This window comes from Styela clava, chromosome 15 (genome assembly GCF_964204865.1).
Source record: "Styela clava chromosome 15, kaStyClav1.hap1.2, whole genome shotgun sequence".
NCBI lineage: Eukaryota > Metazoa > Chordata > Ascidiacea > Stolidobranchia > Styelidae > Styela > Styela clava.
The window spans coordinates 12,702,058-12,773,944 of record NC_135264.1 but is presented as its reverse complement, the minus strand read 5'-3'; the positions used below and the strand labels follow the sequence as shown (position 1 = coordinate 12,773,944).

At 33.5% G+C, this 71,887-nt stretch overlaps 2 protein-coding genes and 2 long non-coding RNA genes across 8 annotated transcripts; 2 read left to right on the top strand and 2 right to left on the bottom strand.

Annotated features, from left to right (window-relative positions):
* Nucleotides 1–40,349: 40,349 nt before the first annotated feature.
* On the top strand, nucleotides 40,350–47,192 carry LOC120334126 (uncharacterized). 2 transcript variants are annotated; one of them, XR_013468974.1, is made up of 9 exons: nucleotides 40,350–41,892; nucleotides 42,142–42,221; nucleotides 42,298–42,703; nucleotides 42,953–43,032; nucleotides 43,109–43,199; nucleotides 43,559–43,622; nucleotides 43,918–44,051; nucleotides 44,372–44,458; nucleotides 46,619–47,192. It is a non-coding gene; the product is annotated as an uncharacterized LOC120334126 (long non-coding RNA). The 2 variants fall into 2 exon arrangements; XR_013468975.1 differs by having other exon boundaries at nucleotides 40,352–41,892; nucleotides 42,298–42,458.
* A 1,168-nt stretch (nucleotides 47,193–48,360) lies between these two features.
* LOC120334131 (uncharacterized) lies at nucleotides 48,361–55,055 on the bottom strand. Of its 4 annotated transcripts, XR_013480642.1 has the most exons (11): nucleotides 54,231–55,055; nucleotides 53,908–54,110; nucleotides 53,656–53,834; nucleotides 53,420–53,570; nucleotides 52,306–52,508; nucleotides 52,053–52,232; nucleotides 51,817–51,967; nucleotides 51,024–51,141; nucleotides 50,701–50,903; nucleotides 50,448–50,627; nucleotides 50,214–50,362 (listed from the first exon to the last, which is right to left on the bottom strand). It is a non-coding gene; the product is annotated as an uncharacterized LOC120334131 (long non-coding RNA). The 4 variants fall into 4 exon arrangements; XR_013480639.1 differs by lacking the exons at nucleotides 50,214–50,362; nucleotides 50,448–50,627; nucleotides 50,701–50,903; nucleotides 51,024–51,141 and adding exons at nucleotides 48,361–48,671; nucleotides 49,143–49,228; nucleotides 49,755–50,101; XR_013480641.1 differs by lacking the exon at nucleotides 51,024–51,141.
* Nucleotides 55,056–57,880: 2,825 nt separating this feature from the next.
* LOC120334609 (sodium- and chloride-dependent transporter XTRP3A-like) lies at nucleotides 57,881–67,389 on the top strand. Its single transcript, XM_078109525.1, has 12 exons — nucleotides 57,881–58,040; nucleotides 60,708–60,842; nucleotides 61,347–61,444; nucleotides 61,740–61,967; nucleotides 62,304–62,414; nucleotides 63,029–63,270; nucleotides 63,970–64,108; nucleotides 64,318–64,519; nucleotides 65,301–65,460; nucleotides 66,158–66,341; nucleotides 66,509–66,721; nucleotides 67,134–67,389. The coding sequence occupies exons 1-12, from the start codon at nucleotides 57,899–57,901 to the stop codon at nucleotides 67,161–67,163; spliced, it is 1,884 nt and encodes a 627-aa protein (XP_077965651.1). The 5' UTR covers nucleotides 57,881–57,898; the 3' UTR covers nucleotides 67,164–67,389.
* Nucleotides 67,390–67,531: 142 nt separating this feature from the next.
* On the bottom strand, nucleotides 67,532–70,703 carry LOC120334610 (uncharacterized). The gene is made up of 5 exons (XM_039402115.2): nucleotides 70,422–70,703; nucleotides 70,015–70,196; nucleotides 69,573–69,722; nucleotides 69,028–69,178; nucleotides 67,532–67,673 (listed from the first exon to the last, which is right to left on the bottom strand). The coding sequence occupies exons 1-5, from the start codon at nucleotides 70,440–70,442 to the stop codon at nucleotides 67,617–67,619; spliced, it is 561 nt and encodes a 186-aa protein (XP_039258049.2). The 5' UTR covers nucleotides 70,443–70,703; the 3' UTR covers nucleotides 67,532–67,616.
* Nucleotides 70,704–71,887: the final 1,184 nt, after the last annotated feature.

Below are 71,887 nucleotides of genomic sequence, written 5' to 3'. Positions count from 1 at the left end.
TTCAAAAATAATCTCTCCTAAACACGATTGGTCGTCCCTCTTCTGCCACTTGCTGAGGTCAGCTATGTCCTTAACATTGTCGGACATCCATGTTCTGGGTCTTCCACGTTTTCGTGTGCCAGACGTGTCGTTTATTGCTTCCTGAACCCTCTGTAGAGGTTAAATTTCCTCTGAACCTGAACCTGGGTAAGACGTCAAACTGCATCCATCTCCGGTAACAGCAGGACAGAGGCAGATGCGGACGGCAAACAACATCATCGTGATTTTACTTAGCGACTTGTTTCACGTGTGTAGGCAGATGACTGTTAAACGGCTGATCAAAACCGTCTTTGTTAGCGAGGCACTGCCACGATGGAAAGATATTAGGGAGACCTATCATCGTTTATTTTATACTCATTACAACACCCTAAATTAATCGACATATATCATAGAATCAATAAACATCTCGATATTGAAATAGTTTAATCTGGTCAAATTCTTTCAAAATTATCTCTATACAAATATTTGCTGTTTTTTAAGCTTGTGAAAGCTTCTGAAGGTACGAAATCAATTATAAATATTTGTCACGCATATATCAATGGGAGATACACGAAAATCAAAAGAAATACATATATTGATCAATATAACGATTCTTGTAAAAATCAAAATCTTGTCCAAAAAATGGCAACAACTGCAGGGTTTTTATTCATGTGGTATAAGACTCTGTTCCTATTGCAATACTAATGCTGTGGTATTAACTTTGAAAAAATAAAATTATGATAGAAATATTGTCTAATTTGAATCTCAGACTAATAATGTCATACCACTTTGAGTTATAGGTATAAATTGTGTATCCTGCAATTCGTTTACTCATTTCACCAATCTTTATGTAATGTATTAATATATAATAGAAAATAATGTTTGGAAAAATTGTTCATCCGATTTTGATGCATTTGTTGAGTTCAATAGCTCCCAGTATCAGGATATGCATTGGTTTTTCTTTCTTCGTGACAGGAAGCTTAAAATATAGTACATTATTAGTAAGAGCGAATAAGTCACATTATTTTTGTCATGTCGCCCTAAACGTTTTTTCAATTCTTTAGTTTCTTTCTAATTAATAATTTTTCTATTTTTAGGGATAAAAAGTTTAAAACCTACAAATAAAAATTACACTGTTCACTCTCTTACACATATAACTTTTTTTTTAAATTTGGTTCCGATAAAAACACAAACAAGAAAACGTGATTGTAATGCTGATAGCATATTTGATCATTGATGCGTTTTTGATATTCAATGCTGCTAAATTTTTTGACATAGAAAAATATAAATCTGCATTTCCTCTTTCCAATAATTAAATTTCTGTTTTATTATTTTTGTATTGAACTCTTTACAAACTTCTCAGCTACTTTTTTTTTGTCACCTAATGATGAATTTGATACCGTTTATATCAATATCTACCGGAGATTATGACAAAATTCAGGTATGATGAATTATATTTGTCTAAATGACAGAAATTATTTCATTGAATATACATGTAAAAATTTACATTTAAATTTTGGATAATCCTCATGCAAGGGCGTAGTTTCGTTCCGCATTTGTCGATAAAAAGTTAAACTATTTCCCACAGAACTTCCTGTTAGATCCATGAATATTTAACTGACTCACATATTTGGCATTTTTCCATAGTCCATAAATTTCGAAAATTCAGGTCAAATTTCAAAATAACTAAGCCAGTTATTTTGACCGTTTATTCAACCGTATCGTATCCACTAGCGCTCGAAGTCGAGTAAAGTACTTTTTTAAACCAGTAAAAAATAATATCACAACTACAAACTACCAGAAAATGATAATTTTACTGGGGAAGGGAAGTCGCGGGGAACCGAAGCTGGTAATCAAGCAGCGACATTCGAATGCATATATCTGGGTATTGGGGCAGCTGTGGTGCATTGGACAGCTCAAATAATTTCTCAGGATGAAAACGTCGTTCAATACCTCAATCTTATACAGGTATAAACTGAGTCTGTGAAAACAGAGAGGCCGAGGTAAACACTTCGCGCTGGCGCCAGATGATATAAAAGGCTAAAAATAGTTTTTTTTTTTTCTGTTTTAATTAAGACATCAATTGTTTTATATGGTTCTAGGAAATCTCGCGCAGGAAATTTCGTGTTTTAACTTAAAAAAGATTCGATATTTAAGAGCATGCCCTTGTCATATTAACCTAACTGTTTTTATTACAAATACTTGTTTTAGAGAAAAAATGTTTTTGCTGCAATTTTTCATGCTTTCATAAATACTTGTTTTACAGCTAAATATTTTCGGCGAAATTACCTACGGCGAAATTTCATGCGGCAAATTTTCCGGACACGGTATACAATATTCCAAATTATATTAAATTATTCAAACAAAAACTACTTTTGTTATAGAATATATATATATATTTTTTATAGAATAGCGTATTTGTATATAGTATATTGAAAAAATTGCACTTTGCCATACAAATATATGAATAAAAATTTATAAAATTTCAAGGTATAAAATTATTAAAATAATATAAATAGAACTATGAATTTTGCATTACATGAGAAGAAGAAAAAATACGAATAGTATCTAAGTATAAAGTATATTTAGATTTGCTGCTTTTTCAATAAATGAGTAAATTTAGGTAATAGGTACTTCCAGTTTGCTACAAAACATTGCAATTTGGACTAGTTGTACAAATATAAACTATCGCCGCGTTATTCGAATTTTGAAGTTGTAAATAAGTTCCCAAGTCATCACGTGTTGCTGTACTAACTCTTCTGTTAGCTTCATCAAATAATTTTAATACGTTTCCACCTCGCATTGTATCCCTTTGATAAATAAATACCATTTTATCCAATGGAGTGTTATTTATGTCAGAATTTGCTATAGATTCGCTGAGAATAAGATTTCCGTTATCTTCCGTTAAAACTTTATAGTTTGTGCCGTCATATTTTGCAAAAACGTAATGAAAACTAGCATCTTCTGTTTGTACATATTCAAAGCACTTCCATTCGAAGCCAACCGGCTCATTCAGAGATAAAATTGGCAAAGAAGAATAAATGTCATGAACACTAAGAAACATGTCGTCGTTGAATCTCACATTGCAATTCCGTATGTTGTATTCTGATAAAGAAATAGAAGCCACCGATCGTTTTTTTCGATGAATTACTGCTGAATTACCTATTCCGAATAATGGATGTGTTTTCGTCTTTTGGTGGGGAAAACTGGATACAAGTAGAAAACTGCATAGTAACAGTCCAACAATTTGCATAACGTTCTTCATTGTATGATATTTGAATTTTCAGATGTGCGTTGCAAGTTCTTGTAATGTTTTTCATGGTGTTCATCGGCTTTTTGTATGTTTTGGAAGCAACAGGTAATTTTTGAATCGCTAAATTTAATGCAAGTATTAGGCTACTTTCTGCCAGTATCTAGATATACATTGGTTTCCCTCATGACAGGAAGCTCAAAATATAGTTCCTGACTACCAGCTGATTGTTAGTCATATTCATTTTTAGCTAGCATTTAAAATTTTTGCCAATTTCCGTGTTTTCTAGCTATTTATTGCTTTGCTAATTTTAGGCAATAAAAAGTGAACGATCTAATAAAAAAACACATTTAACTTTTTTCTAAAAATTATGTTTTGGTAGAAAGAGAAACAAGAAACGTAATTATAATACTAATAGCATTTTTGATTGATGCGTGCTCCAAAGTTGGATATTCAATCCTGTTAGCTTGTGTCGCATAAAAAAGCAACCTCGAATATTTTTAATAAAGTATCAAGTATATATGTGATGAAGGAGATATTAGGCGCAAAATATATAGAATTTATTTACACAATTGGATTTTTATAAAACGGATATAATTTTTATTATATCCGTGAAGAATTCAACATATCGATATTATTGTAAGGGCGATTAAAATAATCACTAGCAATATTTTTCGAAATACGATAAACAGTGATTTGTAAGATAATTGTTGATATAAAAAGCACCTTAATAACACATTCATAAAGTCACCTAACATATCGACTTGTAATGCAGTCACAAAATCTGCAGTGTCTAATTGCTGATTTCGTGCTGTTCAAAAATAATCTCTCTTAAACACGATTGGTCCCTCTTCTGCCACTTGCTGAGGTCCGCTATGTCCTTAACATTGTCGGACATCCATGTTCTGGGTCTTCCACGTTTTCGTGTGCCAGACGTGTCGTTTATTGCTTCCTGAACCCTCTGTAGAGGTTAAATTTCCTCTGAACCTGAACCTGGGTAAGACGTCAAACTGCATCCTTCTCCGGTAACAGCAGGACAGAGGCAGATGCGGACGGCAAACAACATCATCGTGATTGTACTTAGCGACTTGTTTCACGTGTGTAGGCAGATGACCGTAAACGGCTGATCACAACCGTCTTTGTTAGCGAAGCACTGCTACGATGGAAAGTTATTAGGGAGACCTATCATCGTTCATTTTATACTCATTACAACACCCTAAATTAATCGACATATATCATAAAATTAAAAGCAATAAACATCTCGAGATTGAAATAGTTTAATCTGGTCAAATTCTTTCAAAATTATTTCTATACAAATAATTGCTGTTTTTCAAGCTCGTGAAATCTTCTGAAGGTTCGAAATTAATTATACATTTTTGTCACGCATATTTCAATGGGAGATACACAAAAATAAAAGAAACACATATAATGAACAATATAACGATTCTTGTAAAAATCAAAATCTGGTTCAAAAAATGGAACAACTGCAGGGTTTATATTCATGCATTATAAGACTCTGTTCTTATTGCAATACCAATGCATTGTCTTTAACCTGGGGGAATAATTTTTTCATAGAAATATAGTCTAATTTGAATCTCAGACGAATAATGTCATACCACTTTGAGTTATAGGTAGAAATTGTGTATCCTGCGTTTATTTTACACATTTCACCAATCTTTATGTTCTCTATTAATATATAATAGAAAATAATGTTAAACAAATTGTTCATTCAATTTTGATGAATTTGTTGAGTTCAATAGCTCCCAATATCAGGACATGCATTGGTTTTTCTTTCTTTGTGACAGGAAGCTTAAAATGTAGTTCATTATTAGTAAGTGCGAATAAAACATATTATTTGTGTCATGTCGTCCTAAACGTTTTTTCAATTCTTTAGTTTCTTTTCCAATTAATAATTTGCTTATTTTTAGGGATAAAAAATTTAAAATCTACAAATAAAAATCACACTGTCTCACACATATAACATTTTTTAGGAATTTGGTTCCGATAGAAACAGAAACAGGAAAACGTAATTGTAATGCTGATAGCATATTTGATCATTGATGCGTTTTTGATATTCAATGCTGCTCAATTTTGTGACATAGAAAAATAGAGAAATCCACATTTCCTCTTTCCAATAATTAAATTTCAGTTTTAATAGAAATCTACAATTTTCGTGAGCCTTTGCATCGTAGAAAGATTATACCTAATTATATACACTTGTAAAATTATAGTTTTGTATTGAACTCTTTACAAACCTCTCAGCTACTTTTTTGTTTTTTTGTCACCTTTTGTCTAATCGATCACTTGGGGTTTTAATGTACAAGTCTTAACAAAACTGATTCTAATGATGAATTAGGTACCGTTTATATCAATGTCTACCAGAAAATATGAATACATCCAGAGATAATGAAATATATTTGTCTAAATGACAGAAACTATTTCCTTAATTATACATGTAAGGATCTCCTTATAATTTCTGCATAATCCTCATGTAAGTGCATTGTTTCGTTCCACATTTGTCGATGAAAAGTTAAACAATTTCTTACAAAACTTCCTGTTAAATCCATCAATATGTAACTGACTCACATATTTGGCAACGTAATGAATCATTTGATATTTGATTGAAGTCGAATAGTATATAAAAGCGACAAATTAATTTGAAAATGTACTTTGGTCCAATTTGAAATATAGAAACACATTTTGCGTCATATACTGTCCGAATCATGTTGCCAGAAAACATGAACAATAGTTTTCCAAGAATGTTATCTGAGTCACTGGGTCACAACCTGAAGGCAAACGTTTATAAACGTCATATTATTCATCTACGACTCTATTTTGAAATCATGTTTTTTATTGCAAATTCGTGATAGATTCTGGATTGTTGTTATTCATTCGAAATTTATCTGAACCTATTTGTAAAATGTAGTCACAAAAGGCTTAGAATAATATTGTTAATGATCTGTCAATGCTTTACCTTCCGAAATTGACACAAATTATTATGTATTTTCTCAAAAATGCAATTTTTAACTCATATTCTTCTTCAAATTTATCCTGCTGACTCTTTGAATCACTTTATAAAACTAATTAGACTAAAATTTCGATAATTTAGTATATAGAGTCATTGTAGAACAAAACGGATTATATTTTTTAGTATTCTAGAAATTTCGAAAATTCAAGTCAAATTTCAAAATCTCAAAGCCTGGTATCTTAACCGTTAATTCAACCGTTTTGTTAATTTCTCAGGAGGAAACTGCGTTCAATACCTCAACCTTATTTAGGTATTAAGTGAGACTATGAAAACAGAGAAGCCGTGGTAACATTTCGCGCTGGAGCCCGATGATATTGAAAGCTGAAAATTGTTTAGCAAAATACTTTTGTGGCAATTTTTCATGCTGCGAGTTTTTCTATGCGGAGAACTTTCTTGCGGTGAAATTTTCTGCAGCTACTTTTCCGGACACGGTATACAATATTCCAAATTATAAAATTAGTCAAACAAAAATTATTTTTGTTATAGAATATATATCTTTTTTTTTCATAAAATAGCGTATTCATAGATATTAAATTGAAAAAATTGCATTTCGCTATACAAAAATATGAAAAAAAATTATAAACTTTCAAGGTATAAAATTATGGAAATAATATAATCAAAACTACGAATTTTGCATTACATGAAAAGGAGAAATATACAAATAGTATCCAAGTATAATAAATATATAAATTTGCTACTTTTTTAATTAATAGGTAAATTTATATAATATGTTCTTCCAGTTTGCTACAAAACATTGCAATTTGGACTAGTTGTACAAATATAAACTAACGCCGCGTTATTTGAATTTTTAAGTTGTAAATAAGTTCCTAAGTCATCACGTGTTGCTGTACTAACTCTTCTGTTAGCTCCATCAAATAGTTTTAATACGTTTCCACCTCGCATTGTATCACTTTGATAAACAAATAACATTTCTTCTAATGGAGTGTTATTTATGTCAGAATTAGCTATAGATTGGCTGAGAATAAGATTTCCGTTATCTTCCGTTAAGAATTTATAGTTTGTGCCGTCATATTTTGCAAAAACGTAATGAAAACTAGCATCTTCTGTTTGTACATATTCAAAGCACTTCCATTCAAAGCCAACCGGCTCCTTTTGAGATAAAATTGGCAAAGAAGAATAAATGTCATGAACACCAAGAAACATGTCATCGTTAAATCTCACATTGCAATTCCGTATGTTGTATTCTGAAAAAGAATTGGGAGCCATCGATCGTTTTTTTCGATGAATTACTGCTGAATTATCTATTCCGAATAATGAATGTGTTTTCATCTTTTTGTGGGGAAAACTGGATACAAGTAGAAAACCGCATAGTAACAGTCCAACAAGTTGCATAAAGTTCTTCATTGTATGATATTTGAATTTTCAGGTTTCTCTCGTTGGTATGTGCGTCGCAAGTTCTTGTAATGATTTTCATAGTGTCCATCGGCTTTTTGTATGTTTTGGAAGCAACAGGTAATTTTTGAATTGCTAAATTTAATGCAAGTATTGGGCTACTTTCTGTCAATATCTAGATATACATTGGTTTCCCTCATGACAGGAAGCTCAAAATATAGTTCCTGACTATCAGCTAAGTGTGAGTCATATTCATTTTTTAGTTTAATTTTTGCCAACTTTCGTGTTTTCTATCTATTTATCACTTTGCTAATTTTAAGCGGTAAAAAGTAAAAAATCTAATAAGAAAATATTTCACACATATAACTTTTTTCTGATAATTATGTTTTGGTAGAAAGGGAAAAAAGAAAACGTATTTAAAATACTAATAGCATTTTTGATTGATGCGTGTTCCAAAGTGAAAAGTAACCTCGAATATTTTTAATAAAGTATTGAGTATTATATGTGATAAAGAATATATTAAGCCCAAAATATATAGAATTTATGGTACTCCTGAGGTATGCGCACCAAGGTGTCGCACAACCTGAACCCTAACCTGGTACACAACCTGAGTTCAAGTTGTGCAGCATCTTGGTGCCCATACTTCAGGAAGTCCGAATTTATTTACATAATTTGGTTTTTATAAAACGGATGTAATTTTTAGTATATCAGTGAAGAAATTAACATATCGATCTTAGTATAAGGGCGATTAAAATAATCTCCAACTGTATTTTTCAAAATACGATAAACGATGATTTGTAAGATGATTATTAATAAAAAAGCACTTTATCAATACATTCATAAGATCACTTTAAATATCGACTTGTAATGCAGTCACACAATCTGCAATATTTAATTACTGATTTCGTGCTGTTCAAAAATAATCTCTCCTAAACGGGATGGTCTTTGCTGACCAGGCGTAGCAGTTCTCACAAATCAACGCGATTGGTCCCTCTTCTGCCACTTGCTGAGGTCCGCTATCTTGTCAAAAGTGGAGCATTGTCATTAACTTGGAATAAGAACAATTCCTGAGCAATATAGTCTAGTTTGAATATCGAACTAGTAATACCATACCACTTTGAGTTATAGGTAGAAATTGTGTATCGTGCATTTGTTTACCCATTTCACCTATCTTTATGTACTGTATTAATATACAATAGAAAATAATGTTTGGACAAATTGTTCATTCAATTTTGATGCATTTGTTGAGTTCAATAGCTCCCAATATCAGGATATGCATTGGTTTTTCTTTCTTCGTGACAGGAAGCTTAAAATGTAGTTCATTATTAGTAAGTGCGAATAAAACACATTATTTGTGTCATGTCGTCCTAAACGTTTTTTCAATTCTTTAGTTTATTTTCCAATTAATAATTTGCTTATTTTTAGGGATAAAAAGTTTAAAATCTACAAATAAAAATCACACTGTCTCACACATATAACATTTTTTAACAATTTATTCCGATAGAAACAGAAACAGGAAAACGTAATTGTAATGCTGATAGCATATTTGATCATTGATGCGTTTTTGATATTCAATGCTGCTAAATTTTGTGACATAGAAAAATAGAGAAATCCACATTTCCTCTTTCCAATAATTAAATTTCAGTTTTAATAAGAAATCTACAATTTTCGTGAGCATTTGCATCGTAGAAAGATTATACCTAATTATATACACTTGTAAAATTATAGTTTTGTATTGAACTCTTTACAAACCTCTCAGCTACTTTTTTGTTTTTTTGTCACCTTTTGTCTAATCGATCACTTGGGGTTTTAATGTACAAGTCTTAACAAAACTGATTCTAATGATGAATTAGGTACCGTTTATATCAATGTCTACCAGAAAATATGAATACATTCAGAGATAATGAATTATATTTGTCTAAATGACAGAAACTATTTCATTTATTATACATGAAAGGATCTTCTTATAATTTCTACATAATCCTCATGCAAGTGGGTTGTTTCGTTCCGCATTTGTCGATAAAAAGTTAAACTATTTCTTACAGAACTTCCTGTTAAATCCATCAATATATAACTGACTCACATATTTGGCAACGTAATGAATCATTTGATATTTGATTGAAGTCGAATAGTATATAAAAGCGACAAATTAATTTGAAAATGTACTTTGGTCCGATTTGAAATATAGAAACATATTTTGCGTCATATACTGTCCGAATCATGTTGCCAGAAAACATCAACAATAGTTTTCCAAGAATGTTATCTGAGTCACTGGGTCACAACCTGAAGGCAAACGTTTATAAACGTCATATTATTCATCTACGACTCTATTTTGAAATCATGTTTTTTATTGCAAATTCGTGATAGATTCTGGATTGTTGTTATTCATTCGAAATTTATCTGAACCTATTTGTAAAATGTAGTCACAAAAGGCTTAGAATAATAATGTTAATGATCTCTCAATGCTTTACCTTCCGAAATTGACACAAAATATTATGTATTTTCTCAAAAATGCAATTTTTAACTCATATTCTTCTTCAAATTTATCTTGCTGACTCTTTGAATCACTTTAAAAAACTAATTAGACTAAAATTTCGATAATTTAATATATAGAGTCATTGTAGAACAAAACGGATTATATTTTTTAGTATTCTAGAAATTTCGAAAATTCAAGTCAAATTTCAAAATCTCTAAGCCTGTTATCTTAACCGTTAATTCAACCGTTTTGTTAATTTCTCAGGAGGAAACTGCGTTCAATACCTCAACCTTATTTAGGTATTAAGTGAGACTATGAAAACAGAGAAGCCGTGGTAACATTTCGCGCTGGAGCCCGATGATATTGAAAGCTGAAAATTGTTTAGCAAAATACTTTTGTGGCAATTTTTCATGCTGCGAGTTTTTCTATGCGGAGAAATTTCTTGCGGTGAAATTTTCTGAAGCAACTTTTCCGGACACGGTATACAATATTCCAAGTTATAAAATTAGTCAAACAAAAATTATTTTTGTTATAGAATATATATCTTTTTTTTCATAAAATAGCGTATTCATAGATATTAAATTGAAAAAATTGCACTTCGCCATACAAAAATATGAAAAAAAATTATAAACTTTCAAGGTATAAAATTATGAAAATAATATAAATAAAACTACGAATTTTGCATTACATGAAAAGGAGAAAAATACAAATAGTATCCAAGTATAATAAATATATAAATTTGCTACTTTTTTAATTAATAGGTAAATTTATATAATATTTTCTTCCAGTTTTCTACAAAACATTGCAATTTGGACTAGTTGTACAAATATAAACTAACGCCGCGTTATTTGAATTTTTAAGTTGTAAATAAGTTCCTAAGTCATCACGTGTTGCTGTACTAACTCTTCTGTTAACTTCATCAAATAATTTTAATACGTTTCCACCTCGCATTGTATCTCTTTGATAAATAAATACCTTTTTATCCAATGGAGTGTTATTTATGTCAGAATTTGCTATAGATTTGCTGAGAATAAGATTTCCGTTATCTTCCGTTAAGAATTTATAGTTTGTGCCGTCATATTTTGCAAAAACGTAATGAAAACTAGCATCTTCTGTTTGTACATATTCAAAGCACTTCCATTCAAAGCCAACCGGCTCCTTTTGAGATAAAATTGGCAAAGAAGAATAAATGTCATGAACACCAAGAAACATGTCATCGTTAAATCTCACATTGCAATTCCGTATGTTGTATTCTGATAAAGAAATGGAAGCCATCGATCGTTTTTTTCGATGAATTACTGCTGAATTATCTATTCCGAATAATGGATGTGTTTTCATCTTTTTGTGGGGAAAACTGGATACAAGTAGAAAACCGCATAGTAACAGTCCAACAAGTTGCATAAAGTTCTTCATTGTATGATATTTGAATTTTCAGGTTTCTCTCGTTGGTATGTGCGTCGCAAGTTCTTGTAATGATTTTCATAGTGTCCATCGGCTTTTTGTATGTTTTGGAAGCAACAGGTAATTTTTGAATTGCTAAATTTAATGCAAGTATTGGGCTACTTTCTGTCAATATCTAGATATACATTGGTTTCCCTCATGACAGGAAGCTCAAAATATAGTTCCTGACTATCAGCTAAGTGTGAGTCACATTCATTTTTTAGTTCAATTTTTGCCAACTTTCGTGTTTTCTATCTATTTATCACTTTGCTAATTTTAAGCGGTAAAAAGTAAAAAATCTAATAAGAAAATATTTCACACATATAACTTTTTTCTGATAATTATGTTTTGGTAGAAAGGGAAAAAAGAAAACGTGTTTAAAATACTAATAGCATTTTTGATTGATGCGTGTTCCAAAGTGAAAAGTAACCTCGAATATTTTTAATAAAGTATTGAGTATTATATGTGATAAAGAATATATTAAGCCCAATATATATAGAATTCATGTTACTCCTGAAGTATGCGCACCAAGGTGTCGCACAACCTGAACCCTAACCTGGTACACAACCTGAGTTCAAGTTGTGCAGCATCTTGGTGCCCATACTTCAGGAAGTCCGAATTTATTTACATAATTTTGTTTCTATAAAACGGATGTAATTTTTAGTATATCAGTGAAGAAATTAACATATCGATCTTAGTATAAGGGCGATTAAAATAATCTCCAACTGTATTTTTCAAAATACGATAAACGATGATTTGTAAGATGATTATTAATAAAAAACCACTTTATCAATACATTCATAAGATCACTTTAAATATCGACTTGTAATGCAGTCACACAATCTGCAATATTTAATTACTGATTTCGTGCTGTTCAAAAATAATCTCTCCTAAACGGGATGGTCTTTGCTGACCAGGCGTAGCAGTTCTCACAAATCAACGCGATTGGTCCCTCTTCTGCCACTTGCTGAGGTCCGCTATCTTGTCAAAAGTGGAGCATTGTCATTAACTTAGGATAAGAACAATTCCTGAGCAATATAGTCTAGTTTGAATATCGAACTAGTAATACCATACCACTTGGAGTTATAGGTAGAAATTGTGTATCGTGCATTTGTTTACCCATTTTACCTATCTTTATGTCCTGTATTAATTAATATACAATAGAAAATAATGTTTGGACAAATTGTTCATTCAATTTTGATGCATTTGTTGAGTTCAATAGCTCCCAATATCAGGATATGCATTGGTTTTTCTTTCTTCGTGACAGGAAGCTTAAAATGTAGTTCATTATAAGTAAGTGCGAATAAAACACATTATTTGTGTCTTGTCGTCCTAAACGTTTTTTCAATTCTTTAGTTTATTTTCCAATTAATAATTTGCTTATTTTTAGGGATAAAAAGTTTAAAATCTACAAATAAAAATCACACTGTCTTACACATCTAACATTTTTTAACAATTTATTCCGATAGAAACAGAAACAGGAAAACGTAATTGTAATGCTGATAACATATTTGATCATTGATGCGTTTTTGATATTCAATGCTGCTCAATTTTTTGACATAGAAAAATAGAGAAATCCACATTTCCTCTTTCCAATAATTAAATTTCAGTTTTAATAAAAAATCTACAATTTTCGTGAGCATTTGCATCGTTGAAAGATTATACCTAATTATATACACTTGTAAAATTGTAGTTTTGTATTGAACTCTTTACAAACGTCTCAGCTACTTTTTTGTTTTTTTTGTCACCTTTTGTTTAATCGATCACTTGGGGTTTTAATGTACAAGTCTTAACAAAACTGATTCTAATGATGAATTAGGTACCGTTTATATCAATGTCTACCAGAAAATATGAATACATTCAGAGATAATGAATTATATTTGTCTAAATGACAGAAACTATTTCATTAATTATACATGAAAGGATCTCCTTATAATTTCTACATGATCCTCATGCAAGTGCGTTGTTTCGTTCCGCATTTGTCGATAAAAAGTTAAACTATTTCTTACAGAACTTCCTGTTAAATCCATCAATATATAACTGACTCACATATTTGGCAACGTAATGAATCATTTGATATTTGATTGAAGTCGAATAGTATATAAAAGCGACAAATTAATTTGAAAATGTACTTTGGTCCAATTTGAAATATAGAAACATATTTTGCGTCATATACTGTCCGAATCATGTTGCCAGAAAACATCAACAATAGTTTTCCAAAAATGTTATCTGAGTCACTGGGTCACAACCTGAAGGCAAACGTTTATGAATATCGTATTATTCATCTACGACTCTATTTTGAAATCATGTTTTTTATTGCAAATTCGTGATAGATTCTGGATTGTTGTTATTCATTCGAAATTTATTTGAACCTATTTGTAAAATGTAGTCACAAAAGGCTTAGAATAATAATGTTAATGATCTCTCAATGCTTTACCTTCCGAAATTGACACAAATTATTATGTATTTTCTCAAAAATGCAATTTTTAACTCATATTCTTCTTCAAATTTATCCTGCTGACTCTTTGAATCACTTTATAAAACTAATTAGACTAAAATTTTGATAATTTAGTATATAGAGTCATTGTAAAACAAAACGGATTATATTTTTTAGTATTCTAGAAATTTCGAAAATTCAGGTCAAATTTCAAAATCTCTAAGCCTGTTATCTTAACCGTTAATTCAACCGTTTTGTTAATTTCTCAGGAGGAAACTGCGTTCAATACCTCAACCATATTTAGGTATTAAGTGAGACTATGAAAACAGAGAAGCCGTGGTAACATTTCGCGCTGGAGCCCGATGATATTGAAAGCTGAAAATTGTTTAGCAAAATACTTTTGTGGCAATTTTTCATGCTGCGAGTTTTTCTATGCGGCGAAATTTCTTGCGGTGAAATTTTCTGCAGCAACTTTTCTGGACACGGTATACAATATTCCAAATTATAAAATTAGTCAAACAAAAATTATTTTCGTTATAGAATATATATCTTTTTTTTCATAAAATAGCGTATTCATAGATATTAAATTGAAAAAATTGCACTTCGCTATACAAAAATATGAAAAAAAATTATAAACTTTCAAGGTATAAAATTATGAAAATAATATAAATAAAACTACGAATTTTGCATTACATGAAAAGGAGAAAAATACAAATAGTATCCAAGTATAATAAATATATAAATTTGCTACTTTTTTAATTAATAGGTAAATTTATATAATATGTTCTTCCAGTTTGCTACAAAACATTGCAATTTGGACTAGTTGTACAAATATAAACTAACGCCGCGTTATTTGAATTTTTAAGTTGTAAATAAGTTCCTAAGTCATCACGTGTTGCTGTACTAACTCTTCTGTTAGCTTCATCAAATAATTTTAATACGTTTCCACCTCGCATTGTATCTCTTTGATAAATAAATACCTTTTTATCCAATGGAGTGGTATTTATGTCAGAATTTGCTATAGATTTGCTGAGAATAAGATTTCCGTTATCTTCCGTTAAGAATTTATAGTTTGTGCCGTCATATTTTGCAAAAACGTAATGAAAACTAGCATCTTCTGTTTGTACATATTCAAAGCACTTCCATTCAAAGCCAACCGGCTCCTTTTGAGATAAAATTGGCAAAGAAGAATAAATGTCATGAACACCAAGAAACATGTCATCGTTAAATCTCACATTGCAATTCCGTATGTTGTATTCTGATAAAGAAATGGAAGCCATCGATCGTTTTTTTCGATGAATTACTGCTGAATTATCTATTCCGAATAATGGATGTGTTTTCATCTTTTTGTGGGGAAAACTGGATACAAGTAGAAAACCGCATAGTAACAGTCCAACAATTTGCATAAAGTTCTTCATTGTATGATATTTGAATTTTCAGGTTTCTCTCGTTGGTATGTGCGTCGCAAGTTCTTGTAATGATTTTCATAGTGTCCATCGGCTTTTTGTATGTTTTGGAAGCAACAGGTAATTTTTGAATTGCTAAATTTAATGCAAGTATTGGGCTACTTTCTGTCAATATCTAGATATACATTGGTTTCCCTCATGACAGGAAGCTCAAAATATAGTTCCTGACTATCAGCTAAGTGTGAGTCATATTCATTTTTTAGTTTAATTTTTGCCAACTTTCGTGTTTTCTATCTATTTATCACTTTGCTAATTTTAAGCGGTAAAAAGTAAAAAATCTAATAAGAAAATATTTCACACATATTACTTTTTTCTGATAATTATGTTTTGGTAGAAAGGGAAAAAAGAAAACGTATTTAAAATACTAATAGCATTTTTGATTGATGCGTGTTCCAAAGTGAAAAGTAACCTCGAATATTTTTAATAAAGTATTGAGTATTATATGTGATAAAGAATATATTAAGCCCAAAATATATAGAATTCATGGTACTCCTGAGGTATGCGCACCAAGGTGTCGCATTATTTGTGTCATGTCGTCCTAAACGTTTTTTCAATTCTTTAGTTTATTTTTCAATTAATAATTTGCTTATTTTTAGGGATAAAAAGTTTAAAATCTACAAATAAAAATCACATTGTCTCACACATATAACATTTTTTAACAATTTGGTTCCGATAGAAACAGCAACAGGAAAACGTAATTGTAATGCTGATAGCACATTTGATCATTGATGCGTTTTTGATATTCAATGCTGCTCAATTTTCTGACATAGAAAAATAGAGAAATCCACTTTTCCTCTTTCCAATAATTAAATTTTAGTTTTAATAAAAATCTACAATTTTCTTGAGCATTTGCATCGTAGAAAGATTATACCTAATTATATACACTTGTAAAATTATAGTTTTGTATTGAACTCTTTACAAACGTCTCAGCTACTTTTTTGTTTTTTTTGTCACCTTTTGTCTAATTGATCACTTGGGGTTTTAATGTACAAGTCTTAACAAAACTGATTCTACTGATGAATTAGGTACCGTTTATATCAATGTCTACCAGAAAATATGAATACATCCAGAGATAATGAATTATATTTGTCTAAATGACAGAAACTATTTCATTAATTATACATGTAAGGATCTCCTTATAATTTCTGCATAATCCTCATGCAAGTGCGTTGTTTCGTTCCGCATTTGTCGATAAAAAGTTAAACTATTTCTTACAGAACTTCCTGTTAAATCCATCAATATATAACTGACTCACATATTTGGCAACGTAATGAATCATTTGATATTTGATTGAAGTCGAATAGTATATAAAAGCGACAAATTAATTTAAAAATGTACTTTGGTCCAATTTGAAATATAGAAACATATTTTGCGTCATATACTGTCCGAATCATGTTGCCAGAAAACATCAACAATAGTTTTCCAAGAATGTTATCTGAGTCACTGGGTCACAACCTGAAGGCAAACGTTTATAAACGTCATATTATTCATCTACGACTCTATTTTGAAATCATGTTTTTTATTGCAAATTCGTGATAGATTCTGGATTGTTGTTATTCATTCGAAATTTATCTGAACCTATTTGTAAAATGTAGTCACAAAAGGCTTAGAATAATAATGTTAATAATCTGTCAATGCTTTACCATCCGAAATTGACACAAATTCAATTTTTAACTCATATTCTTCTTCAAATTTATCCTGCTGACTCTTTGAATCACTTTATAAAACTAATTAGACTGAAATTTCATAATTTAGTATATAGAGTCAATGTAGAACAAAACGGATTATATTTTTTAGTATTCTAGAAATTTCGAAAATTCAGGTCAAATATCAAAAACTCTAAGCCTGTTATCTTAACCGTTAATTCAACCGTTTTGTTAATTTCTCAGGAGGAAACTGCGTTCAATACCTCAACCTTATTTAGGTATTGAGTGGAGACTATGAAAACAGAGAAGCCGTGGTAACATTTCGCGCTGGAGCCCGATGATGTTGAAAGCTGAAAATTGTTAGCAAAATACTTTTGTGGCAATTTTTCATGCGGCGAGTTTTTCTATGCGGCGAAATTTCTTGCGGTGAAATTTTCTGCAGCAACTTTTCCGGACACGGTATACAATATTCCAAATTATAAAATTAGTCAAACAAAAACTATTTTTGTTATAGAATATATATATTTTTTTTCATAAAATAGCTTATTCATAGATATTAAATTGAAAAAATTGCACTTCGCTATACAAAAATATGAAAAAAATTTATAAACTTTCAAGGTATAAAATTATGAAAATAATATAAATAAAACTACGAATTTTGCATTACACGAAAAGGAGAAAAATACAAATAGTATCGAAGTATAATAAATATATAAATTTGCTACTTTTTTAATTAATAGGTAAATTTATATAATATGTTCTTCCAGTTTGCTACAAAACATTGCAATTTGGACTAGTTGTACAAATATAAACTAACGCCGCGTTATTTGAATTTTTAAGTTGTAAATAAGTTCCTAAGTCATCACGTGTTGCTGTACTAACTCTTCTGTTAGCTTCATCAAATAATTTTAATACGTTTCCACCTCGCATTGTATCTCTTTGATAAATAAATACCTTTTTATCCAATGGAGTGGTATTTATGTCAGAATTTGCTATAGATTTGCTGAGAATAAGATTTCCGTTATCTTCCGTTAAGAATTTATAGTTTGTGCCGTCATATTTTGCAAAAACGTAATGAAAACTAGCATCTTCTGTTTGTACATATTCAAAGCACTTCCATTCAAAGCCAACCGGCTCCTTTTGAGATAAAATTGGCAAAGAAGAATAAATGTCATGAACACCAAGAAACATGTCATCGTTAAATCTCACATTGCAATTCCGTATGTTGTATTCTGATAAAGAAATGGAAGCCATCGATCGTTTTTTTCGATGAATTACTGCTGAATTATCTATTCCGAATAATGGATGTGTTTTCATCTTTTTGTGGGGAAAACTGGATACAAGTAGAAAACCGCATAGTAACAGTCCAACAATTTGCATAAAGTTCTTCATTGTATGATATTTGAATTTTCAGGTTTCTCTCGTTGGTATGTGCGTCGCAAGTTCTTGTAATGATTTTCATAGTCAATATCTGTCAATATCTAGATATACATTGGTTTCCCTCATGACAGGAAGCTCAAAATATAGTTCCTGACTATCAGCTAAGTGTGAGTCATATTCATTTTTTAGTTTAATTTTTGCCAACTTTCGTGTTTTCTATCTATTTATCACTTTGCTAATTTTAAGCGGTAAAAAGTAAAAAATCTAATAAGAAAATATTTCACACATATTACTTTTTTCTGATAATTATGTTTTGGTAGAAAGGGAAAAAAGAAAACGTATTTAAAATACTAATAGCATTTTTGATTGATGCGTGTTCCAAAGTGAAAAGTAACCTCGAATATTTTTAATAAAGTATTGAGTATTATATGTGATAAAGAATATATTAAGCCCAAAATATATAGAATTCATGGTACTCCTGAGGTATGCGCACCAAGGTGTCGCACAACCTGAACCCTAACCTGGTACACATCCTGAGTTCAAGTTGTGCAGCATCTTGGTGCCCATACTTCAGGAAGTCCGAATCTATTTACATAATTTGGTTTTTATAAAACGGATGTAATTTTTAGTATATCAGTGAAGAAATTAACATATCGATCTTAGTATAAGGGCGATTAAAATAATCTTCAACTGTATTTTTCAAAATACGATAAACGATAATTTGTAAGATGATTATTAATAAAAAAGCACTTTATCAATACATTCATAAGATCACTTTAACTATCGACTTGTAATGCAGTCACACAATCTGCAATATTTAATTACAGATTTCGTGCTGTTCAAAAATAATCTCTCCTAAACGGGATGGTCTTTGCTGACCAGGCGTAGCAGTTCTCACAAATCAACGCGATTGGTCCCTCTTCTGCCACTTGCTGAGGTCCGCTATCTTGTCAAAAGTGGAGCATTGTCATTAACTTGGGATAAGAACAATTCCTGAGCAATATAGTCTAGTTTGAATATCGAACTAGTAATACCATACCACTTTGAGTTATAGGTAGAAATTGTGTATCGTGCATTTGTTTACCCATTTTACCTATCTTTATGTACTGTATTAATTAATATACAATAGAAAATAATGTTTGGACAAATTGTTCATTCAATTTTGATGCATTTGTTGAGTTCAATAGCTCCCAATATCAGGATATGCATTGGTTTTTCTTTCTTCGTGACAGGAAGCTTAAAATGTAGTTCATTATTAGTAAGTGCAAATAAAACACATTATTTGTGTCATGTCGCCCTAAACGTTTTTTCAATTCTTTAGTTTATTTTACAATTAATAATTTGCTTATTTTTAGGGATAAAAAGTTTAAAATTTACAAATAAAAATCACACTGTCTTACACATCTAACAATTTTTAACAATTTATTCCGATAGAAACAGAAACAGGAAAACGTAATTGTAATGCTGATAGCATATTTGATCATTGATGCGTTTTTGATATTCAATGCTGCTCAATTTTGTGACATAGAAAAATAGAGAAATCCACATTTCCTCTTTCCAATGATTAAATTTAAGTTTTAATAAAAAACTACAATTTTCGTGAGCATTTGCATCGTAGAAAGATTATACCTAATTATATACACTTGTAAAATTGTAGTTTTGTATTGAACTCTTTACAAACCTCTCAGCTACTTTTTGTTTTTTGCCACCTTTTGTCTAATTGATCACTTGGGGTTTTTCATTAATTATACATGTAAGGATCTCGTTATAATTTCTGGATAATCCTCATGCAAGTGCGTAGTTTCGTTCTGCATTTGTCGATAAAAAGTTAAACTATTTCCTACAGAACTTCGTGTTAAATCCATCAATATATAACTGACTCTCATATTTGGCAACGTAATGAATCATTTGATATTTGATTGAAGTCGAATAGTATATAAAAGCGACAAATTAATTTGAAAATGTACTTTGGTCCAATTTGAAATATAGAAACATATTTTGCGTCATATACTGTCCGAATCATGTTGCCAGAAAACATCAACAATAGTTTTCCAAGAATGTTATCTGAGTCACTGGGTCACAACCTGAAGACAAACGTTTATAAACGTCATAGCCTACTTTATATTATTCATCTACGACTCAATTTGAAATCATATTTTTTATTGCAAATTCGGGATAGATTCTGGATTGTTGTTATTCGATCGAAATTTATCTGAACCTATTTGTAAAATGTAGTTCAAAAGGCTTAGAATAATAATGTTAATGATCTGTCAATGCTTTACCTTCCGAAATTGACACAAATTATTAGTTTTTTCCCAAAAATGCAATTTTTAACTCAGATTCTTCTTCAAATTTATCCTGCTGACTCTTTGAATCACTTTATAAAACTAATTAAACTAAAATTTCGATAATTTTGTATATAGAGTCATTGTAGAACAAAACGGATTATATTTTTTAGTATTCTAGAAATTTCGAAAATTCAGGTCAAATTTCAAAATCTCTAAGCCTGTTATCTTAACCGTTAATTCAACCGTTTTGTTAATTTCTCAGGAGGAAACTGCGTTCAATACCTCAACCTTATTTAGGTATTAAGTGAGACTATGAAAACAGAGAAGCCGTGGTAACATTTCGCGCTGGAGCCCGATGATATTGAAAGCTGAAAATTGTTTAGCAAAATACTTTTGTGGCAATTTTTCATGCTGCGAGTTTTTCTATGCGGCGAAATTTCTTGCGGTGAAACTTTCTGCAGCAACTTTTTCCACACGGTATACAATATTCCAAATTATAAAATTAGTCAAACAAAAACTATTTTTGTTATAGAATATATATCTTTTTTTTCATAAAATAGCGTATTCATAGATATTAAATTGAAAAAATTGCACTTCGCCATATAAAAATATGAAAAAAAATTATAAACTTTCAAGGTATAAAATTATGAAAATAATATAAATAAAACTACGAATTTTGCATTACATGAAAAGGAGAAAAATACAAATAGTATCCAAGTATAATAAATATATAAATTTGCTACTATTTTAATTAATAGGTAAATTTATATAATATGTTCTTCCAGTTTGCTACAAAACATTGCAATTTGGACTAGTTGTACAAATATAAACTAACGCCGCGTTATTTGAATTTTTAAGTTGTAAATAAGTTCCTAAGTCATCACGTGTTGCTGTACCAACTCTTCTGTTAGCTTCATCAAATAATTTTAATACGTTTCCACCTCGCATTGTATCTCTTTGATAAATAAATACCTTTTTATACAATGGAGTGGTATTTATGTCAGAATTTGCTATAGATTTGCTGAGAATAAGATTTCCGTTATCTTCCGTTAAGAATTTATAGTTTGTGCCGTCATATTTTGCAAAAACGTAATGAAAACTAGCATCTTCTGTTTGTACATATTCAAAGCACTTCCATTCAAAGCCAACCGGCTCCATTTGAGATAAAATTGGCAAAGAAGAATAAATGTCATGAACACCAAGAAACATGTCATCGTTAAATCTCACATTGCAATTCCATATGTTGTATTCTGATAAAGAAATGAAAGCCATCGATCGTTTTTTTCGATGAATTACTGCTGAATTATCTATTCCGAATAATGGATGTGTTTTCATCTTTTTGTGGGGAAAACTGGATACAAGTAGAAAACCGCATAGTAACAGTCCAACAATTTGCATAAAGTTCTTCATTGTATAATATTTGAATTTTCAGGTTTCTCTCGTTGGTATGTGCGTCGCAAGTTCTTGTAATGATTTTCATAGTGTCCATCGGCTTTTTGTATGTTTTGGAAGCAACAGGTAATTTTTGAATTGCTAAATTTAATGCAAGTATTGGGCTACTTTCTGTCAATATCTAAATATACATTGGTTTCCCTCATGACAGGAAGCTCAAAATATAGTTCCTGACTATCAGCTAAGTGTGAGTCATATTCATTTTTTAGTTTGATTTTTGCCAACTTTCGTGTTTTCTATCTATTTATCACTTTGCTAATTTTAAGCGGTAAAAAGTAAAAAATCTAATAAGAAAATATTTCACACATATTACTTTTTTCTGATAATTATGTTTTGGTAGAAAGGGAAAAAAGAAAACGTATTTAAAATACTAATAGCATTTTTGATTGATGCGTGTTCCAAAGTGAAAAGTAACCTCGAATATTGTTAATAAAGTATTGAGTATTATATGTGATAAAGAATATATTAAGCCCAAAATATATAGAATTCATGGTACTTCTGAGGTATGCGCACCAAGGTGTCGCACAACCTGAACCCTAACCTGGTACACATCCTCAGTTCAAGTTGTGCAGCATCTTGGTGCCCATACTTCAGGAAGTCCGAATTTATTTACATAATTTGGTTTTTATAAAACGGATGTAATTTTTAGTATATCAGTGAAGAAATTAACATATCGATCTTAGTATAAGGGCGATTAAAATAATCTCCAACTGTATTTTTCAAAATACGATAAACGATGATTTGTAAGATGATTAATAATAAAAAAGCACTTTATCAATACATTCATAAAATCACTTAAAAAATCGACTTGTAATGCAGTCATAAAATCTGCAATGTCTAATTACTGATTTCGTGCTGTTCAAAAATAATCTCTCCTAAACGGGATGGTCAATGCTGACCAGGCGTAGCAGTTTCCACAAATCAACGCGATTGGTCCCTCTTCTGCCACTTGCTGAGGTCCGCTATGTCCTTGACATTGACTGACATCCTTGATTTGGTCGTCCACGTTTTCGTGTGCCAGGCGTAAGGTTTATTGCTTCCTGGACCCTTAGTAGTGGTTTAATTTTTCTCAGAACCTGGTTCTGGGTAAGACGTAAAACTGCATCCAGCCCCGTTAATAGCAGGACGAAGGCAGATACGGGCTGCCAACAACATCATCGTGATTGTACTTGGCGGCTTGTTTCATGTGCTCAGGCGGATGACCATAAAATGGCTGATCACAACCGTCTCAGTACGCGAGGCACTGCTATCTTGATATTGAAAACAGTTTAATCTGGTCAAATCGTTTTAAAATGTTTAAATAAAAATACTGTTTTTCAAGCTCATAAAAGCTTTTGAAGGTCGATGAAAATTAATTATACAGATTCGCGACGCATGTATCAATAGGAGAAAATTGAAAAGAAACGCATACAATGAACTATATAGTGATTATTGAAAAAAAAATTTAAATCTTGTCAAAAATGGAGCATTGTCATTAACTTGGAGTAAGAACAATTCCTGAGCAATATAGTCTAGTTTGAATATCGAACTAGTAATACCATACCACTTTGAGTTATAGGTAGAAATTGTGTATCGTGCATTTGTTTACCCATTTCACCAATCTTTATGTAATGTATTAATATACAATAGAAAATAATGTTTGGACAAATTGTTCATTCAATTTTGATGCATTTGTTGAGTTCAATAGCTCCCAGTATCTGAATATGCATTGGTTTTTCTTTCTTTGTGACAGGAAGCTTAAAATATAGCTCATTATTAGTAAGTGCGAATAAATCACATTATTTGTGTCATGTCGCCTTAAACGTTTTTTCAATCGTTTAGTTTCTTTTCTAATTAATAATTTGCTTATTTTTAGGGATAAAAAGTTTCAAACCTACAAATGAAAAATACACTGTCTTACACATATAACTTTTTTTTAACATTTTGGTTCCGATAAAAACAGAAACAAGAAAACGTAATTGTAACGCTGATAGCATATTTGATCATTGATGTGTTTTTGATATTCAATGCTGCTAAATATTTACATAGAAAAATAGAGAAATCTGCATTTCCTCTTTCCAATAATTAAATTTCTGTTTTAATAAAAATGTACAATGTTTGTGAGCATTTTCATAGTAGTAAGATTATACCTAATTTTATACAATTGTAAAATTGTATTTTTGTATTGAACTCTTGACAAACCTCTCAGTTACTTTTTTGTTTTGTCACCTCTTGTCTAATCGATCACTTGGGGTTTTAATGTAGGAATCTTAACGAAACTGATTCTAATGATGAATTAGGTACCGTTTATATCAATGTCTACCAGAAATTATGAAAATATTCAGCGATAATGAATTATATTTGTCTAAATGAAAAAAAACTTTTTTTATCAATTATAAATGTAAAAATTTCCATATAATTTCTGTATAATCCTCATGTAAGGGCGTAGTTTCGCTCCTTATTTGTCGATAAAAAATTAAATCATTTCCTACAGAACTTCCTGTTAAACCCATCAATATATAACTTACTCACATATTTGGCAACGTAATGAATCATTTGGTATTTGAGTAAATTTGAAAAGTATATAAAAGCGGCTAATTAATTTTAAAACTGCACTTTGACCCAAATTAAAATGGAGAAAAAATTTTTGCTTTACTTTGTTGCCCGAATCATGTTGCCAGAAAACATCAACGATAGTTTTCAAAAATTTATCTGAGTCACTGGTTCACAACCTGAACGTAAACGTTTTTAAACGTCAAACTTTATAATAATCATGTGTGACTCAGTTTTAAACTTTTTTTTAAATTTGTCGTTGACGGTGCTATTCCTATTTCCTATGCAATTATTCAATAAATGGATTCAGAAATAAGTAACACCTATATGGATAATGAATTGTTGGTATTTCATCGAAATTTGTTTTATTCTACTCTGTAAAATGTAGTCAAAAACGTTTCAAATAATATTGTTGACGTTTTGTCGATTTTATACTTCAAAATTTACCTAATTACTTCTGTATTTCCTCGAGAAATTAATACATAAACCTCCAATGTTTTTTCAAATTAATTATTTTTCTAGATAACCACATTTGGCTATATGCACGATAGTGAATTATTTGAAATTAATTAGAATAGGTTTTTTGATAAGGCCTATTTTCAAGTAGTACTTCAAATCCAAAACATATAATATTTCCCAGTATTGTATACCTATTTTTGTCTAACGATGCATAAAAAGCAGAGATGTTGTATTTTACCATTTTTATTTATACTTTGATATATGTGTATATGTATCAAACACCTTTTCTGTATAAAAGATTAATAACTTTGACAAAGTCAATTCAGGTTAAATTTCATTAGCTCTAATCCATTTGTCTGCAACCTGGGTTCTACGGAACACCAGGGTTCCGCCAGAACAGTCCAGTTTCCATTCAAATCCTAAAGTCTATATTAATGATATATATGTATATTGTTTAAATATAATCCAATAAATTTTAAACTTACTCTAGACCAGAGGTGGCCAACCTATGGCGCATGCGCCAAACGTGGCGCATTGTATGATTAGAGGTGGCGCATTGCATCTTTAACCCTTTTCATGCTAAAATTGTTAATTGCACTTGGCTTCTCCACGCCAAGCCGTTTTTTTGCGATTTACATGGTGACTTTTGATTGTACCTAAAATCTATTCTCCTTACTCCACGTCGCTCACTTACGGCTGGTTGGAATTAGAAACAACAGGCGATTATCGACGTTAGCTTTTGGACGGACTTTATGACATTCATTCTAGACTTTTAGCAAAAATTAGTAAAATTTACTATTTTTTCCCTACTGAAGTAAAAAGTTCAGAACTTCTGGAAAGATAGAAAATCGTCATTTATCAGCTTGAAACATGGATTTTCCATTGCCCAGACTTCCCAAATATCTCCCAATAACCATTGAACAACCAGTTGAATTGCCCAAGCCTAAAAATTTATTATAAATCAACCCACAACATGCTGAAAATGATCCCAAAAAAAACACCTTTTCATCCAAACTTCAAATGACCGTTGTCAACAAAAGCGAAGCGTAAAATCGCTTGCTGTGACGCAAGTTCTAATCTCGAAGAAGCCTGGAGTAAAATCACGCGACGCTAGGCCAAACAGCTGATTAGCAAAGGCCAATTAGAATCGAGGGTAGAGTAGAGTAGATATTGATACTAAAGGCCTGTTTCGGAACGACATATAGATGTGAACAAACATTTTCTGCCGTGAAACTAATTAAAAGCAAAACGAGGTCAAGACTTACAGATTTAAATTTGAAGAATGCACTGATCCTCTCAGTAACAAACTTAACTCCAAGAATAAAAAAACTGGCGAAAATAAATAAAATTTTCAGTTTTCAGCGGACATTAGGCGTGGGAATACAAGAGATTTACGGCGCATCTGAAACATTATGTTCAAAACGTGGTGCATGGTATGTGAAAGGTTGGCCACCCCTGCTCTAGACTATACATATTCGTGTTTTTTGTCGGTCAATAAAATCCGTGCATTTTCTCTAACGTTTGACAGGAATAGAATGCCTATATCTAGATGATTGGGGCAACTTTTAACTGTGGTGCATTAGGCAGCTAAAATATTTTCTTAAAAATTAAAACATCATTTAATACTTCAATCTTATTTAGAAATAAAGTGAGACTATGAAAGCAGAGAACCTTTTGCGCTGAAGCCCTCCCTATGACATAAAAAGCTAAAAAAAATTGTTTCTCGGTTTTCATCAAGACATCAATTGTTTATAATTGGTTTATAAAACTCATAAAAGACGATTCACTTTGTATAGGAAAAAGTTTTCATTATTGAAGTATATAATATTCTAAAATCTGAATTATAAAATTAGTCGAACAAAAACTATTTTTGTTATAAAATAATTTTTTTTATATAATTACGTATTTATAGATAATACACTAAAAAATTGCACTTTGCCATACAAAAATATGAAAACTAAATTTTTAAACTAACTTTTAATGTATAAAATTATATAATATATATATAGCATATGAAACTATTGAATAGACATTGCACGAAGAGAAGAAAAAACATAAAACAGTCTAATTATAAAAAAATATATATATATACATTTGCATTTTCAATAACTAAGTAATGTTAAAAAATCTGTACTAAGTTTGCTACAAAACATTGCAATTTGGACTAGTTGTACAAATTGAAATTGAAGCCGCGTTAATTACATTTTGAAGTTGTAAATAAGTTCCTAAACCATTCTTTGTTGCTGTACTAACTCCTCTGTTAGCTTCATGAAATAGCTTTAATACATTTTTTCCATTTTGCTTTTTATCTTCCTCATATATAAATAGCTTTCTATCCAATGGAGTGTTATTTATGTCAAAATTTGCTATAGAGTTGCCGAGTATAAGATTTCCGTTATCTTCTGTTATGAATTTATAGTTTGTGCCGTCATATTTTGCAAAAACATAATGAAAACTAACGTCTTCTGTTTGTACATATTCAAAGCACTTCCATTCAAAACCAACCGGCTCCCTTAGAGATAAAATTGGCAAAGAAGAATAAATGTCATGAACACCAAGAAACATGTCATTGTTGAATCTCACATTGCAATTCCGTATGTTGTATTCTGATAAAGAAATGGAAGCCACCGATCGTTTTTTTCGGTGAATTACTGCTGAATTATCTATTCTGAATACTGGACGTGTTTTCATCTTTTGGTGGGGAAAACTAGATACAAGTAGAAAACCGCATAGTAACAGTCCAGCGATAAGCATAATATTCTTCATTGTATGATATTTGATTTTCAGGTGTCTCTCGTTGATATGTGTGTCGCTAGTTCTTTTAATGATTTTCATGGTGTTTATCGGCTTTTGTATGTTTTGGAAGCAACAGGTAATTTTTGAGTCGCTAAATTTAATGCAATTATAGGCTACTTTCTGTCATTATCTAGATGTACGTTGGTTTCCCTCTGCTCATGACAGGAAGCTCAGATTATAATTCCTAACTACCAGCTGATTGTGAGTCATATTCATTTTGTCACGTAGCATTCAAATATATTAAACCTTTTAGGCATCTAAATATTGGTTTGCAATTTTGGGACAAAAAAGTGAATTCTGTATAAAGATCGCAGCTACGTTTGTTTTTCTTGTCTAATCGATCACTCGGGGTTACAATGTACAAGTTTCACCAAAACTGAACTTATTCATGAATTAGGTGCCATTTTTATCACTGTACGCCAGAAATTACAAAAGCATTCAGAGATAAAGAATTATATTTTAATTTCGTATAGTATCAACACAATTTTCCTTATTGACTGAAACTATTTCATTAATTATACACGCAAACTTTCGATATAATTTTTGAATATTTCAAAATCAAGTGCGTAGTTTGCATTTGTCGATAAAAATTTTCCTACACAACTTCCTGTTAAATCCATCAAAATATACCTGACTCACATATTTGGTAATGTAATGAATCATTTTACATTAGAGTTGAAGTTGAATATTAGATGGAAGCTACAGATAAATTTTGTACTTTGACCCTTTTGAAATAGAAAAAAAAAATCCTGCTTCCCCATATGTCCATATTGTGTTGCCAGAAAACATCAACAATAATTCTCCAAAAATGTCAATGTTTCACAACCTGAAAACAAACGTTTATAAATGTCAAACTTTATATTATTCATCCGTGACTCAGTTTCAAATTTTACAGATTTATCGTTGATCGTGATATTCATACCCCTTTTGCAAATCTAGATAGATTCTGAATTGTTGTTATTTAGTCGAAATTTACTTGAACCTATTTGTAAAATGTAGTCGTAAAACGCTTTAAATAATAATGTTGGAGATTTGTCGATGCTTTACCTTCCAAAATTTACTCAATTAATTATGTATTTCTCGGAAATTCAATTTTTGAACCTACATTCTTTTTCAAATTGAATACTGACTCTTTGAATCAGCTTGTTTGCATTGTGGGTATAAACGACGGTGAATAAAAAGAAACCAATAGAGCTAAGTTTTTCGAAAATGCCTATTTTTTAGGATACAGGACAATGGTAAAACAAACAGATTATATTTTACAGTACCCACGTCGTTATATTGTTAAAGGAAATCTTTTTGTAAAACAATGCATAAAACGCATAGATGTTGTATTTTAGGAATATATTTATTTATATATATATATGTGTGTGTGTATTTATCAAATAGTTTTACCGTATAAAATCTTGACAACTTTGACAAAATTTTTCAATTCAGGTCAAAGTTCATAAGACCCAAACCAGTTGCTGGTAGATATTCATGCGCATGGTCTTGTATATAGCATATTGTGACGTCGGGGGATTTTCCGTCTATTACTCGTTCTAGTGTTTTCTGTTAAGCTAGTTGGCTACTTGTTATTTTGATTTATACTGTTCGCCGTTTCCTCTGTATATATTGTGTAATATACTTCGTTCCTTCGAACAGTCTTCTCCTTGCCTTGTCAGGACATAACATGGAGTTGTCGGCAGCCGATTTCTAAACTCTGATCAGTACGAAATCGGAAAATTTTCAACTTCAGTCTGCTGCCAACAGGGTGATCTATAGCCAATGGCAAAAAGGCTGAAGCACCTGCCTGACTGGAGAAATATTTTGACCAATTGGAGCTTAACATGCGTAAACGCGATGAGCAACATAAAGAAAGGGAGCAGCAATATCCCAATGCCAACGAGAAAAGGCACGAGAAACTGAGCTTAATTGAGGAACGTCTCGCCGATATGGTACAGCGCATGGAAAAGGACTATAAAAATCAAGTAAGCGCTCTTTTCAGGCAAAAAGGTCAGTCCACGGCCATATGTCCACCACCAAATAAACCACTACGGATCCACGCAGATTGTAGCCTACGTCACTTTTGCGACTGGGAGTTAAAATGACAAGAATATGCAAGGGTCATAAGTTTATTCTCACTACCGCGGCCGGAACTAGTATCACATTTCAACGGATTCGAATGTTGGACACTCTAAAGCACGTCATAAACCCTAATTATGAACTTGAAACTGGATTGACGGTAAACGAATTGTTGAAACGAATACGGGATTTTTTCGCAAAGAACGAAATATTGCACTTGATCGGGTGGATTTTGAAGAGAGAAGACAAATGCCGGATGACACTTTTGATTCGTTTTATATGAACCTGAAAAAAATTGCCAGTAACGCGGAATTGGTGGATAGTTGTTTGGACATGCGCTTAACCACTGGTATTATTGCCTGCGTAAAATCACAAGACACAAGGCTTAAACTCTCATCAAGGATGCCTTTTCCGAAATAAAAAGAACTGTAGATATCTGCGGTGGAGGCGCCGCTGAAAATAATGATATCTTTGAATCTAGTATTCATAATGAAAATCTGGTATCCGTGAGAAAGACTGTGTTTAACAGTGATAGTTTCACAGTATCACCATGCATCTATTGTGGCAGGGGCCACACAGGAAAATGACTAGCCAGAAATAAAACTTGCTTTAGTTTTGGGAAACAATGGCATTTTGCACGGGTGTGCCGAAAGGCAAAAAGTTTACCGGCTAACAAGCCTCCAGAGACAAACATTATACGCTGCCGTAAGGTGTCAAATCGAGTTGGAAAATACCCTCCGCACGTTTAAATAGTTGTTTACAGCAGTGATGGTACATTTATGGAAAGCTCAATGGCTATGCCAGGCAAGAGAGCGGAGGTTTGCGTTGCATCAAAGGCATGGATGGATTAATGGGCTCCGGATAAGGCAACTTTTTAAACCTGAATGCAGTGTGGTTTTAACAGCTATAACAATCAAGATATGAAATGCATCGGTATGTGCGTTTGTCTTATTTTGTTAAAAACAAAAAAGGAGCAAAAATTTTGGTATGCGATGGGCGCAAGAGGGCTCTTCTGGCTTGGTTTGAATGCAGAAATTTGGCTATTATACCATCGCAATGCTCTAAGCTCGTACAGGTATCTGCAATCGCTTTACCTGTGATTAAGGGTAATGATAACATGTCATTGGTTGGGAAATTGCTAGACGTAACTCCATCGGGTGAAATTTTAGAAATAAAAGGCAAACTTATTGAACATTTAAAGATGTGTTCAGGTCAGAATAAATACTGAAGCCCATGGGGGCCCTCCCATGAAAATTTATTTATGCGACGAAGCATAACCTTTTGCCCTACATGCCTCTAGAATAATTTCGTATGCATGGCGAGATGAAGTTCATCAGCAACTACAAGAATGGTCGAATCAAAAATTATATCACCCGTGACGAAACCATCTGGGGGGTGCCATCCAATGGTTATTGTGCCGGAGCCACAAGATGGTGTACGTGTATGTGTGAATTTAAATGAGCCTAATAAAATTGTTACTCGGCCATCATATCCACTACAGACCCCGAAAAATGCAATTATAGGTGAGTCCGTATATTTTTCTACAATGGACGTCAAGCACGGTTATTGGCAAATCCCGTCAGACTCGGGTAGTCGGCACTTGACAACTTTTATAACCCGCTGGGGTAGATACAATTTTTTACGAGCTTGCCATCCATGGGCGAAGAGCACTGTCGTCGAGGAGATGAGGCTCTCCGTGGAACTCATAACATGCAAAAAGTGGTCAATGCATGACGTACTGATGAATTCCAAAACTTTCCCAGAACATGTCTGTGCCATTTGGGAATTTAAAACGGAAAAAAAATAAAAAAAACTTTTTTCACAGGTGGGGCGTCAATCATGCCATGTCAGCTCCCAAATATCCACAATCTAATGGGGTAGCCGAGACAGCTGTTAAAAAAATGTAGTCACTCGTAGCTAAAACGACATCTAATGGAAATATTTATGATGAGGAGTTTCAGCCAGGACTTTTAGAATGGCGCAACACACCAAGGGTAGACGACCGTTCGGCAGCACAAATTGTGTTTGGACACCCATTCCGTTCCTGTGTTCAAGCTCATCAAAGATCTTTTGCTAGGAGATGGCAGGAACTTTCTGAAGAATTTTAACAGAAGGCCGCAAAGGCGCGGCTGAATAGCAAAAGATATTCTTCCTCCTTTAAAAATAGGTTCCAGCGTTCGAATCCATAAGCCCACAACAAAAAATGATACAGAGTGGGATCAATTGTGGGAATCAGAAAAAACAGAGATTATCTTGTGAAGTTGCAGAGTGGCCGAATATGGTAGAAGAACTGACCTTTTATTATATTGAACATGACTAAAACATATGAGGTGTACTAAGGTATTGTGTATTGACCGGTGACCGTGCATTTGAACCCACGTACATTTGAACCCATGTGTAGGGCTGTCCAGGCGAACCAAATATTCGAAATCGAATCAAAGCGCAAATTATTCGAATCGTTTTTCGGCTAATTTTCGAATCGCTAAAACTAGGTACATAAAGCGGAAACCACCTTTGCAGGACGTTTTTCATTGGGCAAGCGCCAGGCGCTTCGAGCTCAGACTACTCTCGCTCCCGACTAAATGACTAAATTGGTTTTCCGATATTTCTCTCGTCTTCATTTTGTGATAAACATGTCATTCTTAATGCCCGATAAGTTTAGAACGATAAGTTCTATAAATAGAATCGATTTGAAGCTGATGAGTTAGTTATCATAGGAACGTGGTACAGGCAACTCAAAGCTGTAACAGGTATTGTGGAATCCTTATGATGGCAATATCTTCTTTCAATGGAATTTGTAGTTTCTTATGATGGCAATACTTTATTATCCATCTATTTACAAGACAAATAATTAAATTCTTGAATTTTGATGGCTGTTGTACACTAACAATATTATAGTCATCAAACAATATTGTCATTAAACTAGTTTCAAATTTGTTAAATGCAATTTTGAATTTGAGCAACAATTTTATCTATATTAATGGTTGTTATCATTTTGCTGAAAATTACACGAAAAAACCTTAAGGCTAGTGAATAGGATTAAAATAGCATCTACAGGCTTTACATGTCCTGTTAAAACGGAATGCATTAGAATTGAGATTGCAATTTTTAATTGTGCAATTCTTACTCATAACACTCAACAGTTTTTGAAACCCAAATTTTGGAGTCCTCAAATTTTTTTGACCAGTTCATACAAGCGTGTGATCTCCTTTCATAAAACTGAAAGTGAGTCAGATGTAACTGCACATACGTTACCACAACATCGAAGGGCAGGCATTTATTGTATAATATAGACATATTTAGGATTGCGCAATAATATTCGGTTATTCGGTTCGGTTCGGCGAAAATATTCGATTCGAATCGAAAAATTATTCGATTTTGGACAGCCCTACCCATGTGTATATCCGCGGGTTCAATCTATATGCGGGTGCCAAAACCTATGGGTAAGAGTTAGTATGGGTTCAAATATCTGTAAAACAACAAAAATTTCCATAGGTGCAATAGTATGCAGGTGCAATTGTCGTGGGTTCAAATGTACGTGGGTTCAAATGTAATGGAACCGTATTGACCTGGAGGTCCACCGCTTGTAACCACATACCACCCATTTCTCCCACCAATTAGAAAAATTTTCCAGTAATACCTGTATATCTTACACTGAGACACCAGACTACAAAAGTTATTCCCGAATTCCCCCATAATAGGTTATAGGAAATGCCCGACTATTAGGAACTTTCTAGTGCGCACCAAATTGAAACCAACATCAAAAACTAACAACGTAACAGGTATTACTAAATGCAAAAGAAAAGGGTGCACAACCTGTCTGCACTCAACCCAAACCCAATACTTCAGGAGCTCATCAACAAACAAAAATTACCAACTTTTGAGGACTATCAGCTGTAACTCTTGTTTTATCTGAATTAGTTAGACTATGATCTGACAAAGCTCATAAATATGCTTGATATTTCGTGGCAAGAGATTGTGTTATTTTTATAAAACATATGAACCAGAACAACAACAAATGGTCAGACATACTCTTTTTGATGCTCCTCGGAGGAGCGCTAGAGATAGACGCCGACCTCAACGATTTATAGAAACTAAAGAAGACAGCATCGCAAATTTAGATTTATTTGGAATGCTGTCTCAAAAAAGAGAAGTTGGTAGATATTCATGCGCACGGTCTTGTATATAGCATATTGTGACGTCTTGGGATTTCCCGTCTATTACTCAGTCTATTGTTTTCTGTTAATCTAGCTGGCTTCTTGTTATTATTTCGATCTTATACTGTTTGGCGCTTCCTTTTTGTTGTAATATACTTCGTTACTTCGAACAGTCGTCTCCTTGCCTTGTCAGGACATAACAGTTGTCTTCAACCTGGGTTACGCGGCACACTAGGGTTCCACCCGTACACTACATGCGTTCCGCAAGTTTTCATACAAATCCGAAAGTCCATATTATTAATATATGTAAATATATGTATTAATATAATTAAACTTACTACAGATTGAATATTTTTTTGTTTTATCAGTATTAGGTTTACTTTAATGTGTATTTGTCGGCCTCGGGGGCCACACTATAATTTGTGTATTGTTTGCGGGCCAAAATAGTGCCAAGAATAGGTAAACAGTGCGATACAAAACAAACACTTTTATTTTCCAAACACTTTAATCCTTAGTTGTAATTTATCAAGCTGAAACATGCAAAAACCACTAAAAACTCACTAAAAGGTGAAAAAATCTCACTACATCTAGATTTAGTATAAGATTTTAAACTCTTCGTAACGGAGAAAGTGCAATAAAAAGAAAATTTCGTTTTAGATTGTCACCGACACAACTTGCATTTTAGGTTTCTATGAAGCCTATTTTGTTAGCATACATTACCGACCAAAAAGAAGAAAGCCAGTTATCAATTTAGATTAGTCAAGCCCATTATTCAACTTTGCTAGTTGCCTCAGCTAACACTAGTCACTTCAGTGACATTAGTGATGTAACTATATATCAAAAGATTTTTCTGATTATTGTCATGAAAAAACAACACCAAATGCAATTTTTTTGCTTAACCTCCCGCAAATGCGATGCGGACCACAGATAATACAGTGTCGGGCCACGTGTGGTCCCGGGTTAGGACCACCCTGATCTAGATGATTGGGGCAACTTGTAACTGGGGTGCATTGGGAGGCTGAAATAATTTCTCAAGAAAAAAAAAACGTCGTTTAATACATTAATCTTATTTAGGAATAACGTGAGACTATTTAATTAAAGCAGAGAACATTTTGCACTGAAGCCCCATAGCATAGGAAACTGAAAAAAAGTGTTTTCTCTGTTTTGATCAATACATCAATTGCTTGCTTTGTAACTGATTAATAAAACCCATGAAAAACGATTAACTTTGTATAGCAAATAATTTTCATTATTGAAGTATACACTATATTCCAAATTATAAAATGAGTCAAACAAAAACTATTTATGCTATAGTATATATGTATTTTTTATAGGATAGTGTATTTATATATAGTACATTAAAAAAATTGCAATTTGCCATACAAAAATATAAAAACAAAATATAAACTGATTTTTAATATATAAAAATATATAAATGAATTATAAAACTATGAATTTTGCATTACATGAAAAAGAGGAAAATATAAATATTATCTTAAGTATAAAATGTATATGAGTTTACTGCCTTTCCAATTAATAAGTAAATTTAGAAAATATGTACTTCCAGTTTGCTACAAAAGATTGCAATTTGGACTATTTGTACAAATAGAAATTAACGCCGCGTTATTCGAATTTTGAAGTTTTAAATAAGTTACGAGTACAGTTGTTGCTATACCAACATATCTGTTAGCTTCTTTGAATAACTTCAATACGTTTCCACCTCGCTTTCTATCTTTGTCCATCTTTGTGTCCTTCTGATAAATAAATACCATTTTATCCAATGGAGTGTTATTTATATCAAAATTTGCTATAGATTCACTGAGAATAAGATTTCCGTTATCTTCCGTTAAAAATTTATAGTTTGTGCCGTCATATTTGGCAAAAACGTAATGAAAACTAGCATCTTCTGTGTGTACATATTCAAAGCACTTCCATTCAAAACCAATCGGCTCCATTTGAGATAAAATTGGCCAAGAAGAAAAAATGTCATGAACATCGAGAAACATATTGTCATTGTTAAATCTCACATTGCAATTCCGTATGTTATATTTTGATAAAGGAACGGAAGCCACCGATCGTTTTTTTCGGTGAATTACTGCTGATTCATCTAGTCCAAATAATGGATGTGTTTTCATCTTTTGGTGGGGAAAACTGGATACAAGTAGAAAACCGCATAGTAACAATCCAACAATTTGCATAACGTTCTTCATTGTATGATATTTGAATTTTTAGTTTTCTCTCGTTGGTATGTGCGTCGCAAGTTCTTGTAATGACTTTCATGATGTTCATCTGCTTTTTGTATGTTTTAGAAGCAACAGGTAATTTTTGAGTCGCTAAATTTAATGCAATTCAGACTACTTTCTACCAGTATCTAGACATATATTGGTTTCCCCTATGACAGGAAGCTCAAAATATAGTTCCCAGCTATCAGCTGAGTGTGAGTCATTTTCATTTTGTCTGTTAGCATTTAAAATTTTTTGTTGTCAGCTTTCGTTTTTTTGTTCTATTTTCTACTTAGCAAATTTCAAGGGGTAAATAATCAAAAATATGCTGAAAAAATATCTCACACATATATCTTTTTTCTGATACTTAAGTTTCGGTAAAAAGAGAAACAAAAAAATGTAATTATAATACTAATAGCATTTTTGATCGATGCGTGTTCCAAAGTTTGATATTCGATCCTGTTAAATTGTGTCGCATAAAAATGTAACCTCGAATATTTTTAATAAAGTACCAAAGGGTGGGACAAAGAAGATATTAAGCCTAGTTATACAGAAAAAATCATAAGGAAGACCTTACTTACACAATCAGTGATGTTAGACTTTCTTAATAATTCGGATTACCTTTAATAAATCAGTCAAAATTTCAATATATCCACTTGTTATAGCGGCAATTAGAATAAACTTTTTCATTGCTTCTTGAAATACGATGAAAGATGATTTGAACCATGATTATTTATATAAAAATCAGTTTATTAACAAATTTATAAAAAAAAAATCTAGCTTCCACAATCGAAAATATAGACCTGCAAATTCTAATTACTGATTTCGTGTTGTTCAAAAACAATTTCGATAACAAATCGTTTTCAATTGTTTATATAAAAAGTACTTGCTTATGAAAGCTTCTTAAAGTATTTTGAAAATAAATTTTGTTACAATCATATCGATATGAGATACACAAAAGAAACTATATGATGCTTCTCGTGAAATCATAAACTAGTCAGAAAAAATCGAATCACCAATATATTAAAATAATTATAAGTAAATGGAAAGTTTTTAGTGTCTAATTTAAATCGATTCCGCTAAAAATACGCATTATTGGGAAAAAGCCATTGCAATGGTAATTATAAGTCTAATTTTGTATTAAGAAATAATGACGAGAAAAGTGTTTTATATGTAGGTGACAGTGTAATTCTCAATTGCAGAATTGCAGATTCGCCCCAAAATGGCAAACCAATAAATAGATGGAAACTTGAAAACTAAAAAAATGCCACGTGACAAAATGAGTATGACTCACACTTGGCGGAATTATATTTTGAGCTTCCTGTCATGAGCGGAGGGAAGCCAATGTACATCTAGATAGGGGTAGAAAGTAGCCTGATAACTGCATTAAATTTTGCGTCTCAAAAATTATCTTTGCCTTCCCAAACATACAAAAAGTCGTTGAACACCATGAAAATCATTACAAGGACTTGTGACGCACAAATCAACGAGAGAAACCTAAAAATTCAAATATCATACAATGAAGAACTTTATGCAAATTGTTGGACTGTTACGATGCGGTTTTCTACTTTTATCTAGTTTTCCCGACCAAAAGATAAAACACATCCGGTATTCAGAATAGATAATTCAGCAGTAATCAACCGAAAAAAAAACGATCGGTGGCTTCCATTCCTTTATCAGAATACAACATACGGAATTGCAATGTAAGATTTTACGATGACATGATTCTCGATGATCATGACATTCATTCTTCCTTGCCAATTTTATCTCAAATGGAGCCGCAAGGTTTTGAATGAAAGTTCCTTGAATATGTACAGATAGAAGATGCTGATTTTCATTTTCAACAACACTCCATTGAATAGAATGGTATTTATTTATTAGAAAGATACAATGAAAGGTGGAAATATATAAAAAAAATTTGATGAAGCTAACATGGGAGTTATCACAGCAACAAGTGAATATGGAACCCATTTGAAACTTCAAAACTCAAATGTCGCTGCTTCAGTTTCTATTTGTACAACTAGTCCAAATTGTAATGTTTTGTGGCAAACTTAAAGTACATATTTTTAAACATTGCTCATTAATTGAAAAGTTATTAATAATTTATTTTATATATATTTCTATACCCATGTTTTTTTCCTATTTATGCAATACCAAATTTATAGTTTTATGTGTTTGTATGGCTAAAGTGCAATTTTTATTAAACCATCTGTAAATATAAAAATGTATAAAAATACCATGTTCTATAACAATTATTATTATTTTAAATTGGAATATTGTATATTTTAATAACATAATAAAAAGATGTTGGTATAAAAATGCATGTGTTTTATTAATCAAATATGTAACAATTGATGTCTCGATAAAAACAAATAAATATATATATTTTAACTTTTTACGACATGGCGTTTGACGTCATACTTTTGTTTTATCGTTACATCAAGTCACTTTATACCGAAATAGGGTTGGGGGAGGGGGGGAGTGAATCAACATTTTAATTAGAGAGAAATTATTTTAACTTTCCATTGCGTCACAGTAGCCATTTAGTGTGGCCTTTATCAACACTTAAAATATTTCTCATCGAGCATAAAATCCTATATGACAGTTCATGCATGAAAAGGAGCTCACATTGATAATAATACATAAGGATTTTTGCTCTTGCCGCTGCGTTAAAAGTCTTTCGCCGTTTTGCCCTGTGCCTTACTGGGAGGCTACTCGATAGCAGGATTTCCATTTCTTGCTTTTCCCGCGGCGCTCTGATTGTCGCTAATTTTTTAATGCGTTGTGTGCATGGAAAAACTAATTTTTTTGTGGCCTAGCTGGATGTCTGACGTGGGTTGTATGACTCATCAACGAAAAATGTCTACGTACATGTATTCTATACTCGTCAAATATTGAATGAATGGACAAATATTTCTCTCTGATGCTAGAGAAAACAGAGCTTGTGATATTTGACCTTAATTTAAAGAGTTATCAAGCTTACATACAGAAAAGACATTTGATGTTAATACATATAAATTGTCTAAATTACAACATCTATGCTTTTTATTTCATTTTTACAAAACTTGATTCTTTTCAATTTTATAACAAAGCGTTAACATAATACAAAAAATAATTTTGTTTTGTTTCTCTTTGCCGTGTATCCTGAAAAAAGGCCTTATTAAAAAATTTAGTATAACCAGTATAATTTATTTTATTCATCACCGTTTACAACTTTAATGTAAGTAAGGTCTCAAAAAGAAAAATATTTAATTTAAAAAACATTGTAGGCTTAATAATTAAGTTCTCGAGGAAATACAAAAAATTAATCAAATTTTGGAGGGTAAAGCAGCGTCGAACGTTTACATTGTTATTCGAAACGTTTTACAACTACATTTTAAAAATAGGTTTAAATAAATTCCGATTAAATATCAACAATTCAGAATCTATTTAGGAGGTACTTGTTTCAAAACTCATTTTTATTTTTTCAAATTGCAAAAGAAATAGCATTTTTGTGGTCAACAAATCAACGATACACCTATAAATAAATTTAGAACTGAGTTGCATACAAATATTTTGAATGTTACAATGACTCAATAGACATATTTGACGCACTGTTGTTGTATTCGGGCAAAATAGTGAAACAAAATTTTTTTTTCTATTTTAAATCTGGTCGAAGTACATTTTTCAAATTATTTTGTCGTCATATAAACTTTTCCACTTTACTCAAATATTAAATGATTCATTCATTACGTTGCCAATTTTGTGAGTCAGTTACATACTGATGGATTTAATCAACAGGAAGTTCTGCAGGAAATAATTCAACTTTTCATAGTAGCGTGAAGAGAGAAATGACGCAGTTGCTTTCAGGAATAACTAGAAGTTAGATGGAATTTTTTGTATGTATAATCAATCAAAAAGATTTCTGTCATTTAGCAAATTGTGTTGATTCATCAGACTAGTGCTTCCCAACCAGTGGGTCGCAAAGTATTTCCAAAGTTTTCGATTAGATGGCGAAATTGTGGCATTATCATTACGTAACAATTGTAATTATGAAACAACGTAACAATTAGAATTATGCGTTGTGTCTCGTTAATAATTTTAGCAAGTTCCTAAATATTGTAAATTGTGGGAAGGCCTACTAGACAGATTATTAGTAATATGTTGAATTCGTGTAGACGTTGGCGATGACGCATGCAGGTTCATGTAATTGGTAATGCATTTTAAATACTGTAGGCTGAACAATTTAATATACTTTATTTTAACACCCTAACTTTGATTGATTATTGTAAGCCCCAAAACGGACAATGTAACGAAGTAAAAGGAAAGCTAGAAAAGTTGTAGTGAGAAAATGTGACGATTATAGGAAGATATATAGTCTTGTCTGGCTTAATGCGGTTTTGCATTTGCATTGTGGAAATAATGAACAGGAATTTTGAATATTGTTTTTGTATACCAGGTTCGAATTACAAATAACAAGGGCTAAGTAAAATCTAATTTTGAATTATCGGAACGTCATAATAGGAAATTGAATAAGCACAACTAGTCCCATACCTGATGAACTGGTAACCAGATGAGAGATTCTGGTAACCGTGGTTTGCCTTACGATTGAGCGGTCTCATACAGCTCTTTCCCGAGATGAATATGAAAATCCCTATCGGTGATTTGGAGTAATATTTATCACATGTTTTTACAGTGTTTATCCAGAGCACGACACGCTCTACCGAAAACATTAGTACGTAACAAACGTTGGTGAACCTGGCAAGTACCGTAAATCTGAGCATATTGTTTATGGAAGTATCCAAATATAAATTTATCACAAATGCTGAAATATTAATTACCCATATATTCTAGTCTACATTTTGCCTCAAAATATTACTTTTTCACTTGGATTCTCAATAAATAAAGTTACAAGACATAATCTTAAAAAAGGATTTTTCTCAATTCACACTTCTCATCCGCCATTTGTAATTCGTGGTTAAACAAAACAAGACGCACAAGTGTTTGAGATAAAGGGACGTAAACAAATCACGTGATTTCCCTCATTAACCAATCACTGGCTGACATCAAGACTCGATTCTTTCATTATTTTGTTTCTTTATTATGATTGCCTTCTTCTAATCACAACACGCGGGCGATGTTGACGTCGGGGAAACTCAGTTGCATCGTGTACAGCGAAGGTGCGGCCTTTGGTCAGGATTCAGGTAGTGTAAAGTGTAGTAGAGTAGTCGCAAAAGTGAATGTCGCGGTTTAGCTGATAGTTTTGTATAAAGAGAGCCAAATGTGGGTAATGGTTATTGGGAAAAGCTACTTTTGTCAGCTCAGTGTTGTAGAATTGTTATTTCCTAACTTTTTTATGGACAAGTTTTTTTTTTTTATACATGTTTTATTCACTTATATTTGGGTTACTGGCTGTTCGGCGCCGTTTTTGTGACCTAGTGAAGTAGTGGTAAGTGTGCATAATGTTATGTATTTAATTTTTCGTTGCTGATTGATGTTCTTTCAAATCATAATTAGACACTATCGAGGTATATTTTACACGGCAGTAACGCTTGAATTTAACGAACAATCATTGTCATCCCGAACACGAATGGCTTATAAGTTAGGGACGAGTAATAGTATTGACGGTTCCTGTTATTCCTAAACCTTGATCGTGGCGATGCCCGATGCAATATTTTACTGAAAACGTTGGTTTTAGATGCAGAAGATAGAGCGAGGGAAATGAATTACCGCAATACAAAGCGTCTGTTGATTCGATAGGATTCGTAATGATGCTAGGTGAGTGTCTGGGCATATTAGAATTGAAATTCTTGCTAATAGGATTTAAATGATATCATTGGATTCATCTTTTTAGACATCAACGAAAATCCGAAGCATAAAGTGCCATTCACACTGCTGGTCCTGTGAGCGGCATAATGTGGGATCGAGGAAGGTTTTTGCGGCAGGTAAAAATGACGTCGGGGAAACTCAGTTGCATCGTGTACAGCGAAGGTGCGGCCTTTGGTCAGGATTCAGGTAGTGTAAAGTGTAGTAGAGTAGTCGCAAAAGTGAATGTCGCGGTTTAGCTGATAGTTTTGTATAAAGAGAGCCAAATGTGGGTAATGGTTATTGGGAAAAGCTACTTTTGTCAGCTCAGTGTTGTAGAATTGTTATTTCCTAACTTTTTTATGGACAAGTTTTTTTTTTTTATACATGTTTTATTCACTTATATTTGGGTTACTGGCTGTTCGGCGCCGTTTTTGTGACCTAGTGAAGTAGTGGTAAGTGTGCATAATGTTATGTATTTAATTTTTCGTTGCTGATTGATGTTCTTTCAAATCATAATTAGACACTATCGAGGTATATTTTACACGGCAGTAACGCTTGAATTTAACGAACAATCATTGTCATCCCGAACACGAATGGCTTATAAGTTAGGGACGAGTAATAGTATTGACGGTTCCTGTTATTCCTAAACCTTGATCGTGGCGATGCCCGATGCAATATTTTACTGAAAACGTTGGTTTTAGATGCAGAAGATAGAGCGAGGGAAATGAATTACCGCAATACAAAGCGTCTGTTGATTCGATAGGATTCGTAATGATGCTAGGTGAGTGTCTGGGCATATTAGAATTGAAATTCTTGCTAATAGGATTTAAATGATATCATTGGATTCATCTTTTTAGACATCAACGAAAATCCGAAGCATAAAGTGCCATTCACACTGCTGGTCCTGTGAGCGGCATAATGTGGGATCGAGGAAGGTTTTTGCGGCAGGTAAAAATGATGGTAATGTTTTTATTATATTCCGTGGTAATTGCAGTCATGAGCTACTGAAAGGAAATGATCTTGCTAATTGGATTTGTTTTGTTTTGGATAGATAAACTTTCGAATTTCAACTGTACATGCGCAACGTTGATTATTAAACTAAATCGTCTGCTTACTACAGGCTGTACATGCGCAACGTTGATTATTAAACTATATCGTCTGCTTACTACAGGAAAATAAACTTGATAACAACATTTGGTATTTGTTTCAGATGTAGCTAGTCCGTGTGAATCAAGAGAAGTACAATGTGCTTTAAAACTAAAGAGCACCGAAGTTGATTCGAATCATTTAATTGTCTTTTATTTCAGGCGGAGCTGTGAAAGATGCGCAACGTCATTCGCTCTATGGCGTTCAAGAGTTAACGTTCTCTGGGTAAGAATATTTAAATGCATTGGACCATTACCAATCTAGGAGTATTTTAAAATAAAAGTATTACTTATAATTTTAAACAAAACCACACTGCGAAAGATGCGTGACGTCATTTACGCTGTTAGTTTGATTTGACGTCCTTTAGGTGACCATCTAAGTGTTGTAAGGTTATTAAAATAACGTTCGATACAAGCACCCCTTCGTACGATATTATGCTATTTATTGATTTTGCTTATCCTTTGAAATAAAACCACATTGATGATTAAGTTTGATTAAGTATAACTTTATATAAATGCAGGACTCTCCACTCGGAAAGCAGCAACAGACAAAGCACCTAGTCGATATCGACCGCGCAGTCTCGCTTCTAAAAAAATATCTCGACGTCATTTTCGCTGCTCATTTCGCTGACCGTTCTGGGATACTAAGAATTGGGTGAGTGTAATTTTGAAAAAATATATGTCAGATCGTGGCAGATTGTAATATAAGATATATTCTTACTGTGGCGCTCATTAAATCCACTTCGCATAACACAGACATACCCTATTACTTGCTAAGCTAAGTTTGTGCGAAGTTTTATGTATCCTTCCAACGCCGTGGCGGCGATATGATATGATATGACCGTTTAAACGTTATAAGTCATTTGTTAATATCTCATGTCCGTGAAGGCGTCGTTCAGGTTGTAATAAATTAAGACTCACAATGCCAAACAGGCAAATATGCATATTTATGAATGAAAGTGTAACTATTCACAGGTGAACCAAATGGGTTACTTAGTTGAAGCGCAGCAGCGGACGAAGAACTTGGATCGACTATGACTTTTGCTCGTGCGCATTATACAGGTGAAAATTTTCAAAATTCAAGCTGACAATTAAAATGTTTATTATATATTGATGTCTGACTGCAGGCCGAATACAGTGTCCCGGGTTGACAAAAATGTGATTTATTCCAAACTCCAAGATGCGAGATGGGTACTCCCGTAGTATGTGAACCAGGTCATGGTTGTGCCATAATTTTATTCCGATTTTCCTTATTTCAGTTATATTACGAGCTCGGGGACTGTCTGTGTTAAACCCTGCCCGTAGGTTTCACTCCCTTCACACAACTTGATGTAAACAAAGCGAACAAAATTAGTTACCTCCATATTGGCACACGCAGGAACGCAGCCATCGGGGGGATACCCCCGTTTGAGAAAAAAATTTGATGTGAATTCCATCTACAAAAAAGCAACGGCTTAGTCGTGCATCATGGTTTCGCGGTCCAAGCGATATTATTTTGCGCGTTATCACCGTAACGCAAGTAACACCTACAGACTTTTTCCGTCTTCAAGATATTCTAACTTTTTTAGTTAGTGCTGATAAGAATTAAATAAAAATTTGTAATTGTTGATTGTAATTCAGGAAAGCATGTTTTTTCCTTCTCTCCATGAAACACACATGAAACGATTTAACCGCCGTTATGGGCGCTCAAAAGTAGAGAAGGGTTTAGAGGCTAATTTAAGGACTTTCTCTCTTCCCGAATGAATCACTTTTATTCTAATACAAAGCACGGCGCATTGAAAAGCAAAATAGAAGTTATTAACATTAATTTACAACGAGTTACGGGTAAGAATTTACCGACGGCTACCGCTAACTGGTAGAAACGAGAAATGTAAAAAAAAAATTCCTTGCCTCTTTGCGTCATATTTTTCAATTCCTAATTTTGCATAAAGCGTGTCAGCACCTAAGTCAGGTAAATAATGTATTTTATGGAAATTTATAGAAAGCTGAGTTACGTAAATACTCAATTATCAATTTGCGGAATACGAAATACGAAAGTAACACGAACACGATCTAAAATTAAAAGCATGAAAATGTCTATCCGCTTCACGAATATCGCATCCCGGGATTAGTAATGATAATATTGTTCACTTAAAATTGGGACCGTAATTTACAAACTGTGATACAAATCCTACACAGAAGATAAAAATGAGAATAAAATTTGTGTTGTGAATGCGCTTCTTAATAGCCGATGTGAACTCGCAATTCTGTCCAAAATATAAAAACCAAATACGATATCCGCCGTTGCGTGAGATTTAATATTTGAATAAAAAAGTGCTTTAATTTAACTTAAAAACATTAATTGGAATGTCGGCCGCCGAAACAATCGCGGTGACAAAAAATTTACTGCAGCCCTCGATTATGACAAAATTGAAATGAAATAAACGCCGCATTGTTAAGGAGTTTTCAGTCTTCTAGTGAAATCCAACAAAAAAAGATTGATTGTCAGGGCGAATGTTCTGGCGGTCGACATCCAAATTAATGTTTAAAATGACAATACTTATTTTTCGGTGTTCGCTGAAAATATTCAATATTCCAATAACTCTATTAAAAAATACGATTTTACCCGCCACTAATCACGGCGCATGTTAATAATCATTTCACATTTAATGCATTTGATCGGTGCTCTATGCGAGCGTGTTTTTTGTACATATATCAATCATGACGCTACTCATCTGCGAGTTATAGTTCTCTCTAAAATTAATTTCGCGATTTTTATTATTTTATTTCTAAATGCTGGTACCCGCTGACTACGGATTAATGGTCGATGTTTGAAATAGGACTTGCAAAATATTCAAACACCGTCAGGCAAAGAGGCAGGCTACACGTAACTGTGGAATTTCGCTGTGAACGACCATGCATTGTAGTTATGAACGCATTATTACGTCGTCGTTAATAGCACTTTTGGTGTAATGTTTTAATTTCACCGTAACCCCCCTCCCCCGTTAAAAAATCCCGGCTGCGCCCCTGGGTACACATACTTTTGGAGCGCCACGAGATGACTGAATGCCGGTAAAACAAAAATGGTTTGAATGGAGATGTATAAATGATTTGTTTCAATATTTTTAATTTAGTGCTAATCATGATTTATAAAACTTAACCGTTCTGAGCGTCCATGTCCTTGGTTACTAACCCGTGTAACCCAAACATTCTGATTATTTTACTTTTTTTTTGTATTTATAGGTTCGTCTGCATCTGAGGTAAAACGAAGATGGAATTTGGAACCGTTCTCGAGTGAAAAGCGGTTAACCCAAGGCCAGAATGGAGTTGAATACACTAATTATAATTATTATATTATATATATATATTATAAATTCTATTTCTATTCATAACATTTATTCCTAAAATATTTCTATTCATAACATTTATTCCTAAAATTGCCAAGCATTCTGTCCAACTTGTATTATGAAATTCGAGTGATTGATGCCGGTACCCGCAAAACCAGAAGTTGATACCCCTTGCATACTGACTGCACTAGAATATTTACTACAGTGAAAATTCGGTGCGCCCCAGGATAATATTCTTTTATTCCCGGATTTGCCTAATTCGAATTCTGTCTAAACTGGTATTGGCTAAAGTAGACTAGGTCCCCATTCATACGGATGTGGTGTACGATAGTTCGATCCGTATGTCGCTATAACTCTTTTAACGAGATGGTGAACGTATAAAAATGCCTTTTCATTGTTATTATGCTTATTCATTGTTTGCGAATGCTTGTACATCTATTATTATGGTGCGAATAAACTGACAACATTGATATTGCTTGATGAATTAATTAAATTATATATTAGGGATTCAAAAAGAATTTCAAGCAGAATAGATTTTGGGCTACATAACAAGAAAGACTGAAAAGATAGCGTAGTGAGCGCCCTGGGCCCTGACTGGGCGTGATTTTTGGCACGTGATTTACGGTTCGGCGGGCAGGCACTGTAGCGTGGCTGGTGGTCGGGTGCCCAGAACCGGGAAATTTAATCCGGAATAACTTATGTGTGGCCGATCGTATGCAATAGATGATCCGAGCGTGATTCAAGAGATTTACGTTGAATCATGTATGATCATATATGATATGCATATAAATATTAAAATTCCGTTTTTTCACGTCTGTGAACCTTTGATATTTCCCTGATTTTGGAGTTTGAAGCATCTAATCAGCCTTGCAAAACGTACAGTTTATTATCTGGAACGCACAACGAATGAGAAGACAACGCACAGCAAATGAGACTCGAACCATGAGCATAAAGGTCTAAATGTCCACCGCCTTTACCGACTAGACTAAGTGAACGTGAGCTGCTTTAAAGAACTAAGTTCTACTATTTATATATAAGTAAATAAAAGTTAGATAAGATCGACAGAATTGAACATCTGGAGATAAATATCAGAAGTTAGTTAAAAATATACCATCGCCAATCGTGGGCTAGTGGGTGGCGGCGTACAATTTAAGTTCCTCGTTTGCCTTGATGCTCCTGGTTCAAACCCACGAAGTCCTACTCCGAAAGCTCCTTCGAATCCAAATTGATCGAAAAACAGCTCAAATTGAAGGCTGAGACCCAGAAAATCAGAAATTTTCAATTTTCATATTGTGATCATATATGATCAAGCTCGATTGTACATAAATTACTGGTTTCATGCTCGAATTATCTATGAAAAACGATCGGCCATACATAAAGTATACGAAGCATTATTTCTGGTTTCTGACGCCGCTGCAAAATTTGATGACGTCACACCTTTCCCTAAGAAACCCATCCGTAAACCTAGCTGGTGACGTCACGAATCATCACTGAATACACCCACACCTAGCATCAAAGCGCTAATTACAGTTTCCCTATAATAAATAAAACTTTGTTTCCCCGAACGTCAACTTCCCACGCAAAATTTAATTTTTCAAATTTATTAGCAAATTGCAAAATATTAGCACAAGAACATATTCTATACGACTTGTCTGACAAGATAAAAATAGAAATAATTTCAGAAAATTAGGCATTTTGAAGATTTGACGCTATACGACCCCGGGAGAAAACTTGAAATCGATAAAAGAGCTAATAAATAAAAACGTATTTGGCAAAAAATAGCGATTAGATAAATTAAAAATTTCGCTAGAGTTCAGATTCCAGACTTGCGACTCCGGCAAATTCCATGCAGGAACAACTAAACCAGACTCCACCTCCAACTCTGGGAATGCAAGCTTACTTTGATCGGCATTACAAAGGACTTTTAATTCGACTACGGGTTGTTGCATCTGAAAGAGAACGAAGTTTAGGTTCAATTTTCGTTCTCGATTTGCTTCGACGTGGGAATCGGGTAAATTTCAGAATATTGTTGATTACTTTTCTACTTTTGTTCTAATATTTACCCCCTAATGAAATAAAACTTTTTTTCCGGGGGCAGTTGAGCAAGAACTACGAGATACATTTTTAAAAAAGACAAATATACTCCCGTTTGCATAGTTGGACAAGAATCTACAAAATGTGCGGTCCCACACCAACCAAAAACCAATGTTTTTCAATTACGTTTAAATCTGAGAAGTATTGGCAGGCAGGGCGAATACTCAAATATATCAACCTGATGCATACATTAGTATGTCACCCGGAGTGCAATATACACGGCTGGTCTTCTACATTTCCGCACTATACCGCAGGAAGACTGGCCAGGCTAAAATCTTTTATAGTCAGATATCAGGGCTAATACTGAAAATAATTCAAAATCTTACAAGTCTTTTGTAATGTGGCGATTGATGCAGGTATGGAACTCATCTATGCAATGATCGACTCAACAAATCGCCAGTGCAGGTGCAGCCTAAAAACATTATCTCTGCGTTAATCATGGGGTCAACGCATTGAGAAATATCCATTATAAAAAACCGGTACTAGCTTAAAGAAGCAACTATAGAGGACTATAACTCTGGGTGAAAAAGCTGCTCGTATTTAGGCCGGGCTGCTTCTTAAATACCAATGTTCAATCACCAACGCCTAAATATAGTGAATTTTTTAATAAGTATGTTAAAGTACCCACTGAGAAGAGAACTCATTCAAGAGTAAAATGTTATAGAAGCATTGAGTTTGAAGCGGCGCCATATTATTATTGAGATTATAACCGCGAGACCGTGGCTCCAGGCTGTTCAGTGCAATCCTGACTGAAGGGCACTAGTCTAGAATATGGTAAGCAGCTTAAGTACTGGGCAGTAAAAAAAAAGCTGTTTGTAGTGTTGAACTAGACAAAAACGAAAGGAAGAAAACAATCATAAACTATTTGAAACATATTCATGTGAATTGATAGACATCTTTGCAGTTAATAGCGTGAACAACATCTCTATTAGCGTGACCTGATAGACGTTCTGCAATGTTGAACCACACCTGAAAAAACGCGTATTATTTAGGAACGATTACTTTATAATAAATTACTATCAACAAGTTTAGAGCTGGACTTTTTAGAGTTTTTTTAGTTTAGAGTCATCATTTTTCATTGAATGACTGACACGCTTCCGAATACACGTCATTGAAACTTCTCAAACCAGTGATCAGCTCTGCTCGAGATAACCAGCGTAATTCGTTATATGGATTTGCACCCGTTACACTGTTCGATCTCCGTACCAGACAATTATGCATTTTAGTAACTGAGCACCTTCCTGGTGTTGGTGGGAGTTGATATTTTTAGAAATCACGTTCCTACCTAAAATATAAATTCAATAATTATGGGGAAATGCAATAATTATGAGGGATAACTTAACAATGAGTCACAACTAGAAATTCACCATATACCTATTTGCATGTTTCGCCAGTTTCGCTTAAAAAGGCTGGAATGATTGATAACAATTCGGGTGTTCATGAAATTCTACTCGACACTTTCAACAACATCTTGATTACAGCATGAAAACACCTGATCGATAGGCAATCATGCTGTTGGGGTTCTCGCTCTGAAAACCAACCCGACCTGGAAGAAGCAAGCGATAATTAGAAACAATTACTTCACAATGAGCTACGATTACACCCATACAGTATATTGATTTATCACGTACCTGTTTACAAATATATTCAGACAGATTCGCTGGTGATTCAGTAAAAACAGTGTTGGGGATGCAAGAGGTACTGACTCAAGCGCGTCCGGGTTCAAAAAAACTCAAGTAACTGAATGGAATGAATCTCGACTCATTATCAATCAAACGCCATTCACTCGATGATCGGCACTACTTCTACCTCTGAAAGTAAAGTACTTAATGTAAACAATAAATTTACAATAAACTCCAACATAATACCCACTTGAAATCGTACCTGTTGGCATGATCCGTCGTTTTCACCAGTTCGGTTCGGTGGTTGGCGCATTGTGCGAAGCGTCAGGAACACTATTTGATTACCCCATCAAGTTTTGAATACAGTGGGTGATATTAACGCTGGGCTTCTCGCCGTCGGAATGGTGGTTCACCGTTTCACGTAATCGACGGTCCGCCTTATGGCTTCCTCAACAATCAATTTCACTGAAACAAACAATGGTCATCAATTATCACACTCGACATAGATTGGTAACAGGATGAGGGCGTGGTTAATCTTGATGAAAATAAACTTTTTGAAGACAAAAAAAAAAAAGTGGGACTTACCTACTCAACTTACCACCCTCGCACCATGACTGGTAAATAGCGCTCACCGTGCTCATGGGTAGCATGAACCAGTCCCAACAACACGTTTCACGACAATTTCACATAGAAAATCAAAAATCTGACAATAGAAGTCCCACAAAATCAGTAAAAAAGTATCAGAAAAAGTAACAGAAAAAAGTAACAAAAATAGACAAGATGAACCAGGAAGCATTTGTAAATATTAGGCGACTGATGCATTGACGGACCCATCGTGAACTAACAATACCAATGAGACATAGCTTAGGTGATCGACTCATATCGAGACTAACCTAAGCTAACAGAGTTCATTCGGGACTAGCCTTCGGGATCGCAACTGTGGGTCAAGAAACTTTTACCCATCACTGGAATCATCAACCTTCATACAATGGTGAAATCACAGACAAAAACGCAATATAGAACAAAAAAGCAAAGTTCGAATTCATGGACACGAAAGTCAAAACGAAGTAGTATCAATTTTTTGAACAGTTGAATACATAACACTTAATAAGTTACAAATAGTTTTTTCACTAATAGCCCAATATCTAAGACCCCCCCTCCCCCAAAAAAAATTTGGAAACGGTATAAAATACTTTGGATTGTATATATATACTATAAACGATACCTATTTTGACTCGGGCCATTCAATATGTAGCCTACAACGCTCGACCTTCTACTTTTTATACATTTTAACTCCTGGAACTTAGCATGAACCATTATGTACACCTATATTAAGTTCACCATATACCTATTTGCATGTTTCGTCAGTTTCGCTTACCAGTGTTAAAAAGGCTGGAATGATTGATAACAATTCGGGTGTTCATGAAATTCTACTCGACACTTTCAACAACATCTTGATTACAGCATGAAAACACTTGATCGATAGGCAATTATGCTGTTGGGGTTCTCGCTCTGAAAACCAACCCGACCTGGAAAAAGCAAGCGATAATTAGAAACAATTACTTCACAATGAGCTACGATTACACCCATACAGTATATTGATTTATCACGTACCTGTTTACAAATATATTCAGACAGATTCGCTGGTGATTCAGTAAAAACAGTGTTGGGGATGCAAGAGGTACTGACTCAAGCGCGTCCGGGTTCAAAAAAACTCAAGTAACTGAATGGAATGAATCTCGACTCGTTATCAATCAAACGCCATTCACTCGATGATCGACACTACTTCTACCTCTGAAAGTAAAGTACTTAATGTAAACAATAAATTTACAATAAACTCCAACATAATACCCACTTGAAATCGTACCTGTTGGCATGATCCGTCGTTTTCACCAGTTCGGTTCGGTGGTTGGCGCATTGTGCGAAGCGTCAGGAACACTATTTGATTACCCCATCAAGTTTTGAATAGAGTGGGTGATATTAACGCTGGGCTTCTCGCCGTCGGAATGGTGGTTCACCGTTTCACGTAATCGACGGTCCGCCTTATGGCTTCCTCAACAATCAATTTCACTGAAACAAACAATGGTCATCAATTATCACACTCGACATAGATTGGTAACAGGATGAGGGCGTGGTTAATCTTGATGAAAATAAACTTTTTGAAAAAAAAAAAAAAAGTGGGACTTGCCTACTCAACTTACCACCCTCGCACCATGACTGGTAAATAGCGCTCACCGTGCTCATGGGTAGCATGAACCAGTCCCAACAACACGTTTCACGACAATTTCACATAGAAAATCAAAAATCTGACAATAGAAGTCCCACAAAATCAGTAAAAAAGTATCAGAAAAAGTAACAGAAAAAAGTAACAAAAATAGACAAGATGAACCAGGAAGCATTTGTAAATATTAGGCGACTGATGCATTGACGGACCCATCGTGAACTAACAATACCAATGAGACATAGCTTAGGTGATCGACTCATATCGAGACTAACCTAAGCTAACAGAGTTCATTCGGGACTAGCCTTCGGGATCGCAACTGTGGGTCAAGAAACTTTTACCCATCACTGGAATCATCAACCTTCATACAATGGTGAAACCACAGACAAAAACGCAATATAGAACAAAAAAGCAAAGCTCGAATTCATGGACACGAAAGTCAAAACGAAGTAGTATCAATTTTTTGAACAGTTGAATACATAACACTTAATAAGTTACAAATAGTTTTTTCACTAATAGCCCAATATCTAAGACCCCCCCTCCCCCAAAAAAAATTTGGAAACGGTGTAAAATACTTTGGATTTTATATATATACTATAAACGATCCCTTTTTTGACTCGGGCCATTCAATATGTAGCCTACAACGCTCGACCTTCTACTTTTTATACATTTTAACTCCTGGAACTTAGCATGAACCATTATGTACACCTATATTAAGTTCACCATATACCTATTTGCATGTTTCGTCAGTTTCGCTTACCAGTGTTAAAAAGGCTGGAATGATTGATAACAATTCGGGTGTTCATGAAATTCTACTCGACACTTTCAACAACATCTTGATTACAGCATGAAAACACTTGATCGATAGGCAATTATGCTGTTGGGGTTCTCGCTCTGAAAACCAACCCGACCTGGAAAAAGCAAGCGATAATTAGAAACAATTACTTCACAATGAGCTACGATTACACCCATACAGTATATTGATTTATCACGTACCTGTTTACAAATATATTCAGACAGATTCGCTGGTGATTCAGTAAAAACAGTGTTGGGGATGCAAGAGGTACTGACTCAAGCGCGTCCGGGTTTAAGAAACTCAAGTAACTGAATGGAATGAATCTCGACTCGTTATCAATCAAACGCCATTCACTCGATGATCGACACTACTTCTGCCTCTGAAAGTAAAGTACTTAATGTAAACAATAAATTTACAATAAACTCCAACATAATACCCACTTGAAATCGTACCTGTTGGCATGATCCGTCGTTTTCACCAGTTCGGTTCGGTGGTTGGCGCATTGTGCGAAGCGTCAGGAACACTATTTGATCACCCCATCAGGTTTTGAATGCAATGGGTGATATTATCGCTGGGCTTCTCGCCGTCGGAATGGTGGTTCACCGTTTCACATAATCGACGGTCCGCCTTATGGCTTCCTCAACAATCAATTCCACTGAAACAAACAATGGTCATCAATTATCACACTCGACATAGATTGGTAACATAATGAGGGCGTGGTTAATCTTGATGAAAATAAACTTTTTGGAAAAAAAAAAAAAAAAGTGGGACTTACCTACTCAACGTACCACCCTCGCACCATGGCTGGTAAATAGCGCTCACCGTGCTCATGGGTAGCATGAACCAGTCCCAACAACACGTTTCACGACAATTTCACATAGAAAATCAAAAATCTGACAATAGAAGTCCCACAAAATCAGTAAAAAAGTATCAGAAAAAGTAACAGAAAAAAAGTAACAAAAATAGACAAGATGAACCAGGAAGCATTTGTAAATATTAGGCGACTGATGCATTGACTGACTGATCGTGAACTAACAATACCAGTGAGACATAGCTTAGGTGATCGACTCATATCGAGACTAACCTAAGCTAACAGAGTTCATTCGGGACTAGCCTTCGGGCTCGCAACTGTGGGTCAAGGAACTTTTACCCATCACTGGAATCATCGACCTTCATACAATGGTGAAATCACAGACAAAAACGCAATATAGAACAAAAAAGCAAAGCTCGAATTCATGGACACGAAAGTCAAAACGAAGTAGTATCAATTTTTTGAACAGTTGAATACATAACACTTAATAAGTTACAAATAGTTTTTTCACTAATAGCCCAATATCTAACACCCCCCCAAAATTTGGAAACGGTATAAAATACTTTGGATTGTATATATATACTATAAACGATACCTATTTTTACTCGGGCCATTCAATATGTAGCTTACAACGCTCGGCCTTCTACTTTTTATACATTTTAACTCCTGGAACTTAGCATAAACCATTAATTTTATGTACACCTATATTAAGTACTGTGCTTTACAACAGAACAAGAAAACCTGTAATACGCACAACTTCAGCTCAAACCTAGCCAAAATTTGCACCTACGAATACCTCGATTCCGATTCAAATGCGCGACGTTTCTTTCGCCAACGTGTCAAAATAAGGTGAAGGCAATTAAAATAAAGAAACATAGAAGAAAATAAAGTAATTAAGGAAGGACTGCCGCTGAGTGGGTAATGATTGTTGTCACGTGGTATAATTTTGTCCTGATTTGTCCAAAAGTCTACTCAGCTCCGAGAGTTTCTCAAACTTGTTGCTTATCACTTCGTCGTATTGCAAATGGTGGACTAATCATTTTGCAATTTACTCGATTTCACAAAATATAATAGAAGAATATAATATAATAGAATATAATATAATGAAGTATACTTGAAAGAACACACAACATGAAAGATCGGTGGGCAGGACATCTTGCCAGAATGGGCAACATGAGATTGGCCAAAATCACAACAGAATGGACCCCAAGGGAAGGAAAACGACGGAAAGGTAGACCAGGAAAGAGATAGAGAGACAGCATAGAGGAAAAGTGCTTGCTTAAAAAAAGAAGTACCTGGCGTCGAGTGTGGAAGCTATCTGTCTGCAGTGTCATTAACAGCTAATGATGAATCAATCATATCCCACATTTAAATTCTTTCGAAATGAAGCCCCTCACAAGCAGCCATCTTAAGATACGGAGAACATGTTCACTGATGTTCACCGTTTGTAAAATACAAAAAACGGCCTAGTGGTTAAAGCGTTGGACTTATGAGGACATCGTATGTTATAACCTAGGGTTTAAATCCCAAGTCCACCACTTCACCCAGGATGTGATAAACTTTAAAGATTACAGCTGTAATCTGTGTCCACAGTAACCAAAAATATGTTTCGTATTTATAACATTGTTTCTAAATCGAAAAATGAAATTTTCTTTCTCGATGCAGACTGCTACTGCCATTTAGGCATTTGTAACGTTATCTTTTATAGTTGCTTATTTAGGTAGGTTGTACAAGCCTTTAAAACCATACACCTTACCATAGAAGTACACTTATTTATGGAAGCTGAAATCACATCTGATTGTAATAATGCTAGAGTGTGATTTCTTTTTGTCCGTTGTTGTCGAATCGATTGTCAACTAGAACTGAATATGGACCTCCTGAAGTATGTGCACCAAGATGGCGCACAACCTGAACTCAGGTTGTGTACCAGGTTGGGGTTCAGGTTGTGCGACATCTTGATGCGCATACTTCAGGTGTACCCTGAATATTTCGAATCAAATAGTAAATTATTTGGGTCTGTTCAGACAAATATTTTAAATAGCCGCCATCTTGTTGGTAATTTGTACGCCCAAGTTTATGGAAGCCATCTTTTTGAAATGACTTTTTTTATTCTAGTCTGTAATTTATGAAACTTATTTCGTATTGTGTATGAACAATCGGTGATCCGTCTGAGTTATGGATCCTATGTTTTCAGTAATTTATGTATCTGAAGGACCCATTACAATATAAAAAACACATTCAATCACTACATATCTTCCAAGTATTCAAGATTCGATTGATTCGAAAAATATTCGATTCGATTCCGAAATCATTAGATATTCAAAAATACGACATAGATGTAAATCGCAATATGTTGCTTGCGTTGAGGGAAACTGAAGTATTGGGGAATATTCATTCAACATTACTTGTTTGAACTCCTGAACATTGGGCATGTTTACATGTTTCTGAATGACAACACTTATACACGAACTTGAACGTTTTTGAAAACTATTTCGTTTGTATTGAACAAACAGGATTAAATACGTTACTGCTAAGTATACAGAACAAATTGACAGACCGTTATATAAATTAATACCTTATCTAATATTCAGAATATATCTTCTACTGTTTTTTTTTATGTAATTTAAAATTTTGTATGACTACAAAACTTAATCAAGGATAAATACACAAGCTCAGCGTAAAAATGGGTTCAGAAAATTAGCCATTCCTATGTCAGAATATTTGGCACACATTATGAAATTTTATAGTTCAATTCACGATAGCGTATTTCGAATAGCTATTCCCAAGTAAATATTTGCTAGACGCCACTGCCACCAATTTCACAAACTGAATGTTTCAAAGAAATGTGGGATCCATCAATTTGGGTGTGTTTGATTCGCTTTGTTATTCACCAGTTGTATATTAAAAACACTCTTTACTCAAAATTATTCAAGATCATACGTGTGCCAATGATGCAATACGAGTTATAGTCAGAAATATCATGGAGCCAAATATTTTTGGTATTTGAGGTGCACTTCTAGCATTTGGTACTTTCGAATCTGTGTTTACAAATTACTGTTTCAACAATTTTGCCCAAACTAGGGAAACATCCACGTTGGTCGTACTTGCGTGAATAATAGTGAAACAGTGCAATTTACAAATCTGAACCACGCATGGTGGGTGAATTAAACAAATTGCAGCGAACGAATTCAGATAAAAACATGAAAAAGGTTGTTGAACCTCATAAAATATCTCGTGTTTGTCATCATTTTTTCTAACGTTCTTTTAGGTGGATGATGGTACATATGCGTCATTTTATACGCTCATTCGATTCCTTTTTGTAACATATGTCTGTGCTGTTTAATAGCATCGTGTAGTCATACAGGAAATTTCATATGTGATAGGCAGCCTAATATTATTTTGAAATCTTTGTCGATAGAAATAATTTGGAAATTAATTGATATACCTAAATACCGGAAAGAGCTGAAAAATTCATGATTATGTGATATAAAAAGGAATCAGAATACCAAGGATTTATTCAGAAATTATTATTTCGCACAATTAGAGCCAAGAATATTTCATTCTCAACCTTAATGTTATTTTACCTTTTAAAAATGAATATTTTACCCAGAGGTGTTAATTAATGTGACAATATGACGAAAAAGGGGTCAGAACAAGCGGACGAAAGACCGCAGTGGGATAACAAAGCACAGTTTCTGTTAACTTGTGTTGGTTTCGCAGTTGGACTTGGAAACATTTGGAGATTTCCTTATATATTACAAAAAAATGGAGGCGGTGAGTTAATTTTTGAGAGGAATATTATTCCATGAATATATATATTGTTTTGTACTATGTTCGTTTGAACGATTTCCATTATTGATCAGGAGTCTGCAATCTGTTGTTATTTGCGTGCCAAAATTAAATCCTATTGGATTTGGCGGGTCAGATATTTTTGGCAATCAAGACACGGATGAGCAATGCCTCAACCACTTTCCACCTTTTAAAACGGATGATACATTTGACCGAACAGCACGAGCGGTTTTGAATGCTTATGATACAAAAAGATAACAGGAAACCAGGCCCGAATCGATTTCTATAACACAGCGATATTGCCGTTTTATCACATTAACTTCACCTAAACGGTGGAAGTGTGATTGAAAGACATTTGAACCACGTTAAAATAACCGTTGCGGGTTTTATTGTCAAAAAATTATCAAAAAATTGTTCCTATAAACGAATTAGAAATTAGTATTGAATATTATGGAGCCGTGTTTTCTAAAATATGTTTTGTCCACTAGACTAGATAACAGAGGTTGAAAATATGCATGAGAAAAGTCATTACTTCCAGGAAAAAATGTTTTTAATTCTATTTATTAGTTGAACCTACGTGAGTTTGAATTAAAAAAAATTATCGATGGAAAATGATAAAATTCTTGAACTTTTATTATACTAAGTTTTATATGTTATCAAAAGTATATCACAAACGTTTTCAAGTGAAACATATTTAACGGGATTTCTAAAAATCACCTGCTGCGTATATGTCACACGGATGGTGTTTGCCCACTATTATAGCAAAAAACAAACACACAATATGGCGTAATTTGTCACAAAAATCGATTTTAAAAATGCTATATAAACGCTAATTTATGACAAATTAAAGACGGGTCATTAATTGGAAAAACTGTTCACTGGGAACAGTATTATATTTGCGGTAAACAAATCCAAATCGAAAATAATTTTGTTATTTTTTGAAGGTAAATTGAACTGTAATATCATAAGCGGATTCTCTTTGGCGTTATTTTATGATGATATCCTTCTTTCTATGTTTCATCCGTGTATCCCAAAGTAAAATCCTATATAAGGTTGTGCCACTTCTCAACTTTAAAATCCCTAGTCGAAAATTAAAATGGATCAGTTTCTAAACGGTGAAGTTATAATATAAGAAATCTCCTTTTGGAGATAGATAAAATTTATTACAAGTTATCAATTCAACGAACAATATCTCATTCAATGTGACATTGATAACACCGTCCAGATCTGTGCAATTCAACGCTTGTGTCAAAAGCAGGATATAATTTTACTTTAATCAAATAAAAATCACAGAAATCATGTAACTCGTATCTTCATTATAAAAAATGTTATAATTTTATGACAGCATGTATTTTTTAGGAAGCCGCTGTCACACAGCAACCCAAAAGGGCTTTAGATACCTAGCCACAGATACGTAAAGATACACTATCTTTGCAACTCTGATCGGTATAAAAATATTTCCACTTCACAACGGTGTTCTAAAATCGAGATATTGAGTATTTTTCAAATATATATGACAACGTTTTCAGACTTGTTTATCGCTTTTATGAATTTATGACTTGATCATGTTATAAAAATGAGAGATTTTGATTTGAGATCACTGTTTTGCCACTCTTCTCCTAACACTGCCCATATTAAACGTTGGCGAGCCCTCTCACCACCCTCTGTTGTTTTAATAATGGAAACTCTTTATTGAACAACCATTAATTGTGACGACGAAACTGTTGGCGAGCCCACTAACCACCCTATCTTTGACGAAATTCTGACGAAACTTCGAATGTATCAAAATTCTGATAATTGTTTTGGCCCTCTTTATTCAAATATTGTTAAGAATTATCGTTATAAATATTTCAATTATATTCGCACTCTTCTTGTTGAAAGTAATTCGTGTGTGATTTATGCATAACACCGATATATATTTGCCAAAAACTTTAACGTGTTTACTACTAAGGCAAACTCCGTAAATTGACGTCGTGTTAGTCAAATATGGCTTTATCGCCTTTTCTTAGAATTGGGTTATGAATCCTCGTGGGATAATGACATCACGTAACTTGTAAAATAACTATGTAAACAATTACAGTGTGACAAATTGATTACAAGTTCATAGCAAGTTCATCGACAAAGATAAATTATTGTAAATTCACAAGAACGTTTATGATGTGGTTCTGAAATTCATTTTAAAGTGAAAGTGTCATCTTTGTAAATTTGTCAACTTTGTATCGGACCATCCGATCCACGTAAATATTTCATTACCTATTACATAATGTGGCAAACTAGTGTTATATCAATTGTATTCAACAATACGTTTAACTCCCGTGACATATGAAGCAAACATTCTGTCATAAACATGCACGGATTACGAAGCCATCGCTGAAGTTTATTAAATGACTAAGTTACTTTGTTTGAATCTTATAAGACCTTGAAACAAATCTTACTTATACATACCTTTTATAAAATATCGTTTCAAAGTAGAGTTTATGTTTGGGTTTTTGATTGCAGCAGATTGTTTTTAACAAAAAATGGTATACTTCGCAGACGGTTAAAATTTGAAATAATATTTGTGGATATAATATGGAGCAATAAATCATTACACTAATATAAACAACAACTCAAATTCAGTCAGGTTACGGCATATGGGCATATATATTTTAGGTGCATTCCTCATTCCCTATTTCATTATGCTGTTTGTCGAAGGAATTCCTCTCCTGTATCTTGAATTGGCTGGAGGTCAACTTCTTCGTGCCGGAAGTATTGGCGTTTGGAGAAAAATCAGCCCATACATTGGAGGTAAACGCAGTATTATCTCTACCGGACAATTCTAAGTGTGCTGGCTGTAAATATAGAAAGTGCCAAAAATGTGAAAATATGCACATAAAAATCGTGGTTTCTTGGGTAAACTCAATGAAGCAATTCTCAATGTTTTGTCAAATCCGACATGTGGATGCGTACAAAGTAATACACGGGTTAAATCATGTTTCACTGTTAATATGAAACAGAGAAAAATATTAATTTCCTACCTTTGAAGACTACATCATCATCTTAGAAGTGATTGGTTAAAATGGTAAATAGTGAAATGTTGAAAGGCAATTTTTCAACAATATCTTTCGAAAAAGAAAAAGATAAAAGGGTTTTCGGTCCGGGGATTTCGATTTATATCAACAATAACACATAAATTTAAATCTTGATGATTTCGAAATATGCAAAAGAGAAGGATAGTTTATGACTCTTTGCTTTATACTTGTCCAAGAATGACCTCAAAGTTTTTTAATGTCTTACACCACTTCTCTTTAGGTATTGGAATATGCAGCATGTTTGTTTCTTTTCTCATTGGAGTATACTATAATACCATTATTGCGTGGTGTCTCTGGTACATTTTCAACTCTTTCCAGGTGGGTAAAATGCGTCTAGAGTATGTCTGAATTGCTGGTAACAACTTGGAAAATGTAAATAAACATTTGACTCCTTGCTGATCAAACCGCTATCCGGAAAATGAAAAAATTAAGACAAATTGACAATAATATATTTTGGTGTATTGGCAACAAAAATAAGAATTTACAATTTTAACCAGAAGAAAGGTTTGAGACGCAACTTGACTGATTCAATCACCAGACTTTAGGAAGACAACAAAGAGCTAGATTTCGTGTTTTTGAACACAGAAATACACAACAAATTTCATATTCACAGGAACCATTGCCATGGAAAAATTGCCCACCAAATTCAAATTTGACTGCTTATGTTACTGAATGTGCAAAGAGTTCACCATCACAATATTTCTGGTATCGTGACACTTTGAATATTACGCCTGCTATTGACATAAGCGGGGGTATCCAAGTACATCTTTTGGCGTGTTTGATTATGGCTTGGGTTATTGTTTATCTTTGTATCAGTAAAGGTATAGCATCTTCGGGAAAAGTAAGTAAAGTTTTTTGTTCTTTGTATCGACTGTCATCTCTTGAGATTGATTAATTAGCTACCTTTATGTATTTCTGTATGACGAATTGGGTACCTGGCTCTATATAAACATGCTTTTAATTTTAAACGGTCTATATAGGGATAGACTTTGTTCAACAAAGATTTTAATTTCATACTCATTGTCTGGGATTTTCGTCTATCCAACACGCCCTATGTTAAACAAATTAAAAAAATTTAAGGTGCGAACTGTTGTGATATACACTATTAGGGGTTAGCCTTTTTATCGATTCTGTGAATGACATATTGGTTTAATTCTTTCATGGTATTTCATTTCAGGTTGTCTATTTCACAGCAACCTTTCCATACTTCGTGTTGGTTATATTCTTGGGCCGAGGTTTGTCATTAGAAGGTGCAGGAACAGGCGTCAACTACTTATTTTCAGCTGATGTAAGCAAGCTTCCAAATTTGCAACGTTTTTATTTTTGCAAACTGTAGTCCAATAAACCCACAATTAATATATTTTCATACTTCCAATGGTATTTTAGAGTTTGGTCAAATTGTCACATCGTAGTGTTCATAAATTTAAATTAATGCACAGTTTATAGCGATAGGTAAATTGCGTTCATGACGTTACGACGATGAATATTTTTGTATAATAAGTCATGTTCAAGAGCTGCAAGCGAGATCAAGCTGTTGAACCACAATATACGGGCTCGAACATTTGTCCTTATCTGTATGTTTAACTTGGTGTTTTGGATTATGCCCAAAAGCTAACAAAAACAAACGATAGAATAACTTTTATCATTTTGGTCGTCCTTGTGTTTTCTGTATAACTTTTCGCATTTCAAATTTCCCGTGTGACCCGATCGGCTTGGACGTCGATCTTATCATCAAAATCAGTGCTCTGAGGCTTCATCCTACCAATGCCAGACTTTCGTGTCCATATATTTGAAAATTTCTCTCTCGTTTCCGTGATCTTGTTTCAAATTTCGTGTTATTAAATTTATTTGCTATTAGAATTTGTTAGATATGATGAATTAAATAATACGAATTTGTTACAGTTTTCCCAATTGTCAAATCCCAGCATATGGCTCTCTGCTGCAACTCAAATATTTTTCTCATTGAGTCTTGCGTTTGGAGGAATGATTGCTTTTTCGAGTTACAATCCAAGAGATAACAACTGCGAAAGAGATACTCTCATTGTAGCTTTCATAAATTCTGGAACCAGTATTTTAGCAAGCGTTGTAGTGTTTTCGGTGTTGGGCTTCAAAGCCACCGTGGAATGGAAAGAGTGTGTAAATGAGTAAGTATCTATTTTGCAAACTATTATTGATACACAATTTCGAAACATTAACCAACAGTATTCAATCAAATCGTATCACATAACAAACCTAGAACAGTGGTTCCCAAAGTTGATTGGCCGGGGGCCAAAATAGGAAGGGGATAGAAAACAGCGGGCCGGAAGAGGGAAGCGTCTGCAATGGCCCGCTGTGGTAATGACGTAACAATTGACGGTATCTAGAACGCAAAAAAGTAAAAACATGAAGTGTTAAACTATTCCACTTAAGTTTGGCGGGCTATATTAACTCGTCACGCGGGTCTTAATTGGCCTGCGGGCCGCGGTTTAGTGACCAGACTTGACCAACGTTTCCCCACAAAGGGGGAATTCCTCCCCAGGGAGAAATTTTGTCGTTATTGGGGAGAGAACTTTGCTTTGCATTGTTTGTAGTATTACAAATATTATCAATTCTTTATACACACATTATGAGTGCGACTTGTGCATAACACTAGCAAGGAATTTTATAAGAATTGAATGAACAACCTAAACAAAGTTTTCATGCATAGCAAGGAGAAATAAAGTAATTCAAATAGGCGAAGAGAGGAATCTACCGAAAATTGTTGGTTACCACTGCAATTTCTCAATCGAAGTCATCTTAAATGAACAAATCTTTGAAACGCTGAGTGATGTCTCAAAATAAAAGATTGATATATCCTTTTCTAGCAATATTGAAACAATCCTTGATTCTCGGGAGATGCCAGAGGGAAGTATCAATGTGGACAGTTACGACGTATATGTTGGTAACAACGATGTTTCAGATTTGAATCTCACCAGTTGCGTTGTGGAAGACTTTTTAGATACGGTATATCGATTATACCTTTGATGATATTGATGGCATGAACTGATTTTTTATGAATTCCGCAAAAAACGCGAACCAGTACAATGGAATTAGAAAAAAAAAATTGCAATAATATGTACTAAATATTTGTCCGTAAAAACCACGGTATTGTTTTTCGTTTATATTTATTGATTTAATAACGTTGACAAGTTTCTATTGTATTCATGTTACAGAGTGCTTCTGGCGCGGGTCTGGCGTTCATTGTAATTGCCGATGCAATTGTAAATATGCCAGGATCTCAGTTTTGGTCAATATTGTGGTTCATGATGCTGTTTTGTCTTGGAATTGATTCCATGTTTGGAACAATGGAAGGATTGATCACGCCTCTCTATGATATTGGAATTTCAAAAAAACTCAAGCAAATATATATGATCTGTAAGTACTTTTGAGTAAATGAAAATATTCTTAATTAAACAATGAGGAAACTTGAGAATTTTTCAAATTTAGCGATAAATGAAGATACACAACACTATGAAAATTAATAATAAAAAGAGAATAAAATCAAAAGTACGAAGCGATTGCCTGAAGCCAATTCACAAAATCTTTTTTCAGTAATAAAAAAAATATTAATATAATTTTCTGGGAAATTTCTCAAAATGAACCAGCATAATATTTAACTTTTGCAAGTATATAATTTTGGTAATGTATCTCCAAAAAATATGTCCAGATGTCTATCCTGCATGTCAATCAATATTTAATTCAAGAAATATGAATTACAATTTCACGCTGTCTTTCTAATTAAAATGGTAGCACACCAATATGATTTGCCACTTCGATTCACAATTTTGACTGAAGACAGTTCACAAAATCGATTGTTATCGATAGCCCAAAACGATATTTAAAAGTGATCGTTAAATGAACAGTTCACACAGATTCTTTTATCCTATTTACCATTTTCATTTTATTATATTTGCCAACACACAAAATTGCTTTTCTCGGAATAAGCAAAGTAAATATAGGTAGAGTGATAAACTACCAGGATCATTGTCGTATTGAAATTTGTTCTATGTAATGTATTTTTGAACGATAGTAATGATTAACAAATGCGAAAAAGTACAATATGAACTTTTAAGCTTTGTTCAAATGACTGTCCGTTGTTCCGTCAGTACGAACGATTCCTTTCTTCTAACTTACATCAAAGTGTTTCTTATTTCAGCTATCGTCATCAGCATATCTTTTTTGATTTCACTCACGTTTGTGCAAGGATCCGGTAATTACTGGCTTGATATATTCGATACGTACGCAGGAAGTTTACCACTTCTTGTTATCGCCTTTTTTGAATTAATCGCTGTTGGATGGGTGTTTAAATATCGAAAGTAAGTTCAAAACTAAATTGTTGTACACTTGATATTCCTTTGGACCCGAAACGGACGTATAGATCGTTTTCTTACTATGTCGTTTGTTTTCTCCTTAATTATTAGACCAATTGCTTTAAAATTTTCGTGAATAGAGATTATTGTTGTCACTAGAGGCCTATTACTTCTATTCATTCTGAAAATTTCTGAAGGCTCTATGGGGTTCGTGTTTCACTTTGACGTTTTGTGTTGTGATGTCAAAAATTTTAAAATAAAAATGACTTGTAGCGGTTTTGTGACCACATGATCCGCTTAGCGAAGTCGGACGTTTTAGACTTTTAGAGGTTTTTGCGGTAGACGACGGTACTGTAAAAAATTCGATAATACAGTGGTGACTCGGATCATTTATTATTTTATCTCACGTTGAAACTGGGAGCATGAATCATCATCTTGGCGGGACTTGGGAAAGCTGGGATAGCTATAAAGGTACTGTTAAGTTGCCATAACTGTTCCATAGCTTAGTCCATAATATCATTTTCGGGCAATTGTTGGTAAAAAAACATCGCTTCGGCTTTCTCGTCCATATTTTGAGCATTGATTTCTTGTTTCCGTAGCTGCTTATATAGATTCTTGCTTAGAACGATTTGCAAAAACTCTTGTGAAATAGTTTATGATTAAATTCAAAAGGTGAACTATAATAGTTTTATTATTGAATCAGGTTTGAAAAAGCGGTTGATGAAATGATTGGCGAACAAAAAAATTGGTTCCGAATTGGTCTACGTTACTACTGGTGGGCTATGATCCCGGTAATCAGCCCTATTGTACTTGTCGCTGTTTTTATTGGATATTTATATGAGAAGTTCTCGTCTGAAAACACTTATTCCGCATGGATTGCGGACGAGGTAATCATATTTCAATAAGATTTTGTTACTTTTGCAAATGATTGTAATTTGTTGATTAGTTATTATCTTCGAATATGGAGTGCTGTCAAGAAAATGTAAAAACGTCGACAGTATAGGTTTGGTATTATAAGGAGACACATAAACGTCTATTTTCAACTTTAACACAGGGTGCAAATGTCCCCAAGGAGTATCCACCGGGAGCAGTAGCTGTAAGTGCTATCATAGCCATTTCATGTACGATTTGGATCCCAGTAGTAGCCGCCGTGAAATTTGTGCAAAATCGTTACTTTAATAATGAACCTGAAATTGGAAACACAGCCATGACTAGATACAATCCTAACTCGACTGGTGGCGTTGACAATGCAGTGTTTGATGGCAAGGTTTGTTGTTGTAAAATAGTTAACTATAAAGACGGGCCGAGAAACTTGATGCCCTTACAGATATACAGTTTTTAGATTCATCATATTGAATTCACATTTTGGAGTTTAGTTTTAATTCAGATTTAGTTGGGACGAAATGGAAATGCCTACTTCGATACCAATTTAAATTTCCATATTCACCCTTGAAGAATGATTACTTTGTTGCAACATTTCAACTGTATTTTCACGTCGTGGTCATGGATTATTCTGGCGATTTGTGTCCCTCAATTTAGATATGTACACTAACATATTGATCAATGTTTTAAGGAATCGTATAGAACTAAAACTGCAGAACTTCTTTCCATAGCTCCATACTTCTAATTGTTAATATCCAAAACCGATTCATGAATTTGGAATTATTATCGTTTTACAGGAGGGTGACACGGAAGCAAATAAGGCGTAAAGGCAAAAAGAGCAAAAGAAACATAATTAAGAGTTTTCCATTGCAATGCATCTGAAACCACGAAATTGCAATGTCCATGACGAGAAAAAATATATATATATATATTATTGAAACCAAATTGAGTAATTATGACAAATAAAATAAATCGCATTTATATTGAAAATTTAGTTTAATTTAGTTGTTCTTAACAATAATGTAATGTTTTCATAAAATTATTATTATAGTATTTTTTGTTGTTCAAATATTGGGCTTTTGATCAGGTGGAAATTTTTTGCGATTATTTAATTCGGAACTACGCGCGACCATAAGTCGTCTGATGACACCCAATCGCAGAAATTCTGTCACACAAATTGATAATGCTTGATAATTAATAATATGTTTCAGACACAAACTTATGCAAAATGTTCAAGAAAAGCATCATTGTATAATCGATCTTTTAATCGCCACGGTACTCTAGCTCTGGCAACGACCGCGGTCTTTATCAATGCCGCATCTGCAACCACTCGGAACCTGAAACATAAAATGAAATTTTGCTATATTTTGTTTTTTCAAATGACTTGTCCCGCTTGGTATTCACCGGTGCGATAAAACTAATACTTCCAATTCTATGAAGAATTGTCAGATTATGATTCTTTCAATTCTAAAATTTTCAAGCATAATAGATGGGTAAATTTAGAGAAATAATGGCGTTGCCGAGACAATGATTATAGCCTTTTTGGACAGCATCTTTCACTAGTCAATGAATTCAAAATAAATCAAAAACAAAGATTCAATTTCAAACAAAATACAACTCACAAAAGTCGTTATACTCTCGCACCAAAATAATATATATAAAATGAACAAAATCCTTTTTTGCTTGGTATTCTTGATGTCGTAGACCAGAGTGTGCCAGTAGTGGGCAAGGTTTTTGAACCCTTGGGCTATAAATTATGCCCAACTAGAATAGCAGGCCATGTAAGTGTGACGTAAAAAGAGTTACATTTTATGAACAATATTTACAGTGTTGCGAAAGTGGAAAACAATGAACCTCGTGCTAATAAAGTCAACAAATTCCTTGAGCTAATTTTTAGCTGAAACATCAAAATTTGGTTTTACTTTGGTTGTGGCAGCATCGGGCAGGGCCAGATTGAATTACCCAACGGGCCGAATTTAGCCCGCGAGCCGTAGTTTCCCCATGTCAGGTGTAGACTGTAGACGATGAGCAGGGCTGTATTTACCATTAGACAAAGTAGGCAGACGCTAGGGGGCTTCGGCATTCAATTTGAACCATTATCCATTTTGAGCCGTTTTTGAATTGTAAAGGATTGTTCCAGATAAAAACGGTTTTGAATTCCATAAAAGTAATATTTGTTTAATTTCTTAATCGAGTGGATAATTCTTGTTCCAAATACTATTTGTTTTGAAAGGTTAAAAAATTGGAATCAGTTAACATTTTTACCTTAACTTGTTAATTGAAATCAATTAACTTTGAAAAGCATCATAGTGCCATGGCGTTTTATTACAGCTTTGATTTTATTAAACTACTGTTCAATCTATGTACGTATTCTGGCTGTACCTGTAACTGAAGTAAGTTTATAATTTCATGCAATTTAAAATTTTATTCCTGACATCATAATATATTTCACGTAAGATTAAATACCATATGTCACATCATACTATACTTTTTATACCGTCATTGTTTAAGAGGGGTTTTAAAACTGGGGTAGCCAAAGGCCTGTCATTGTCTATTTCCGGTCGTGACAAGGAGTAAATGCAGTTATAGTCACAGGAATAGAATGATAGAATCATATTAGACATTGGAAATGAACTAAGTCAAAGAAAAGAAAAACAAATATTAAATAAATAAAAGATAAGATGGACGTACACGAGCAAGTAACTTTCTTTCTAAACTTTTCGGCCGTTTGAGATTGTTACCCCGTCCTGGGTAGACAGTAATAGTGCCCTTTATGATGGCCCAGTCAAATTCGTGTTGACATGAACATTTATCCCTTTCACTGCATGATCTGCCAGGCTGCCTGATACAATATAAAACAAAAAAACGCGCACTCGCTCAGATATAAAGAATACTCATCCCTAGGAAAAGTCACATACGGTCACTGAAATGCCCAGGGTTACCTAAGCTCTATAGACAGTATGGTGACGAGTACGGACCTATAAAAATCGAAGTATTTGAACAGTGCATTGAAAAATTTGTTTCAAATTAAGTTATGAAACTCTGAAACTAGATTCTCAACAGGCTATGATTTATTTCTTTGCTTTTTTGAATAAAAACATGACATTTACATGAAAATCTGAACTACCATTAAATCTCATTGTTTTTCAAATAACAGAAAAAACTTGATAGACGGAAATGTAGATAGAAAGCTTCGTTATGTTCAGCATCTGGAAAAGTAGTGGTAAATAGCTCACTTGCATTCCTTGACAACTCTTTTCAGTGGCTTCGAAAGCGAGACAAGTTTAGGTGGGTCGGATGACACTACTGCTTTGGTTATGTTAAATAGACATTCCCTGAGTCTACAGATGTGATTAGGTCCGGCGCAATACTCAGGATTTTCATAACTGCAAATTCATAAGAAATATATATTCGATAACTTAATAAAAATGGGTTTTCTAGTGTAAAAAGTAAACATTTTTACTCGCTTGGCTTATTTCGAAAAAAGCAATGTTTTAGTAATACTCAAACATATAGTTTGTCCATCTGCAAGCGATATTCCTATATATATGTATCCTTATGGAATCAAAACGTATTAAAAATAAATAATATATAAAATTATGTCTGGTTTACAAGTTTGAAATAGCATTCCAAGCGTCACACATAAAATATATTTATATCGATCCTCCCACAACTTACTTTGGGTAAGTAGCATCACAGGCTGGAATATTCGGGGTAAAACGAAACGATATTGCTGATCCAAGCACTAAGCACGCAGCAAAAACTACCACACTAAAAGCCTCCATGCTGCTCTTTGAACAAAGAAAAATGTTTTGCAACGAATCCGCGAATTTTTTTGTATTGCTTTCGCTAAATTGCACCTGAGGATATGTTTCGTTAAGTAGATTAAATTTTTAGGTAAAAATAGATGAAAAAAATTCCTTTCTTATAGACCAATATATGCTTTTGCAATAGTGCTCAGTTAAAACGCTACAGTAAACATCCGTAACGACAACACGGCATTATGAGTCATATAATATTTATAAATTGTTTGAAACGCTTCAGGTGTTTTTGATGAAACGATTCTTGCAAAACACATGCCTCACCTTGATGGAGTTCACTATCATCAACAATAATACAAAACTGAAATAGATGATTCTTTACCACTTTACGAAGCAGAATATGGATGCATTGATCAAAAAACATCTGATATATAACGTATGTTATATTTAGAAGCACTGTATCAAAATATAACTCTTTCTCTGATATAATAAATGCCGTTATATGTCAAGTGACATGAGAAATATTTCTCAAGAGTAACTTAGATTGTCCGCGGCAATTGCTATTGCATTTTGTAAAGGTACCATGAAACTAAAAATATAATATCGGGAAATATAGATTAAATAACAAGAATAGATCAAAAATTAATTATCTAGCGTGGTTCAGTTCAGATAAAATATAAACTCCGCGTTGCGCCCTGCAACGCGACCACATCAGATATCAGTAACCTACTTTATTTTTTTCATCATACAGAAAATACACGAACAAATATTATGGAGAAACGTGAATATGCTTACCAGAGTGAGGAAGGCGTGAAAATCCATTACCGGTTGACGCGCAGCGACACCCGTTTAACTGCTTAAGCCTAAATTAACTATTTCCTTTATTATTGTGTTCGTTATGTCATAACAAATTCTGTAATGATCTACTGCAGCGTCAAGTATGTCACTATGCCGTAGGTGAGTGAGTCTGTTATTTAATGAGGTTTATGGTATCACGAGGTCAATGTTTTTGCTGACTAATCTAAACAGCCATGCATTCCGGCAAATGGATATCGGTTTAGAGTTTAGACCGATTCTCCCACAATACCAAAATAAATTGTCATAATAACGGAATTGCGCAGTGTTTTTAATAAAAATGATGGCGGCATAATTTATCTTGATAGACGCGATCATTCCTCACTTAATGTTAATCTTCTAATTTGCGAGGACATTCTTGTACTGGTTATTGTTATTTGCTCAACTAAAAAAAAGTGCGACTACAAAACTTAATCACCCGACATCAGTGTCCATTTCCAGCTGCGTATTCGAATAGCGAATAATGAAAAAATTATACTCAGAAATTTAGAGGGTCTCATCACACTTTCAAAATTGCCCAGCTGAGTTTACTATTTTTGATTCCCGCTATTGTATCATTGCATTCAGTAGATATATAGCCACAGTTTTAGGACAATTTGCCGCAGGCAATTTTGCCAAAGGAAATCTTGCCGCAATAAAGTTCGCCGCAAAGGAAAAATCGCGGCAGTTAGGTTTATAGGTTAGGGTATGCTCTTGAATAACAATTTGTTTTAAAAAAAAAGGTATCTCGAAAATCTTACTGTTTTTATCACAAATACTTGTTTTACAGCAAAATGCTCTTGCGGCGATTTTTATGCGGCGAATTTTTTTATGCGGCGAACTTTCCTGCAGCGAAATTTCCTTCGGCTAAATTTCCTGCGGAGAATTTTCCTAGAACCGCGGCAAAATTTCCTTTACTTTGCTATATTGTGTTGGTATTGATGTACTCATTCTAG

What these genes read in the sequence shown, in the direction of transcription:
- LOC120334609 (XM_078109525.1), top strand. Translation starts at nt 57,899, where the DNA reads ATGACGAAAAAGGGGTCAGAACAAGCGGACGAAAGACCGCAGTGGGAT. An exon ending in ACATTTTCAACTCTTTCCAG is followed by an intron (nt 61,445 to 61,739) that starts GTGGGTAAAATG and finishes TCATATTCACAG; the next exon opens with GAACCATTGCCATGGAAAAA. An exon ending in TGGAAGACTTTTTAGATACG is followed by an intron (nt 64,109 to 64,317) that starts GTATATCGATTA and finishes TTCATGTTACAG; the next exon opens with AGTGCTTCTGGCGCGGGTCT.
- LOC120334610 (XM_039402115.2), bottom strand. Translation starts at nt 70,442, where the DNA reads ATGATAGTGAACTCCATCAAG. An exon ending in TGATAGTGAACTCCATCAAG is followed by an intron (nt 70,197 to 70,421) that starts GTGAGGCATGTG and finishes ACATATCCTCAG; the next exon opens with GTGCAATTTAGCGAAAGCAA. An exon ending in TGTGATGCTACTTACCCAAA is followed by an intron (nt 69,723 to 70,014) that starts GTAAGTTGTGGG and finishes ATGAATTTGCAG; the next exon opens with TTATGAAAATCCTGAGTATT.